This window comes from Amphiura filiformis, chromosome 5 (genome assembly GCF_039555335.1).
Source record: "Amphiura filiformis chromosome 5, Afil_fr2py, whole genome shotgun sequence".
In the NCBI taxonomy this organism is placed as follows: Eukaryota; Metazoa; Echinodermata; class Ophiuroidea; order Amphilepidida; family Amphiuridae; genus Amphiura; species Amphiura filiformis.
In genome coordinates, this window is record NC_092632.1 from 22,765,657 (window position 1) to 22,826,604 (window position 60,948).

Genomic DNA, 60,948 nt, shown 5'->3' on the forward strand with positions numbered 1-60,948 from the left:
AGTCCTCTATTATACTGATGAGAATTATTGTGTATAAAACATGGCCCAAAATGTTTCTCTCACTTTTGGGCCTTTTAATAGGCAAAAATAGCAAAAGGGACACATACCTAGAGGCGGCATAATAGGGACAATAGGGAAAAAATTAAGTAATTGAAAACTTGATGAACTTACTGGTTTGTTGTTTGTTGACCACCCTTTGCTATTCCATAATACAGTCCTGTTCCAGCTGCAACGGCCAAAAACGATGAAAACACCAAGAAGTCAACGACACCAAGGGGGTTGGTTCCATCACTATCCGCCATGATGATGTAAAATGATAACTTCACTTGCAAATGTTAGACTGGTACGTGTTAATAATAATATCAAAACAGCAAGTATAGGCATGTAGTCGTGAACTTGGGGTCATACTTTCACATACAAAAATATTGTACAAGAAGCTTTTTACGCAATTCCAAAGCAAATTTCAAGAAGTTTGCTTTTAGCCCACTGCCCATTAAAACTATTAAATCCTGCAACTTGCTTCGTTTGGCTGAAGGTACGCCTTAATAATGAAGTGGAAGCTTGTGGAAGCAAAAATCATACCCAGATCAGGAGAGCGATCAGGCAGCCAAATGTGTTGATTTCAGTCAGTGAAAAATGTTTATGTATATCACTATAGATACTTTGCCTGTGGTTAAGGTCAGCTTGGGAATGTGAACTTTTTACGTGCTATATAAAAGAGAGCTAAAATCGTTGAACTTTGAGCACTTTCTACATTGTTTCGTTTTAATTTGAGCTTTCTTTTATATAAAAAAGTTAATCCTCGAATTATTTTTAATCGTAATCTTGATATGGACATTCATTGCATTGTTACCTTACAATACAAAGTTTGTACAAAGCAAATAAATACCGTGGTATGTGACCATTTTAACGTCAATATCTCTTGAAATAGGCTTGAAATGTGGAGGGGGGTTGGTCAAAAGTGGCTGAAAAGAGCCGAAAATGGGTCATTTGGCCAAAAAGTGGGGAGAGGGGGAGGTCCGGGAGGACATGCCCCTGTCACCCAGGATTTACGCCGTGACTAATATTCATTGCCAAAATAATAAATAAATGAGACTTATACATAAACTTGTATTCTTATTTATTCTTATTTTTATTATTACTTTTCAACGCGTTTTATGTACTTTACACGTATGATTATAGGAGGCGTTGCAACAATTAACACTAGAGTCTAACCATTAGTGTATGTTGCCATATTCATAAAATTCGGTCATTTGGCTTATTTTTGAGCTCAAAGTCAACCCCGAAGTAGTCGAAGTCAACTCACCCCTATACTCACGTATAGCCTACTACTATTGTCTGTCCAAATAACTTAGACACCCGGTTTTTAGGATATATTTCGAAAAGTTTTTACTTTGGCAAAAAGTCATGAAAGAAAAGTTGCTAAACACGGTCAGACCTAACAGAAGTTATTAGTAAAGCGATGAAAAAATATTCTTCCTTGTTTACTTTTATTCAATTTTGACCGATTTACCGCAAGATATCTGGGTCCAGCCGAATATTCCTAATGACTTGAAACTTTTGATGGGATAATCTATTTACAGTAAGGGGTGTTTGAACATTGTTATCATGCATATTGATCAGTGATGCCACCCTTTTTTCTTTGATCCTTTTACTAATTCACGATAATGGCGGTCTACTCAAATGCATTCAACAAAAGCATGTTTGCAATCTACCGTGAGAGGTCGTCTCACACGCATAACAAATACACTACGATCAAATAGGTTGATGACAATATTTGATTGAATGGACTGCACTGTGCCATGATTTCGGTGAAGGACACCGGTTCAAATCCTTTGTTTGGAACCTTTCAGTTGGTGCATTATAACAAATGATAGGGCAAGTTACTATGCGTCTGGAGTGTATTGTGAATTATACTCCTCACCAATAACATCAGAACATTCATAGGGCATACAATTTGTATTTTCTTGGAATTGGGCCAAGCTAAAAGCATGCACAGAACAAGATTCAAATACCGCGCCGAATTGTTGTAATTGGTTGAGGGACAGCTGGGATCACTGAGTTAATACACTAAGAATAAATATGCCAATTAGAAACACTGTCTGCATTTTATGAACTGAATTATATTTTTCATTTTTATAAAATGTTTTTGGTGAGGAGTATAATTAATTTACTATTCATCCATTCACTATCCAAAATCACAATACCTACAAATCAGTATAATGAGACCTTCCAAAATAGTGGTACCCAACTTCTACCGGATTATTTTTAAAGTGTTGAGAAAAACCTTCCAATTTCAATAGAATTTCTGGTAAACTCTCACTCAATGCTTTGGAAACACAAAAATCCCGTTAGGTCTCAGCGAATGTTAACACTTTTCTTTCATGACTTTCTTTGAAAGTGGAGATTTTTTCAAATAAGTAACAAAAACTGGGTGTCTAAGTTAATTGGACAGACAATAGACTTGTAGTCAATGGGTCGAGTCAGCTGAATATCACCAGGGACTATGAATCTTGATTTTGTTTCATATCCCTGATATCACTCAGTGGATATCACTTGACTCATATCAGATGTGACAAGTCGGATTTCAATAATATGAAAATGAAATGAAATGAAATGAAATGAAATGAAATGAAATGAAATGAAATGAAATGAAATGAAATGAAATGAAATGAAATGAAATGAAATGAAATGAAATGAAATGAAATGAAATGAAACGAAACGAAATGATAGGGGATGGCTATTAGGCCTATAGTATTATATCCTTTGTTGACGTTTGGACCCCATTGGAAATAAGTTGGCATAGGCCTATTTAGCCAACTTTATGGGTTATCCTGGCCCATTGACTTGGTTGTGTCTATGCAGGCCCCTGGAAATAATTCTGAAATTGAAACAGCGCCATCTATTCACGACAATATCATACAAATCATGATGAGACTTGAGAGGGCAATTTCACTTTTGAACAAATTGGTCTGCAAATATTATTTCTTTCTAAATTTCTTTCTTTCTAAATGTATTTCTTTCTAAATTTCTAACTAAATATTTCTTCCTTTCATTCATTTTTAAATCTCTCTGTTCCTTTAGGCCCTACAGTACGGTAAAACTCGGTTGTAAAATACAACCTATTTTTTCCAGGACCTTTCCGGAACCAAAAAACAGGCGCATTTCAAAAACTTGAAAAACACAGAAATCACTGGAATTACCTCATAAATGATGTCATTTACTGGTAATTTCACTTTTGAACAAAATTATGGTCTGCAAATGATCCGATTTGCATGTGAAGTATCAGATCAAGTACTGATCAACATTTTCTTACACATTAATTAGTTAATTTTGTTATTATTTTTACTGATTGATTGTTTTGACTTATTTGATTGAATAATTGTATTCTGATGTTGTTTAATTGTGTTTTCTATGCTTTATGCAATAGTTTTGAGGCTGGGTTTTAAGGTTAGGTTTGACTCTTTTTTTTAATACAGCGCTCGGAGTTTTTTTAAAATTAATTGCATAATTAATTAGGGATATAGGGCCTATATAAGATTCGATTCATATTCCTATCTGCTCCATTCGTGCATTCTTCTTTCTTTCTTTCTTTCTTTCTTTCTTTCTTTCTTTCTTTCTTTCTTTCTTTCTTTCTTTCTTTCTTTCTTTCTTTCTTTCTTTCTTTCTTTCTTATTTCTTTCTTTCTTTTTCTTTCTTTCTTTCTTTCTTTCTTTCTAAATTTCTTTCTTTCTAAATTTCTTTCTTTCTAAATTTCTTCCTTTCTTTCATCCTTGGCTTTCTAAATATCTTTCTTTCTAAATTTCTTTCTAAATTTCTTTCTAAATTTCTTTCTAAATTTCCTACTAAATTTCTTTCTAAATTTCTTTCTAAATTTCTTTCTAAATTTCTTTCAAAATTTCTTTCTAAATTTCTTTCTAAATTTCTTTCTTTCTAAATTTCTTTCTAAATTTCTTTCTAAATTTCTTTCTTTCTAAATTCTTTCTTTCTTTCTTTCCTTCTAAATTTCTTCCTAAATTTCTAAATTTCTTTCTAAATTTCTTTCTTTAATTCTTTCTTTCTAAATAAATATTTCTTTCTTTTAAATCTATGTCTGTTCCTTTAGGCCTATACATTGTAAAACCCGGTTGTAAAATACAACCCTTTCCGGAACCAGAAAACAGGCGCGTTTCAAAAACTTGAAAAACTCAGAAATCACTGGAATTACCTCATAAATGATGTCATCATTCTGGTATCCGATGGCCAAAAATATTATAAATCGAGTTCTCTGTGAAAGACACAAGTTCTGCCACAGGCATTCCCTTTTTCTTTGGTTAAGTTCAGTCTAAAACTAATTAAAAGTCTAAAAGTGCACAATTGAAATAGATGTGAAAGTCCAAAAATTGTTTTATTGACATTCATTGATTCATTTCTGTTTTCATGAAAATGAAATGGGGGGGGGGGGGGGGATTTGTCAAATTCAGTTTTAAACTTTACCTCTACAATTTTTCAAGCTAAAAGAATTTCTGGTTTGATAAACATTGCCTTGAATCTTTCCAGACATTTTGAAAGGAAATACCGCGACTTGGGTCTTCAGAACACAGCGCATGACTGTGTGTGTGAGTGAATGAACTTTGCCATGCATTTTATGAATTGGTAATCAGCTGTGCGTAGTGTCGAAGTAGTAGATTAGGCCGGTATTTTTTGGTTGATATTTTCACATATACTGGTATAGGAGGGATTTTAATGTCACATTTTGTTTTAAGCGGTCTCTCAGCTGTAACCTCGTGTATTGGTAAGTATGACAGTAGAAATAGAAGTGTGATAGATAGAGATTTGTATGGCCGGTATAACGGCGGGTCACGTACCGGTACGGTAGTAGTATTTACGGTATGTCAGTATATCAATGTGTATACCGTAGTGTACTAATGCGGCGGGGCGATTGCATGTAAACCGTGCAACAGTCGGTATTTCTTTACAACAGTCTCTCATCTTGTTTCGACCCGTTGTCTTCATGTTTTCGATCGGTCTCCATGATTCCGGCAATCGATATACGTTTATTCAGGCAGTGAACAGGCAGTGATTTGACTTGTCACTTGACAAGCTTCCCAGTTGGATCCAGAGTTGGATGCATTATGGGGGGCTATTACGGTATATTTTTGAATACCGGGTGTGAATATTGACCTGGATGTTTAGAGTGTGGCCCCAGATGGGGAAATATTTATATTAGGCCTATATTCTTTACTTTTTTCTCTTTCATTTGACACCACTCGCATCATGACTCGGGGTTAATACATGTACCTCGGGTCATACCTTCCGACATTTCGCAATAATGTTCATTTAGACCAAAAGGCGAGTCAGTCTGAATTTAGTGACATTTAAATACAGCATGATAATCATGATACAGTGTAGTGTTTCTGTTAATGATATTCATGTACGATAATAAATTGATATCAAATGAGATGAGATATGAGAGCTTTTCTCAGGAACATATTGAGTTCCAAATTTGAGTTCCAAATTGTTGTATTTCCGAAGATATCATCCAAAAACTGTCAAATAAGTCTCAAACGTGGTATAGCCTAGGTCTACCACAGTGAGGACTTATTCAACAGTTTTGAAACCGATTTGAAACGCCAATGATATGTTTTTGAGAAAAATACAAGCTTTCATCTAATACCAAAATCTGCATTTTGATGGGGCAAAGTGGGGGGATGAGGCTCTCAATCAGGTTACCCACCTTTAAGGGGTACTACACCCCTGCCCAATTTTGTGCCTATTTTTGCATTTTCCTCAAAATTACCGGTATAGCACATTTGTGACAAGTAAGATATGTATATTGTAGGGGCAAGGACTATATAGTACAACTATTGCACTAGGAATTTTATTAACAGCACAGACAAAAGTTGCAGAGTTACAGTCAAAAATGAGGGAAAAATCAATATTTGATCAATAAATCAATAACTACTTGCCTTGAGTTGCTGAATTTTCAATGCAGTAGTTGTAGTCCTTGCCCATAATATACATATATATATATCTTATTTGTCAGCACTCACCAATGCGCTATATTTTTTTGAGAAAAGTGCAAAAAATAGGTACAAAATTGGCCAGGGGTGTAGTACCCCCTTAAGGTAGGAGGAGTGATTGGGTTTGGGTGAAATATTGCCTGAGACTGTCCAAGCAGTGGCTATCTAGACATTTTCATTTGGGGAAACATAATAATTGAGGGGCAGGCATCGTTCATGCTGTTTGGGTTTGTAAGAGCATCAAGTTCAGTCAACACCCTCGTCGGGGGTGAGGAGTGAGTCTTGGGATCTGCTTGGAATATGTCCCCGGAGGCATAGATTTCTTTTTGACATGAGGGGATGGGTTTGGAAAAATTGTCTTGAAGTATAGTGAATCCAGCACCTTTTGGTGACAAAAGAAGTTTATATTACACATATGACAAAAATGTTTGGCATATTGAAGCTAAACTAGTGACATATGGTACAACAGTGGTATGGTAATAGGTATAGTATACAGTACGGCACACAGTTGTATGAAATAAAAGATTCTAACTTTGTAATTTTTGTATTCCATTATAATTCACTGTTAAATGAAATTCACTGTTGGTTGTTGAGTCTGAGAACAGAAAAACCCTTTTACTGATATATTTTAAAAAACAACATGATTTTAGCTTCTTTAGCCTAAGAGTCCGGCTTTAGCCTAAGAGTCCGGCTATTACCGGTATATTTTTGAATACCGGGTGTGAACATTGACCTGGATGTTTAGAGTGTGGCCCCAGATGGGGAAATATTTATATTAGGCCTATATTCTTTACTTTTTTCTCTTTCATTTGACACCACTCGCATCATGACTCGGGGGTTAATACATGTACCTCGGGTCATACCTTCGACATTTCGCAATAATGTTCATTTAGACCAAAAGGCGAGTCAGTCTGAATTTAGTGACATTTAAATACAGCATGATAATCATGATACAGTGTAGTGTTTCTGTTAATGATATTCATGTACGATAATAAATTGATATCAAATGAGATGAGATATGAGAGCTTTTCTCAGGAACATATTGAGTTCCAAATTTGAGTTCCAAATTGTTGTATTTCGAAGATATCATCCAAAACTGTCAAATAAGTCTCAAACGTGGTATAGCCTAGGTCTACCACAGTGAGGACTTATTCAACAGTTTTGAAACCGATTTGAAACGCCAATGATATGTTTTTGAGAAAAATACGAGCTTTCATCTAATACCAAAATCTGCATTTTTGATGGGGCAAAGTGGGGGGATGAGGCTCTCAATCAGGTTACCCACCTTTAAGGGGGTACTACACCCCTGCCCAATTTTGTGCCTATTTTTGCATTTTTCCTCAAAAATTACCGGTATAGCACATTTGTGACAAGTAAGATATGTATATTGTAGGGGCAAGGACTATATAGTACAACTATTGCACTAGGAATTTTATTAACAGCACAGACAAAAGTTGCAGAGTTACAGTCAAAAATGAGGGAAAAATCAATATTTGATCAATAAATCAATAACTACTTGCCTTGAGTTGCTGAATTTTCAATGCAGTAGTTGTAGTCCTTGCCCATAATATACATATATATATATCTTATTTGTCAGCACTCACCAATGCGCTATATTTTTTGAGAAAAGTGCAAAAATAGGTACAAAATTGGCCAGGGGTGTAGTACCCCCTTAAGGTAGGAGGAGTGATTGGGTTTGGGTGAAATATTGCCTGAGACTGTCCAAGCAGTGGCTATCTAGACATTTTCATTTGGGGGAAACATAATAATTGAGGGGGCAGGCATCGTTCATGCTGTTTGGGTTTGTAAGAGCATCAAGTTCAGTCAACACCCCTCTTCGTCGGGGTGAGGAGTGAGTCTTGGGATCTGCTTGGAATATGTCCCCGGAGGCATAGATTTCTTTTTGACATGAGGGGATGGGTTTGGAAAAATTGTCTTGAAGTATAGTGAATCCAGCACCTTTTGGCGACAAAAGAAGTTTATATTACACATATGACAAAAATGTTTGGCATATTGAAGCTAAACTAGTGACATATGGTACAACAGTGGTATGGTAATAGGTATAGTATACAGTACGGTACACAGTTGTATGAAATAAAAGATTCTAACTTTGTAATTTTTGTATTCCATTATAATTCACTGTTAAATGAAATTCACTGTTGGTTGTTGAGTCTGAGAACAGAAAAACCCTTTTACTGATATATTTTAAAAAACAACATGATTTTAGCTTCTTTAGCCTAAGAGTCCGAAGTTTTCCGTTTTACAGAAAATGGAAAAAAATCACGGAATCAGAGGTACAATACGGAAAATGGCATTTTTGTATGATGTGACAAAAATTGTTAAAAGATAAGAGAAATAAAAGTTAAAAACAATCATGAGTTGTGTGTGTCAATTTTGGCCCCAGCCCCCCCCCACATATGTGGGGCTTATGTTATCATTCAGATGGTTGCCTGCCTGGTTGTTTGTTTGGCTGAGTGTCTGCCTGTCCTGGCGGAAGCAAAATTTTCATTAATCCACTCTGCAGCTCCAACGCAATAACTGATCAACTTTAAACTTGGTACAGTGATTGGATATGGTGGCCTGATGTGCTGTATAGTTTTGTGTCATGTTATTTGCATATTATGAATATTGATGAGCTTATTTGCATATTTTGCCTACATTTTCATCAATCCACTCTGCAGCTGAAACGCAATAACTGATCAACTTCAAACTTGGTACAGTGATTGGATATGGTGGCCTTATGTGCTGTATACTTATGTGTCTTGTTATTTGCATATTTTTTATGAATATTAATGAGCTTATTTGCATAGTTTGCCTACATTTTCATTAAATCACTCTGCAGCTTAAATGCAATAATCGATTACCTTCAGCTTCAAACTTGGTAAATAGTTTATGGTGGCTTGATGTGCTGCATAGTTTTGTGTCATGTAATTTGCATATTTCTGAATATAAATGAACTTATTTGCATCAGGGGTGTCTATTCTTCCAGAAAATTGAAATTATTCCCTCCCCCTACCGCGCTGTGTCACATCCGTCCCCAGATTCTTCCCCAAAGGAGATCCCAAAAAATGGACCCAAAAGGGAAAATTTTAGGCTGGTTCCTATCTACATGTACTTTTCCTTATTTTTCTTGTTCCCTCCCTTCCCTGCATGAATATAGGTGTGTTATCAGACCCAGAAACTTCTTTAAATACAACTGTTAGGCTAAGTTGTGAGTTGTTCTATTCTGTCTTCCCTAAAAACATCAAATTCATTCCTAGATGGTACAGTTTGGACACTGAACCATTGAATCTAAGGACTAATGGTTCAAAGGGAAGACAGGCTGGCAAACACCTCTACATGTAGGCTCTTTATTATTTTCAGAGCAAGCTGTGATTTATTATTTATTTACAGGGGCGTGAAAGTTCACCTTTTTTGTTTTGATTTTCAGCTTTTTTTGTACTAGTATACTTGCTCTGTACAAAAATATAGGACCTTCCCAAATCATGTGCAGCTTTTTGCTTGGTGTTTTTAGCTTTTTGCTAACTGTTTTCATCATTTTCAGCTCTTTTATAATGAATCACATGCCCCTGATTTATAAAGCCTTAGAATTAAAATTCTTCTGCAGCAGAGTTCGGAGATTGCCACTGAACTATTGCATCTAGGCCTAGGGAAGGATAATCAAGGATTTGGTTCTGAAGCTGAGGTATAAAAGAGAAGACAAACTTGGACAATAGAGTTGTTAACTAAATGATGGGTCTGTCTTCCCTTAGAATCCCAAATGCTTCCCTCGATTTTGTATGAAATATGTAAAGCAGAGCTCCCTTAATCTTTGTGTGCATTATTACCTATAGTATGACCACTAGTCACTATTGCCCAGGCAGGGAAGAATTACTGACCCAACTTTTTCCCTGTTTTATGCTTAAGTAGCTTTAAGTCCACGGTTTCCCTCAAAATAATTATTTTTGGGATGGGAATGGGTAAAAGCCAAGGGGCCACTACATGTATGTTAATGCTATGTACCCATTATAATTCTTCCCTAAATAACACTTGATGAATTCACCAACCTTGTAATGTAGAGCAGTCACTGCCAGCCAGTGACCATCTATTTCATTCCAAAAATAGCCATAAAACATAATAATACATGTTCCAGTTATACATTTTCCCCCAAATTAGTTCATTTTATTTATTTTTAATCTTCCTTGAATCCTGTTGACTTTCTTCTGTTTTTCCCCTCTATTTTTTTGTTTTTCAACATGCAAAATTCTTCCCCAAAGGGGTAAAATTATTCCCTCCCCTTTGGGGGCGATTAACGGAAGAATAGACGCCCCTGATTTGCATATTGCATATTATTTGTATTTATTCTAGTTATGATAAAAACTGTTTAATAATACTGAAAGGTATATTATCAAGGCATAACCCCCCTATATCGCTCCAAACATCATAACAGTTGGTCTATCATTGTGAGATTATTCCAATCGGAGCATATTGATCGCGATATTGAACACTTTATTGTGATATTAAAATCATTGTTTATACATTTTAAGCTTTATTCATTTAACACAGATTTACAAATTTTACAACACGGATTACAACACGGAAAATGGATTTTAGAAAATGGTAAACTTGGGACTCTACTTGAGCCCCACAATGTATTTGGTTGTACTGGTTTCTGGTGTACAGTTTATAAATTGTGTACAGTATTTTAAATTACATTTAGTGAAAATTGATTTTATGCAATTCTGACTCATGATTTTGCATGACCACATCACAGTTCAGTATTGACATGCCATTAATAATGTTTCTGACATGGTCACTTGCTGGATAAATTTTTTGAAAATTTGATGTTTAGAATTTGCAGTTTGCATTGAATATAAATTGCATGTAAAATGCTGCATATATTGTTAGAACTTTGGTGATGATATTGTATCAATACTTCAGGCTTGAGTTACATGAGTCATCTGACAGAAAACATGTTTGCCTAACCTAATTTCTGCCCATTCACCTCCCCTTTCTCCTATCCCCAACAGAAAGGGTTCCAAATAAAACTGTGAATTTCAGGGGGTGGGCAAAATCAACCAATTTTGCGCAAAATTACCACAAAAAGTGGAAATTTACGTAATTTGAGGGGTTTTGCCTCGAAAGTGGGGGGAGGGCAAGAAAAATATTTTTGGGGGGGGGGATTTCCCCCAATAGTGCCGCCACTGGGAATGAAGAGGAGAAGATATACAATTATTGTAGACTTGAATCATTAAAAGGAAAATGGTCATTGGCATCATTACACAGAGCTCAATATTTATAATCATCATCAGGATTCCTTTTTAGTACAATTTACATCCCTGGATTTACATGCACATGCATTTACATTATGAATGAAATTGAGCTTCCAATATAGCAGACTTGAATCAAGTCTACACTTTCATTACACATTGGTGATTTCTATGGCCCTAGTCAAAGCCTGTATTGACTGACTGTTTGGATGACATCACTGCCAACCAATGAATGCTGTTAATAAATGGAGCGGGCTTCCCTTGCCTTAGATGATAGCTAGCTCCACGTGGAGCTTTGGCCTGTTTAATAATAGTATGCACATCTCTGTCAGTCAGTGCGTATGCAGTGTGTGACACACTGCGCTGTGTATTGGCTTGCTTGCTTGCTTGTGCAGCTTTGTACCTGGTTGTACAGGTAGGAGTAGCAGCTACTTGAATATCTGGATTTGTCACGATTCCGTTTGTTTGATAAATTTTGGCTTGTAAATTTCTTGCAGGCAGGTAAGTTATGTTCCGTAGTTTATGTACAAATTTATTTTAACTCTAATAATTATATCTGTGTGGCTTTTTAGTCAAGCCTGGAGCCTGAAGCTCATAAGTGTTAAGATTTGATGTTGATGAAGTGGAAAAATTAGAATTCTGTAATTTGACGCATGTGCTCCAGATTTGTAGGTGAAAAAGTGGGATGACAGCAAATGGATTTTGTCACGTTGTATGTTAAAAAGCCGAGATTTGATATTGATGTAATCATTATGCTGGATAACATTGTAATTTGAAGTATAATTTGTTCGATGGTGGTTTAAATGTTTTAAAGCCTTCCTCTCCCCCCCCCCCCTCCCCCCCAAAAAATATAAAGATATACATGTACATTGGAATGGATATCTGATATCTGCAGCAACATGTCTGTAATTGTAAAGGAAATTCGACAGAAATTGAGAATTTCAATTCGTGTGAGACAAGTCTGACATGAAGTACGATTGTGAATTGCCTCAGAGAGTTCACTTGGTTACAAATCTTGGTCTAATTAAAGGCTTTGCGCTTTGCATCCTTGTTTCATATTATTTTGAGATTGTCAGGAAGTTTCAAACTAGACTTTAATCAAATCTACCAAGCATGCACTTTCCTTAGTAAGTTGGTCAATGTACTTCTCTCCAGTTTCATAGTGCATGGTCAGCTCTCAGTCACACATGCACCCCTTCCCTCTCTCACCCCCCCCTCCAAACAGAAAACAGGCATGCGCATTTGTCAAATGTATATTAAGAATTGCTTTGGATCCAAATCATCCAATCCATCTTGGTGTGATCAGTCTCTTACTTTTAAAATCGGTATCATCAAAATCTGAGCTTGTGGTTTTTTTAGTAATTTTTGGTTCCAGTTTTACAAGTTCAGAGAGTATACAGTACTTGCTGTACACATGTACATTATGTAAATTTGAATATCAATGAACAAAATATGGTATTAATTTTTAGCTGGTGTGAATTTTCAGCTATTATGTGAGAGCCACATTTTGACAAAATGTAAGAGTATTTTAAATTTCAACCATTATTCAGGTCAGGTCAACAAAATTTGAAAATGGGCTGTTGCATCCAAACCAATTATTCATGGTCGAATTCACTTGACTTTTCTAACACCTTGACTGTGTGCCCTAAAGCTGCCGATAATACTAACTAGGAAGTTCAGTGGAGTCAGATGGAAAATATGTAAACAATTGGTTGGATCTGTTTATATAATTGGAAAGATATTTTATGTGACTGAATCAGGACCATTCATTTGTCCAAAAAGATGTAAATTTGGAGATATCATCACTTAATGACCAAAAAAATGGCTTCGGATGGGTAAGCTACCGGTAGTCAGTATTTATTTTATAAAAGGGGTCATTTGGTGTATTTCTCTCTAAATCAGGTATTCAATTAAATTAATTTTGTTGACTATATTGAGATTTCTAAGAGTTCTACAACTTCTTGTCTACAAGTAGGCTTACATTTAGGGGGTTAAAGTCCCAAACCACAGGTGTTTCATCTTCACTTGACCAACATCCATGACCAAATGTTAACAATTTTCCCCCTTTTTTATGTTGTTAGATGTCAGTTGTCAGCTGAAGAGACAATTAGCTCATGTTTTTTGGGGCATCCTCACATGTGTAAAACACTAAAAAAAATTAACTAATTATAATTTTGTACTTAAAACACTGTTGAATCTGAAGTATGCTATTTATATTAAATAAAATCAAAACTATAATTGCTTAGATTGTAGGCTCAGCAATAACAAGACACAACAACACTCACCCAGAAATAATAATTATTTCATTTTCAAACAGAATCACTATACACACAAGTTTGCAATTCAAATTAATTGTGTTGGCAAATTTAATCTTGCAGGCATGCTTTTTCTTAATTTAATAAATATCTAATATCTACTCTCTCTGTGGATGAAAATGTTTACCATTACTGACAGTTGATCAATAAATATATATTTTGTTATCCTAATTATTTTTCTATATTTGGAATCTTGGTCAAGGCTGGTTCAAACAGAGTTGATGTTGTTTTTTAAAAGCATGAATTACTTTTATCTGAATAAGCAACAACAATCATGTCATCTGCTTATTGCGAGGTACCTGGGAGCAGTACACAAAAGCTTTTGTCACCATTCAAATTGTTTGTTTGGTGCTTCCAAGGAATGAAGAAAAACAAGCGAATCGAATGAAAACATGGTCTATGTTATGAAGATATTAGTGTAAACATCATTTCACCAATACATTTGGGGAGAATTTTGTTACATACACAATATACTGCAAATTATGTGGATATTTTACCTGCAACCTCAAGACTTGGTGATATCGTATCAATGCATTTTCCCACATACACCTGGAATAGGCGCCTATTGTCTACACCTAATTGCGACATAATTCCAGTTGCCCACCCCCACACACCCAAGAAGCAAATAACCATAGGCACTGAACATGCTGAAGGCAAGAAGTTTGGGTGCTCTGGATGCCTTTGAATTGGTGCCCTCTCCCATGTGTATTTGTGGACACATTCTATTGGTTCCCTAGTTCATTGGCTTTAGCCAAATTTGTTGGCTGCCTTGAAAAAACCAAAATTAACTTTTTACCTTGCACCCCCCACCCCCACAAAGACACCCACACACAAGGCAAAACATCAAGTTAAAAGACATCAAGGTTGTATCAATGCAGGAGGGAACTTTTGAAGACCAACAGTAGTAATCCGTAGAGAGACTACATAAATGCTTCAGGAACCACAAATACTGAATTCCACACTTAAGGTGGTATTGGAGGCATTTTGGAAGTGCTCTGTTCATGTTTTAAACATATTAATTGAGTAGGGCAGAGAACACTGATCAATATGCCTTTTGTTTGGAGCTAATCGGATATACGGTTTTCATAATACATACATTTTAAATTTCTTTGTATTGTATTGTTTTTATCAATAATCAATACAGTTAATGAGCTAATATGACTTGAAAGTGCTCATTAATATGTAATTTTTGCCAATATTTTGCTAAAATTCAATGCATAAATGTTCATAACATTTTTATTTCATAGAATATTGGCTTCAAACTTGGTCAAAGTGTTCCCAATGACTTCCAGATAATTTATGCATAATTAATGAGCTAGCCGCCCTAATTTGCATAATTAATTAGCATTTATGCAAATTAGCTCATTAATTATGCAAATATGCTAATGAGGGGGCGGCTTCACTATATAATACATTAGAACATATTAGAAACACTTTGACCAAGTTTCAGGGCAAAAGTATGTAAAATAAAAGTACCATGAACATTTATGCATTGGTTTTTAGCAAAATATTGGCAAAAATTACATATTAATGAGCCTTTACAGTCCTTTTAGCTCATTAACTATATTGATTATTGACAAAAACAATAGGATACAAAGAAAATATAATTTGATGTATTATGGAAACTGTATGTCCGATTTGCTTCAAACAAAAGGCACATTGATCAGTGTACTTTACCCTACTCAATTAATCTGTTTAAAACATGCTTAAAGCATTTCCTAATTTCTAGAAAATGACTCCATTACCACCTTAAATTTTTGCCCTGTAGAATTTTGACTAAATAATGTGGTCTGTGGATATAATTGTTGTTCGATATTCAGATATTTGTTCATTCCAAGCATTACTCATTGTGGCTTCTGAATGTGGTTTCAATTTTATCTGAATCATCTCTTGTATGTGATGTTTTAAGAAATCTGAACAACGATAAAGTGCTTTGGATCCAAAATGTCAATCAATTCAATCACCATGGAAACATGATGGTTCATTCTACGGTCATCCATTCTATTAAATTTATTTATAGAAAGAATCCTCCTGATATTTATAGTTTTGAAAACATGTGTGCAAATGTTGCATATGATGGAGGCATATGTTTGAAATTCCAGTATTTCATAATAAATGGAGTATGTCGGGATACAGGTGTAATGTGCATGACTAGTTGTACTGTAGTCTACTGATATAAAGTTGGATGCAGACTCCAGATCGCAGCGTGATGTGATCTGATTAGAAGTTGAATTTTGTTCAACTTTTTCGCATCCTGCTGCGATATCGCAGCTGTGCACGCTTGTGATTTGCTGCTGGAAGATCAAGGTCAGCAGAATAAAAGGAGATGCAGTCCCCACATGCTAAAAAACATTGCATCATCAATGAAATTGAAATGTACATTTTAATTTCATTGTGCGATGCTGCAATGTTTTAAAAGCATCGCATCACGCTGCAATGTGGAGTTTGAATGGGACAATTTTTCGATTGTGACAGCCAGCACTGATGTATGTTTTAAGCTTTAATACTCACATAATAAGGCATGGATTTTGGTCACTTCTCATTGAAAAATTAGAGGGGGCGTTTATTACAGACAATACAGTATTAAGCGAAGACTTGGAACACTTGAAACTCTGCGCCAAACTGTGGACTCGCTTGAACTTTTACAATCCAACAGAGACCTGGGTCACCTGACCTTATACCAGCAACACGCTGGTGGGGGAAAGAGCAGAGGATGTTGAGGTGTCCATGGTTGGTGTGTGTCCACTGTTTATAATGATGTGAACCGTATTACAGTATTCTGGTCAATATCCTCAGTTGCAGGCATGTGGTGCACACACTTTCTGGTCAAAGGCAGGGATATTCAGGTATTGTGGGTATAAAGACCAGATGATGGAAGATGTTTCAAACGACCAAGGTTAATGATGGTATGGTAGATAAATGACAATATGGTAATGATTATGAATTAATCAAAATTGGTTAAAAAAAAGATGTGCAAGGTTATTCACAGGTCATATATAAATTATAATTATCAACGTTATCAATTGAAGGCATAGTGCACACAGTTATAAAATTTTTATGAATGGGTAAAAGGCCCAGAGATATTTGAGAGAATTGATTCTGATCAAGGGCAATACGCTATTGTGGGGTAAGATCAGTCTTCTATATGATGGAAGATGTTTCAAATTCCCAAGGTTAATGAGAGTAATCATGGTATAATAGATAAATGATAAATTGATAGTAATGATCAATGAGTTGGTTAAAAAAAGATATAAGGCAAGGTTATCCATAGGTCATATTTGACCAATTATGGATGTAGAATAGACAAGATAAGATGACCATACTTGGCTTGAAATTACTGGCAATTGTAGGTACGCAATCATGATCATTGGTCAAGGATGATATGGATTGCTGTAATTCTGTGACCACAAATTGACCATTGACTAGTGTATTCACAAATTTGAGCAGTATTAAATGAATACCATATGCTGGTGGTTGCAGTTGTTACAATGGTCAATTTCATTTCAATTTTCAGGTTATTGACCTCAACAACTGGTACTGAATAGTTGAAAAGTTGATATTTTTGCACTGCATTTTGTAAAAATATGGGAAATTAAAAATGCAAGTAACCATTTATTTAGGCCTAAATGCAAGTCTAGAATGCAAAATTTGCAAAATTAACTAAGCAAAATTTTATTTAAGCAAGCAGATCTGTTTGGAATGGTTGCAGTGCTCACAAAAAGGAATCCAACAAATATGTCCACTTTTCGGTGGCATTTTAGTTGATGAAATTGAAGATGGGATGTGCCCCTCTCCTTAAGAGTGATATCCTGGTTTGTTATAATGCAGAGAAAATATGCTAATTATGGATGGTTCACAGTTGTCACTTTTTTTTTCATGTGAATGTTAATAATTGTGTGTAGGCTATGACATTGCCTAGAATTTGGGCAAGAAATTTGGTAAAAATTTGAATTTTTTAAAGTCATTTTATCATAGTTTCTGAAATCCAATTCTAGTTCCTTCCCTCATTATTTGTGCTGATGGCTGTGCCAAAACATGAGCAAAGGAAACCTTTCATCATGAACTCCCATCAAAGCTGTTGTTGAAATCCTGGAATTGGTAGTGATGGCCAATTTACATTCCAGAAAGGGACTGCCTCCAAAAATGATTCTACCAGCACAACACTGCATTTATGTATGTCACAGCTGTGATGTGTGGATATGTATACATTATTTTGATTATTTTGTGAGGAATACTGTCATCTAATATAAACAATTTGCTAGATTTAAATTTATAACATCGTGCCAAGTCCAGGCTGTCAGAAACACATCTAGCAGTTTTGGTCCCTCAAAATGTCCAGGAAACTTCTCCCAGGGAAAGTTTGGTATTTGGAGGGTAATGTGGTTTCCATAAAGGAAATTATAATGCTTAATTCCAGTTCCTCATATTAACTGAAAAATAAAACCCAGTCTTTTAGGGATATTATTCAGTATTTGGTACATGATGTAGTAGGATATACTCATAGAGCTGTAAATATACAGGTCTATAGCTCTTTGGATATACAGCTCGCTCTGTGGATATATGTTTCGTCATTTGACATTGAAGGTGAATGAAATGATGTATCTTAATCTTGGAGAGCAATTTCATTTTTGCTCTTATTTGCATCTTCACAGATGTTGGACCCCAGATAAGTTGTGACTATCGTCCTACATGTAGGATATGATGCCAAATTTTGGTTGATCCTTCATGTAATTATTATGTGTAAGCTAATTAATCCTACCCTAAGCCTAATCCTAACCCTGATCTTAACCATAATTTTGTGTAAAATTACATGAAGGAATATTAAATCCAAAGTGGTATTTTGCAACTGCCAACTGTGGTAGTTTGCACAGAACATACAAACCATCCCTGATTGTGTCCATCCCACATTCCATGCCAACCCTGCATCCTATTCCTAACCATGAACCTGAATCTGAGATGGTAGATTTCCCTGGGCTGGTATTGCTAGTCATATTCTAGCCAGGTCAGAGGAGTTGTTGAGCTGTAGTTGACCCCAAAGTTTATTTGGAGTTCTGGCCTCCAATATCCAGTTTGTGATGCAGCTTTTGTGTTTCTTTGTCATCATGTTTGTCACCAAAGGCATAGACATGGGAGCTTGTATCTAGGGTTCCAATTTCAAGTTCATTTGTCTCTGGTGGTGATGAAAGTGGATTGATGAAAGTGGATTGAAGTTGAACAAAATTTGTCCAATCATGGCCAAATTTGGAAAGTAATTCAATGCATATTTTGTTACAGACAATGTAAATTTGATATTATTTGAGGCATTTTCCAATTGTTATAGGTGACCTGACCAAGACCATGAACTACATTGTATAGGTATTTCAGGTGCTTTTTAGTTTCTGTCAGACTTTCCTATGTATTGTCAAAATACTATAGGTGAGGATGTGTATTGAGTTGTATTTACTTGACCTCATGAAAGATCTGAATGGCATTTCTAACCTGCAAACACACAAATCGCCTGTTTATTATGTGATTAGGTCAAAGAAAATGTATTCAAAGATATCGTTAGACTTGTGTGATGTTGAGCGCCGAACTTGGAGATGGTTCCTTATATGTGTAGTTGGTTCCTGCACATGATGGAGAATCATGTGTACAAACAGTGTAGAGTACTGATGGGGTGCTTATACTTATAGGGCATGGGCGGTTAAATGAATGAATAGTACTTCCAGCAAAAAGAAATAGGCTTTATTGGATTTGTAAAAAATGGCATTACACCATTTTCCTAATTAGTATTTAGTTTCACTAGATGAAAAGCTGGCTGGCTGACCCAAATTACCTGGGACTATATTAAGTGGCATTTATCCAATAAATGGCCTTGCTCTTCTTTCGCTGACCCATTTGATTCAAGCGCAACCAAATTTTTCTCAATTTGATGTTTTCATTTATGCCTTTCGTGAGCCACTAATCAATGGATGCCGTGCTCTTAGCAGTGTCAGTAACACGGTAACAGCCTTTTTAAAAAGAGAGCTTTCCGTAAAATTCCCATAGGTCAGGGAAAATTACCAGTCGCTGTGCACTTTATTCTTTATTTTGAGTACGCAGGGCGAACTCGCTCTAAGATAGCACACCTGGTGTGTGTAGTAAAAGCTCTTCAGACATGCTTGAAATCACACTGGTAGGAAAAGAGCAACCAAGAAAATTACATTATCGGATATACCAAAAGGACTTTCAAGGGCTCAGCTGTCCAGGTAATGTATTGTAAACTATATGCTGAAAAGATTATGCTGTATTTAATTTCTGAAATGTAATATTAATAGTTCACTCATAATTTTCCCATGATACTCTTAGAGCATTATTCTTAGAACATAATCGCTATGCAATACTTGGGTAAGACTTTATTTTGATAAGGTAAACGAGTCTACTGTGTGACAGCAATGCATCGTGGGCCGACAGTGAAGCATCGTGGGAACCCCTCGATGCCAGGGCACGACCTATTTGCTTGATAACAAGAAGTGGAATCGGAGAAACTTGGTGGGATACTGAAGCTGTGGGTCTTGTTTGTTTGCAAAGTGTAAATATCTGTCAGCTAATTTGTGCTGCTGGAGTGTAGGAGCAAATAGGAAATATATATAAATGTGATAGGTGATTGCTACTGTACATGTCTTCATCAATTCAAGATTGGTTAAATCAAACATAAATGTGTTTTATTTGATTGGAATTATTTGCTTTAAACATTCTGGTTAGGTAAGTGTGTATATTTGCATTGGGATAGGACTATAGGAGCAGAATAGGTTTGCGGGGTTTACATTTTAAATTGTCCAAAGGTCAGCCAAGAAAGAAAACTGTGGTGATCACCATATTTATATACTTGATGTAGCAAGAGTTGAGGTGGAGAAATAATGTGACTAAATGTATAAAACTTACATGTATTGACTCTGTAAATTGAACACACTGTTTGCAGTTGCATAAATAAACATTCTTTTTTTACATAGGACCTACCTATGTAACATGTAGGCCTATGCCTTGAACACTAACTGGTATGGCATAGGAGGAAGTTAGAGAAATTTGTTTATGATACATTTTCTAAAAGTGATTATTATCATTTTCCAAGGAACTTTGGTAAGTAACCATAAGTATTATGTTTTGTCTTAACAGCATTCTTATCACCAATCCTTTAGAATGAATTTTGACCTAAATAGTACCATTTCATTGAACAATTTTTTTCGTTATTCCAGAAATTTTCCACCCCCCCCCCCATGACGAAGTTAAATTTAACAAAAAATGTGGGCTTTTCATCATGGGTGATTTCGCAAAATTATATACTGATTTCCAGAGTCACCAATAATATAACAGTGGGATTTCGCAGCCAAAAATTCAGGGTGTACATTTGGTAATTGGGATACATTTACACCAAAAAGCTATCAGAATTTATATTCCCAATTTTGTGCATTCCGATGTAGTTTCAACATTTCATGATGGGAATTCCCAATATTGAGGGGAAAGGTTTGGGGGTATGTAGACAATTTGGAATCAAGGTGCATGTAGACAGAAAAAACTGGTCTGATTGAGGACTTCCAATTTGTGATGCTTCCACATCAGATTACTTGATTGTATCATCTTACATTGGTTTCAACAAGACCCCAGAACAAGACTTAACTTTCAAGTATGAAATTTAATCATGAATTACGAAGAACAAGCGGTAACCTATTGCTTCCAGTTTGCATGCCTGCAACTGTTGGTGATAAAAAGGAACTTCTAAGCAGCTGAGGAGCATGCTTGTGCGTTGGTCTCGCCTATTAGACAATTTGCCTTTGGGCATACTTCTTTTGCATTAGGTCTGTAAAGTGAAATCATTCAAATCATCCTACAAGATATCTTCATATCCCTATGGTTGAAACTTCTTTTCCTGACCATGGAAGCTATTCCATATTCTGACATACAATTTCTACCTATATTTAGAAGAATCCATCTGTAAGAATCTGTTTGATTTTCATTCTTCTATAGTTTCTAGGCAAAACAACCTCTGAATTGTTCTTTGGAAATTATCAGCGTGTATGGTGTAACATAGATTTTGCTGGGATCAATGTTGATTTTGTAACCAACTTAGTGATAATTCATCAATTTGATCAGCTTTTTGAACAAGAATCAGGTGTCACTTCAGAGCCTTATCGGATCTCTAGAGTGGTATGATCTAAGACCCGAGTAATCAGATGTGTTGTAAGACCTTTATACAATGGTTCTCATCAACGTGCGATGAAATTGAATCCCAGTTTGCTTCCGTTAGTGGTCTGATGAAAAATTGATTACAAAATCTTGCTGAATTAAGGAGATTTCCGGCATCTTGAATTCAGTATGTAAATATTAAGAATTTAATTAAACAAAGACACCTGAAACCCGAAGTGCTTGCATGCATATTTGCGTCCAATCATAATTGGTTGGACTCATCACTGGTCATCAATGGACCTTACTTTAGGACAGCTGAATGCAAGTGCTTGTGACTCATTAATTACACAACAATGACACTGAAACTGAAAGCATTTGGTAAAATTTGAAAGAAGAAAAATGACCTAAAAATCAGTGACTAAATTAATGTAGGATTTGATAGCTTTTTGTACACTGTGGTAAAATCTAGATAATTTTTACCACAGAAAATTCATAAAAAGTTGTTAATATGGATGGTTTCTACTGGAGGGAGACAAGGAGAAGCATCTGAGCCTGTCATACATCTGTTAAATCTGCTTCTTGGCTCTTTGGTACAATGTATTACAATTCTGCAAATCAAAAGTTCTGAGGCGATGAAAAAAAATGAAACCCTATGGGCCCATCTGACCCAAATTTTAACAAATTGCCAAAAACCAATCCAATTTCTAAAATGTCAGAAAACTTATTTTGTTCTGTAATTCCGACTCATACTTGACAAATCTTAACCATCTTAAATTATGAATCAAAGTAATATAACACTTATAATGAGGTCTATAAATTCATGCATACATATCTATAGACTTGGCTCTTGTTAGCAAGGTATTAAAAATGGCCCAATCCAATTTATACATGCATTCACCATTGCCCGTGCCGATTAGACGGCGGGCATTTGCATGGGATGATAAAGATCACTAGTCATTAAATAAATTGTAATAGAACTAAACATACCATAACACAGCTGTGAGTGTCAGAGATGCGTTGATAAAATGTCGGACGGACAGAGGCCCCGCTGGCTGTGGGGGTAAATGAATATGGAAAGGAGTTTAATTTGCTAGTCTTGATCAACATAACAATTAATTACTGTGTCGTGTCCCCTTTTTAACTTATGGTTGATATAATTTAATAAGGTACCTTTTATTTCTTGATTTGATTACTAAATTGGAAGAGGACTTTTTGTACCAAAATATACATAAAATTATTATAACTTGCTACACATCATTACATTTGGTTTCTTTCATTTTGAAAGCAAAATGGGTATCATTGGAATGGGGATCAAATGAAACTTCATTGTGTAAAAATGTATGTTTTAAAATGAATGGTCACCTGTCTCTAGATGTGTGAATAGACAAAAACATTTTTTTGATAACAATAAAGTTTTTTTTTCTATCTGAATATATATACTTAATTGCCAAGATAGTGTACAGAGTATGCAAAAGCTGTCTTAGAACTTTTCAAAAAAAAGAGTGTTCATACAATGAATATTACACATGAAAGCTTGAAATGTAAATCTGATATATAAATTAATAATCTTATAACTTGATAAATATCGTGTACATGCACACATATAACCAAATAAGTAAGCTTTTACCAGCCGGGGTCAGGTTAATAACTGATAATATTAGATTCATTAAATAGGACAAGCTTGAAATTACTGCTCATTGTGGATCATGTCATCAGGATTGTTGCAAAATAGAAATCATTACTGTGCTTAAAGTGTGTTATGTGATCATGTTGCCATGGAAACTTGTGATTCATATAATTTAATGTTTTTGTTTAAAAAGTGATAATTAAACATAATTCATGTTCAAACATGCAAATCATATCTACTGGTAGGTTTAGTTAGATTTTAGGGACATATGTACCATGAAATCATGTATTACGTGTAATATAAGTGGTACAAATTCAGCAATTTTATTCCGTGCACATACTTACAATGTATGATAAATGCAAATGAGCAGTATAGCATCAAATTGATATAGTTTGTAAATAGAGAAATGTATTTAGCACCTTATGTATAGTTTTCCTATCTGCTTAATTTTGGATTCAAAGTTATGTTTTCTACAGAAAGGATATTAATTGTGAACCAGAGGCCTGGGTTTGGTATACATGTAGCTCCATTTTCGTTGTCAGAAATACAGGACGGATATCAGCACGTCACAAATAGATAACAGCAGTGCGTACATCATCCTCATATTGCAGCATACCATGTATTCACTGTGTTGTGGGTGTATTCATCACAGTAGACCTGTAGCGTATGTTTAGCAAGTCCTACTGTGTAGACCCTAATAATTATTTTGAGTGTTTATCGTGCCCTACTTGCACATGTACATGTACGTTTAAGAAAATACCACTAGTATAATGTGCGGTATATTAAATGTACATCAAAACTAGTTGAGATACCTCTTCGAGAGTTGTGGAACCATTGTTCTCTCGGTACGGGATGTTCCATCTATCACACTAACCCATTTCACACAATCACACCTCTATCAAAGGAAATTGAGGGCCTTTCGGTTCCAGTCAATTTGTCTAATTTGCCTTTTTTGTTTGTAATTATTGGAAGATCCCCCTAATAACAAAAATTATATTTTTGGAATTGTTTCACAAACTGTTATTTTAATATCTTATGGCATGATTTCCCCATTGAGTGCAAGAGTAAGTAAGCTACGTACCCTTCATGTCAGAGTGCATGAGAAGCAGCTAATGTGATGAAGTGAGCTAGCATGACCGACATCATGCCAACCAATCAAGAGAATCATAATATATTTTTGAACGCTGTATGGTCATTTTAAGTAGGACTAGGGTTCATCCTCCATACTGTTATCTATCAGACAAGACAGATTGGATTTCCTCAACTGTCTAACAGCCATGACAGGTGGATCCATAGTACCTATATTACCACACTATTTCAGCTCTTTATTCTCCCAATTTCGCTCCAAGAGGTCTGTGTATGATGTGCCGCTGATGATATTTGAACCGGACCAGAGTTGGATCTGCGAATGACTGTTGCCCAGTGTCGGACATGGTGGTTGGTACATCTTTTGATTCAATTCTGTTTATTTGATAAAAGTAAGGTCTTTGTGTGTAGTGCATTACCCTCACAGTGCTCCTGGGTGAGTGTTGTTGATGTTCACAAAATCACGTGCCACAGTATTGTTGTAGAACATCTTTTGAGCTAATTCTGTTCAATTTGTTCAGAATATCTCTGTGTAGTGCATTTACCCATATGTTCACAACATCTTTTTGAGCTATTTATGTTTGTTTTGTACAGAATTGGATGTCTGTATAAGTGTATATAAGTGTTGTGCATTTACCCTCTGTGGTACTGATGAATAATGATGATACATACACATGTAGCTCTTTTTATGAGGTATAAATTCTGTTAAATTTGCTTGAAATTAAGTCTATATGTATAAATGCATAAACTCTCAGTGATACACAGATTGAGTATCAATGTGAAATCGTGTGCAGACATCTTGCATCATGGTTGCTCCTCTTGCATCCTAGCCTGGCTCTCATCTTCATTATCACTTACCCAGGGGCTAAGGTGTCCATTTCTGAGATGAGTTGGCCTGATGAGGTAGGAGGACTGTGTGTGGATATGGTGGATTGTGTAGAGCTTCTGGTGTTTTCATTCGGATAATGAGATGCTTGTGTGTTGTGTTCCTTCAGGGGAGTGTTAAAAGGTTTCGGTTAGCAAAAGGGTTGGGATGTAGGGGGATACAAGATGATGTATCAGAGACTATGTCATGTAATTACATGTAATTGAATTGTGTACATAGACAATAACTGAAGTGGCTAGAATGGAACATGGTGTATTTATCATTAGCTTAGTGCATTTATCATTAGCACAATAGCACTATTATAGCAGTACAATTAAAAGGTACCCAGTGCAAAATTAGATGAAAAAGTATAGTTAGTGTAATTCAATGGTGTGATAATTTCATCTCAGTAGATTTAACTTGATTCATACATGACTTGATCATTACTGGCACAGCCATGTTCCAGCTTTTTGAAAAGGTCACTACATTGAAAAAAAACACATTATACTGTTACTGTATGATCAATTTACATGTAGCTAACTCTTTTACTTCTGACAAGAAGTTTCAAACACAAGCTGGGATCTTATGGAAATCTGTGATGTATTATGGTTGGAACTTCTGTCAAAAATCATATTGTGGGTTAATATTTTCAGCATGTTTTATAATTATACATATGGATTTAAATTCTGTATTGATATATAATATAGTAGCTTGTTAAAAGGCTACTTGGGTATGGCCACTATGGGGTATGCTCATTAAAATAGACATTAGAACAAAACAGGTTGGTTGCATTTGAACTTCAAGCTAAATTGCCAGTGTTCATGCTGTTTCATTCAGATGGTTGCAGGTGCATGTACAAGTTTATAGCAAAGAGAATGACCTTTGGTTTGAGGGGAAAAGGACAAGAAAAGTGTACATTTTCAGAGAAATTCTGTAATTTTAACTGATGTTAGGAAATAATAGAAACTGACCGACTTGACACATCTGCAGCAGTGCAGCCAAATCATTGATTAGTGTTTCTAGAAGGAGGTGCATACTGGTTTTAATTCATTCAATAGTCATTACTTTTATTTGCAATAATATTTATTATTAATTAAGACAAAATAGCTAGCCTGGTCAAGGTTTATCAATAATTGAATGAAGTCTTCTGATCAATCAATTTTCTATTTTCAACACAAACCTTGTTTGAAAGTAGACTTTGGTTTATTTCCATCCAGGATCTGTGGTATTATCCAAGGTTTTGCAAAAATTGATAGGCCTAAAGCTGCTCTCCTAATTTCATTGAATTGCTACATGAACGCATGTAGATGCAAACCTATTCCAAAGTGGGTCAGTAGCTTCAGATGACATTGATTACCATTTGACTTGTTTTTGTTTCTCTTATTAACTATTGATCACACCACACAATGTATGACATTCAGAGAGTTCATTTAGCATGTCAATCAATGAGTAAACGTAGAGAGTGCAGAAAGTATAGTAATTAAAAGTGAACATTGATCAGTTCATTACGTACTTGCAAATTTGATAACGAGACATTTTTTTGAATTTTGGAAATTGTGTGAGTTCTTTATTTCGCAGAATTTACAGAAGTGTAAAGTAAAATAAAATTACTGTTTTGTGTGTTGTTATTTTGGCACCTACACACCATTCACGAAAATAACATTGTATGTAACCGTTAGTTCAAAATTATTTAATTTTATAACAGAAATTTCCAGTGCATGGACTATATCGTTTAACATCCGGGCATTAATCCTAACTGACAAATATAAGTGGTGCAAAATTGGGCAGATATTTAATTCTGCATAGAGCCAAGCCAATCATATTTACAAGCTTTGAAATGAAAATTTTCATCTGAAGTAAGAAATTATGGGAAGAGTCATATCATATTCGTAAATAGATTAAAAATTATTCATGGTGAAACATTTCTTATTGTTACAGTTTACACAATGACTAAAGTCTGAACATGGTCTGACCAATGCTTTAAAAAAATAATATGTTTTCTTGGTCAAGGTCAGCCTTTCTTGGTCAAGGTTAGCCTTCGCTTAATTTAGTTTTCGAACAGTGGCATACAATGCAATTATATATACACACAGTTTGTATTTGTAGAGCAAACTGAGAATAAAGAAAATAAACAAGCCATGTGTGATCAATGGAGAAATGTAATTAAGCATGAACGTGCCATCAAGATACAGTTTCTCCTATTAAGGTTAAGGTTAGAGTTATCAAATGGATTTGAAGGTGCTCACCAGTCACCAAGTGTTTTTCCTTTACAAAATGTGTCATAATTGCAGGTAATTTTAACATAATATATTTTCATGTAACTTGAGTCACTTGACATTTAGGTGAATGCTTGTAAAAGTGCTCCGAGGGACTGTGAAATTTGCAACTTGGGTGCATTAACTCACCAATGTGTTTGGCAGTGTTGAAAAATGTTGGGTTTTCCATTGGGACATGATTAAAAGATAATACTAATTGAACCTTATAATTGTTAAGACAGCCCTGGTGTTTAGGGGATGTGTGTCTCTGCGTGCATAGTTAAAAAACACTGCTCCAAAACCTGTAACTAAAGTGCTGAAACGTAAGCATCAATTTACTGCTATCTACTGCTGATAGCAATGTCATCTATGCACATTATGCATTCACTGTAGGAGGATTTTAGCTTAAATAAATTACTACTCTGCGCTAGCTACTGCTACAGTTCATGTTAGGATCAAATGCAGGGATTCAATGTGAAAATTATATCCCATATTAATTTCCCAATGGTATTCAGAGACTAGACTGTCTCTGTGGATGTGGAGGTGTTTTATTGGGCCCTAAATTAAAATCATTAAAGATGATATTCATGGACATCAAATCATTTTAATGTGCAATTGTGCATTCAAAAAAAAGTATCACACCACACAGCCATCCCAAATTGAACCTTTACAAAGTACATGCATTATAAGCAAACTTAATTTTTATCATTCCAAAAACTGTAAATAAAAAATTGAAATATGCAAGTATACCATGCAGTGGTGAAGAATAAATTGTCCCCTAATTTGTATTGACAACTTGACATTGAATCCATTGATGCAATTTCTACTACGTAACTAATCAGGTCATAGAATTGTTTCCTAAATAGCAGACTAAAAGCGGGACTAAACGCATAATTGCAAAAATTTTATGAATTCTTGCAAAGTGTTAGATTGTAAAATTGATAGATTATATATGGTATTTAGCCAGTTTTAATTTGGAGAATGGTTAAATTGCAAGTTACATACATATTGAAACTCATGAAGAAAAGTTGCTGCAAAAATAAGATTGTTTTACCCATAACACTTGAACCTTAACACTGAAAGCAGTCCATATGATAATGAAAATAAAGACTTGAGCTACCCTCTTCTTTTGTGTATTGTGTTTCAGGTATCTCTTGGTGCCATTTCAATTTCATATACCGTATTTAATTGTTGCTATACCCTATCAATCTAATCATGCTATGCTAATGCATAATTGTGTAAACCTTTGTTAATTTTGTTTCCATAGTAAAACGCCTACATGGCGGCATTTATTGTGTTCTACAAAAAGGACATGTTGATGGATGATTTGCATTGACAATTTGTAATTCATAGATTTCATAGTATTAGTAGCAACTGGAACTGTACCATTGTCATGACCAGACCTCGAACTAAGCTCTAGTGCATTGCAATTTGCACTCCAAAATTTGCTTAAGTTTCAAAGTGGGTGCAAAATTTCTGATGCAATTTACAAGCATGCTAATACTCCGATACATGTGTCCAATCAACATAGCACCTGAACTTCATAAGTTGGGGTACAATTTGATGACATGGTCATATTGTTGTAAAAGTTTTTTTCAGGCTTGGTCATGACCAAGGTGTCCCAAGCTATAGTTTGTCCAGTAGAACAAAACCTGCACCAAAATGCATGGATCTTACCCAAATGGCAAAGGTCATATTGCCGACTTTTTGTAGAACATACCTCTAAGAGATCATCTAGATGAAGATGGAACATGATTACATTTGGGATAGGGTGTATCACCATGGGGTCAAGATCCACCTTATATTGGATAGACTATAGTCTGATACAAGAATATTAAGCTTTGTTTTTCTCATCTCCATTGTAGATGTTGAGACTCATTGTCAATATGCATAAAAAAGAGATAAAAAGCATGTCAATTTTTTTTATATTTTAAAGCTTTTAAAAATTACCAAGTTGAACTTATTTTTCCTTTGCTGATAAAGTTTAAAATAAAATGACATGCAGTTTTTCCAACTTTCCAAGGCTACATGAATTGAAACCCAGAATCAGAGTTAACAAACTTTCCCTAAATTGCTACAAATTTGCCACAGTCATAAAGTGATTAAGTCTCGTTTGAGTAACTTTTCATTGTGATGTAAATTGGTAGTTCACCAAAGAATTGACTTTTGAATTGTTTCCAAGGAAATACTGTTGTACTGGAGGCGTCAATCCTTAGTATGGTATTCAAGGCAATTTTACGGTTGGATGTAGCTTTGCTGGAATGCTACATACAGGATACAGATTCCAACAACAAATCATGCTTATATAGCGCTTTACACCAAAGTTCGTAAGTGCTTTTACGAAGAACTACAATTTAGAGAAAAGAAGCAAAGAATTTAGCGAACTTCTACAACAACAACAAAATCAGTACATTAGTATGCAATAGAAAATGTGTATTAAGTGATGTTTTTAAATGATTTACAGTCTGAGAGTTCTTCACATGTAAGCTGTATTTTCTATTCCACATTATCTATATGCCTACCAGGAGATAGTAGACTTTGATGGACATTTTGTAGTTTCATTATCACTTTGGATAAAATCACTAAAACCTACTGAATTTGACTGTGATGTAATGAAAGTTTTATTTGCTAGAATTATCAGAAAATTTGTTTGAAAACAACTCCTTCTACATGAAGTGGATTACACTAGTCAAACATTTCAAAATGTCAGCCTTCTTTTAAAGTAATGTTAAAGGATGTAAAAATCATGTTAAGTAATAAAAGTAAAAAATGTAAACTGGGTTTATAAATATTCATGAGTTTTATGACCATCTTGCATCCTTTTCACAAAAGAAAAAGTAAAATGGACAGGTTTTCTATTTTATGTGAATGTATTTAGAATGGTCACTCCAATCTAAGATTGGAATTGCTCAGATATTTTAATTAAAGATAAGGTTGTTTTTGACTCTTTCGTGTTGTTCATTACTCTTTGTTTTTCAGTTTACTTTGTTCACATGGTTACATAGTGTTCCAATATTGAAGCTTTTTCATGAAATTACTTTTGCTTCAGTTGGTACAATTTTAGAAGAAAAAACACTTCTCATTATTGATATAATAAAAAGCTGAAACTTTCTATTTTTGTCCATTTCAAGGTTACTCGAATTATATGGATTAAAATTTGAAAATAATTAACCCAATTTATTTCTATTACTAGGCAGCAAATAAATCGCATTGTCAGTTGCATATGCACGCATGTTTGATATGGAATTATCTATTCAACTAAACTGAATGCAGAGTATCCATCACTTTAATGCAAAGCAGTCTTTCAACTATAATGCCATGATAATATCTGATGATCAAAATGAACTAGATTACAAATGAGTACAGGCATATAGTAAAGGTGGTGAATTTCACACGATTACCTTTTTTTCTTCATTAAAATTACAAAAGGGAAAACAGAAAAATTTGGTAAAAATCAAGCAAATTTTATTTTGTTTAATATTTTTTATACATAAGAAATAAGGTGTTGGTATAGTGATGTTTTTGGGGGTAATAGAGGAAACCAACAAATAAATTAAATGTGTATTGCAGGGAAGTCTTTGTACTGAATTATCTATTCAGCTTAAAATGCATGATAATTCATCACTGTGATTGTAACAGTAGTGTCATGATAATTTTTATTTTCTAATCATGATTGTATTAGAAATACAGGATACATAATGAGATGACAGGCATACAGTAGAGGTGGTAAATTTCACACAGTTATATTTTTTTCTTCACAAATAAATTGAAAATCAGTTGCAAGGGATAATACACAAAAATTTAGTTAAAATTCAGCAAATTTGATTTCAAAAATACACTTAATTTTTCTATACAGGAAAATAAGATGATATTAAATGATGCAAGAAAAAATTGGGTCAAAAAGAAGCGAGCCAGTGATAAATAAGTGAGTCACAAGTAAAACACATTAAATTTTGTATTTTTATCAGGACAGATCATTTCTGGTTCGACCCAAGAGAGTTGTTGTCAAACCAGTGCGTAGATCAGCTTGTTTGGATTCAGTGGAACTACTGATTTCGGAAATACCAATGTAAATATTAAACTTTGATCTGACGAATTGATCTGAATTGTCATCAAATATAGTCTGATTTGACTGCTAATTTGATTTTCAAAAACATCAAATTTAATTACCTTTGCTTGTTTAGAAATTACCATCAGGTTTTGACAGTGGTGCCAAATTAATATTTATGACTATTTAATGCTTTAGCAATTCTCATTTTCAAAATTATTACAAGTTAACCAAGACTTCTCTTGTATATTCTGTATGGGTATTCAGCAAAAATATGCATTATTTACTCTTTTAACTAAGTTAGCAAAATGGTATATAAAATTTCACAAATTGAAAGCTTCTCAAAACCCACAAAATCAGTTGTTTACTGTTGATTTTGTGGGTCTTATATTCATAGTGTGTTTCACAGTGTGTTGAAAACCAAAAGGTTGATTCATGTAAATTACTTTCTTTTTAGTAATTTCAATTTCATGAATTGAAAGCTTCTTAAAACCCACAAAATAAGTTGTTTTACTGGTGATTTTCTACATGCAATCTTTATTCATATAAAGGTGATATGTAAATTATTTATTTTTCGCAATATCATACATATTTCACAAATTAAAAGCAGCTTAAAACCCACAAAATTAAGTGCTTTACTGTTGATTTTTGTGGGTCTTTATTCCTAATAATATGATTCATTGTTTACCTATGTATCAAAAGCCAAAAAAGGTATTTCCACTATCCAGTTACTGTGGGAATGAAGTCATCTCTTCAGTCTTCATCAAGAGGTATTACTAGTACATATTATTTTAAAGAAACCCAAATATTCTCTGTTGTGCTCATCATCTTGTTGGTGATCATTGCATTACTTTCCCGCCAATACACAGTAATATCTGGTGCAAAATATATACATCTTTTGAATTTTTATTTTATGAATTAATTTCTAACAATAGTACCAGTGGTGTAATCCATACAGACATTGACCCATACTAGTGTATGACTGTATAATTATCACTAAAAACTGATAAAAGCGGTTTGGTTCATTGTATCCAGTGGAGTGTTTGCATTGCTTAGTGACATCATGACAGAGATAACTAGACCGTTAACGCTTGCGTAGAAAATATTTTACAGGTTATCAAGCATGACCAAAGCCATTGTGACAAATTTCAAAGTTTATATGCATATAACATGTGTCAGTAACTGTATTTGGCGCTCTGTCAAGTCAGAATCCAGATAACCGAATAAGCAAATAGTCCCACGTTTTGGCTTATTTCGCAATAGAGAGCTGTGGTGGGAAGAGGCATTATTTGAATGTGGGATTTTATGCCAGTTCAGAGCTCAGACACAAATTTTGTATTCTTCTGGGATTATTTCTATCAAAGGATCATACTTGCCAGTGCTTATATTTTAGAAGTAGATTTGGATTACAAGGTAATATATAAAAGGAAATAATACAACTAAAAATGGATTGTATAGATTAACCTTCACATGGAATTATCATTTTACTTCCTCAATGGAATAGGTTGTGAATCTAGGTTTGGAAGCTTCAAAGGAACTACTGTACTGGCATCATTTACATGTACATGTAGTCCTCCAGTTACTGTAAGTTATGATGATACATTGGCTGATGGACTGTCATTTACATTGTATGTGTCTACCCCTCCAGTTAATATACTGATGAAACATTGCTATTCAGTGGACTTCTAATGATTTCATATGGTTTTACCACTGAAATTGGTAATATGGAGAATTGGTGATTGGTGAATGACTAATCTCAAAGTGACCATTTTCCCATTGGTTCTCTTTTCACAATGCTGGATTATAATATGGTTCATGGTTTTACCAGGGATCTCATATTCCTGGTTTTACCACTGAAATTGGTAATAAATGGTGATTTGTATGTACCTGTAAATTGAGCACTGCAAAAAGAAGGCTATTTAGCCTAATAATGTCATCCGTATTCATACAAAAACTTAATGCTGTAGTACTGAATGCAATGGAAGGAGGAGTGACTAATAGTATACCAAAGTGACCATTTTCCCATGTGGTTCTCTTCTCACACCGCTAGCTAATAATTGTGCACATCTATTTTCTTATCTTTGCAGATTATTTTATCATTTGGATCTTGATCACCGCACCTTTAGTAGCACCTTTTATCTGTGAATACACAACTATAAACCGAGTAGCATGCCAAGATGTCTGGTCGCACATCTAGAAGAATACACGTCCACATGCCATCCACAAAACCTAAGAGGCGGATGGGATCGGCATCCCCGCAGATGAGAAAGAAAGCAGGATCTCGTGAGAGGAACTCTAATAAGAAGCACCACAGACACTTTGGTGGTGCAATTATCGTTGATAATGGAGCCAAATTGAAGCAGAAAGTACCCAGCAAAGAAAAAGAGACTAATAATGTTGATAGTCAGCAGGTGGAAATGCAGAGGAAAGAATGGGAGGTATGTAGCAGGAATTTTACCTTCACATTCAGCATTGTTCAGTGGCATAAGCGGTAGAATTGAATTGAAAATAATTGATTAAGTCCCTATTGTATTACATTATATTATTATATATATTGTATTGTATTACTTTTATAAGACAGGTTTGGGGTGCTTTGCTTTTGATTTTGGTCAATATGTCAAGTTCAAATGCTTGAGCAAGATTAAACAGTACTAGAATCTGAATAAAAAATATGCAGAGTTCAAGTTCAGGCCAGGCCCATACATGTACATGGGGTGTGGATGCACCCCCCCCCCCCAAAAAAGTTTCCTGGAATAAAAATCCACTTTTTAGGATATAAAATGTCCAAGAATGTCAAAATAGAAAGACAAAATAACAAAGGGGCCACTTTTTCATTGCATGCCCCTAGTGCGATATACATGCAAAACACAGCCGTACTTGCTGTATAATTAGAATTCTCTGTGAATCGTGGAAGAATCATATTAAAATATCTGTAAAAGGCTTGGAAAGAGTGCATCAAAGATTTTTTTAAAGTCTTTGAAAGGGGTAGGAATTGTAATATATTAGGTTCCACTTTAAGGTCATTATCGGCAACAACAGACATGGGAACCCATCCAAGACTAAAGAACAGCCCTACAACTAATTATCCCACAACTCAATCAAGATAAATGAGTCGTGTCATATTATCAGGTGGTAGAGAACAAAGAATATACAAAAGGGATTGAACACTTTTTGTCTTCATCCCAAAAAATCAATTTAGCATATCAAACAATTCATTTCGCTTGATTGTGTTCAGCGATCAACACCTGTTCAAAAATGAAAGATTGTAGGTTTATATTTAAAACCCCAAAATTCCAAATTGAACTTGGCACAAAACCTACCCAAAAAAGCCCCAAAGTGATATAATGTCATTTACCTGAACACAATGTGGACATATATTGGCCCTATTTAGCAACACCTTTTGCAATTAAAGTAACAATAATATTTACTTTACAAGATTGGTATTGAAATGACAAGTCTACAGCAATTCATCGGACAATCATACCATTTTATGCCCCAGATCATTACCATTCATACCAATTCCCCAGGACCACTATTTATCATCAATGAGAAGCTATTATTAGCAATGAGTCATTTAGCTATTGTTTTCTAAGGTATGCGATGCAGGGAATTCCCTCGCTGGAGATACAGCAACATTAATTAGCATTAGTATTGATTTTAGTAATACTAGTAGCTAGCAATGATGTGTGCTTCTGAATAGGAAATTATGATTGAGAACTTGTCAAATTGATTTATGAATATGAAAAGATGTCAATTTTATTTTGATGTGTGTACATCCATTTTAATTAACAAGATTTTGATTAAATTAAATTATTGTTTGGAGCAAGGATGACAAATAAATTGGGTTTGTTGCACTTTTATTTATTTCAAACACAGTATGTAAATTAGCTTTAGATAAGAGACATGACAAAGTGCTTGAGCTTGACAGCCCATAGCACTGGTAGCTGGTCACCATCAGCAATGTCAAAATGTCATAGACAGATCTTTAAAAAACATCTATGATATACACACACAGGTCTTAGTGCTGTTGAACACTTGAGGCTGCAAAAAAGGTCTTCAAACATTTTAGAGTAGGAACAAGAGTTATAATATGTTTTAGGGTTATGGTTTATTCCATTGTGTTCAGCGATCAACACCTGTTCAAAAATGAAAGATTGTAGGTTTATATTTAAAACCCCAAAATTCCAAATTGAACTTGGCACAAAACCTACCCAAAAAAGCCCCAAAGTGATATAATGTCATTTACCTGAACACAATGTGGACATATATTGGCCCTATTTAGCAACACCTTTTGCAATTAAAGTAACAATAATATTTACTTTACAAGATTGGTATTGAAATGACAAGTCTACAGCAATTCATCGGACAATCATACCATTTTATGCCCCAGATCATTACCATTCATACCAATTCCCCAGGACCACTATTTATCATCAATGAGAAGCTATTATTAGCAATGAGTCATTTAGCTATTGTTTTCTAAGGTATGCGATGCAGGGAATTCCCTCGCTGGAGATACAGCAACATTAATTAGCATTAGTATTGATTTTAGTAATACTAGTAGCTAGCAATGATGTGTGCTTCTGAATAGGAAATTATGATTGAGAACTTGTCAAATTGATTTATGAATATGAAAAGATGTCAATTTTATTTTGATGTGTGTACATCCATTTTAATTAACAAGATTTTGATTAAATTAAATTATTGTTTGGAGCAAGGATGACAAATAAATTGGGTTTGTTGCACTTTTATTTATTTCAAACACAGTATGTAAATTAGCTTTAGATAAGAGACATGACAAAGTGCTTGAGCTTGACAGCCCATAGCACTGGTAGCTGGTCACCATCAGCAATGTCAAAATGTCATAGACAGATCTTTAAAAAACATCTATGATATACACACACAGGTCTTAGTGCTGTTGAACACTTGAGGCTGCAAAAAAGGTCTTCAAACATTTTAGAGTAGGAACAAGAGTTATAATATGTTTTAGGGTTATGGTTTATTCCATTGAAAGATTTTGATTCGACTCGAATGACTGCCTCTGCCCCACTGAAAGGGAGGCATCCAGTCTGTGGTATTCTGGAAAGGGGTTAACCGCAGTTTGTGGCCCTCACAGAATTAGTGAGCACGTAGCAGCCAAGCGCAATAGAAGTGCGTAGCAGTTTGTGGCCCTCACGGACTTAGCGAGCCAAGCGCACGTTCAACCGAAGCGCGCAACCTTGTATACTAAATAGCAACAGAGCCCGAAAGTAGTGCTAGAAAGGGGTGTGATTATTCTAGAAAAGCAAGAAATTTATGTTTAAAATTTATTGTTAATGGTTATAAGAAACTGATTTTACGTAGCAGTACAGCCAACTAGTACTAAATTTTCAGTAAATATTTTATACTAATTTTAAGAATAATGAAAATTTCTGAAGCATGATGATGAAAAATGCTGAAGAATACTGTTACATGAGTACATTATAAGTGTGTGAAATTACTAATTTTGAATGGAAAATAACGAGAATACTGCGAAGTATTCTAGGAGGTTGGCAGCTCTGTTTTATTTAGTCTCTGATAGTGATGATACACAATTTGGTAATATTTTTCGTCTTATTCTTAATATCTATCCATTCCTAGTACATTATGAGAAAATACAGAGAAATGTCAACAAAGTATTTCTTTTAATTGAACTTTTGACTTGCACCTGAATACATAATTATTATGATTGAAAACATTTTCTATGTTGTCTTGGAGTCAGATCATGGACTGGTGCATAAACTTTGGTGTGGAAAAAAATAATCATTGTAAAGATACAAACTTTTTACATAGGACATAATTCATTATATCAATACGACCATGGTAACATGCCTAATGAAGCTCACATAGTGCTATTCAACTTTTGTTTATGTTTATTCATCAAGTTACCTTGAAATAATGTGTGATTCAATCAAGCATAATGAGCCTCTTCCTAAGCAAATTCAATTGTCATAAAAGTTGCATTCCCTGTTTTCAAAAAACTGCGGGCAGGGGTGGAATTTCGCGGGAGTCTGAGAGTCGACTCTCGCAGAGACTCCCGTAAAATCCTATTGCGAGAGTCCATGTGGACTCTCGCTGGAAATGATCGGATCAGCGAACTTATGTTTAAGTTCAACACGCCTTAAAACTCAAAGCCTGCAAAATATAAAGGAAAAGTCGCCAAAGATGCAATGACATATATGGAAGTGAGAGTATGATGACACATATATTAAAAACTTAACTTGGTTAGTTTATTTGTTAGTTTGTTTGTTTGAATGAATTTTACGTAGGCCTACATATAATACCTTTTGGACTCCCGCAAGATTGTACAACAAGAATCCATTTACGGGAATCCATGGACTCTCGCAAAACTCTCTTGCGAGAATCCACTTGGACTCCTGTGGCACTTTACGAAATTCCACCCCTGGTATTGCCTAATACAGTACATCTGCTTGGTTAATCATCTGAGTAATTAGTAATTATATAAATCTTAGCAATTTTAAGCTTTTAATCCACTTCCGCTCATTCTTTTAATACAGGGTCTATGTTCCGCCCTACTCACTATTCTTACATCATGTCTCTGATCCGCTCGATACCTGATATAGCCCTCCTTGTAACTAAATCAAAATAGATGCTGATTGTTGGGGTTAAAGGTTATCTATATTACTAATGTTGAAACCATGAAAATTTGACTTATGGTTCATGAGATAAAATAATTTTCATGGTGCTGCTGATGAACAGCTGTTAAAAAAGCAACAGGCCCTGATATTATAAAAGACATGTAATGCAACAATTTGCCATATATTTCAAAAAGATATTAAACATCCAACTCATTTTGTCTGATCACATTCATATTGTTAATTCCAATGAATGGTTCATGTTTCATTTTAATGAGTAAGAAGTGTTAGAAATAAGATCGATTAGCTCATAATTTGAAGCTTCATTAACTGCACACAAAAATCATTGACATTACCATACTTTACCCATGGATATGAAGTAATGAAAAGATGGAATATAATTTGAGAATGGATTCCACCTGCTAATGGAGCTTGTAATTGTTGCTGCCTTTTGTGAGTTAGAAAAGGTCAACATTTTTAGGTGGAAATGTTAAAGATTCAAGTGATCAATAATATGCTTTAACCCCCTGAACACTACCTGCCAATCTAACATTGCCTCTGATTGGTCAGTTACATGATATCTTCACTTTAATCACCAATCAGAATGGAGCTTTGCCAATAATTTTGTGTGGTGAAATTATTCTAACAATGTTCCTGATTGAGCCAATTGATAATGAAAACTTCTTTTTGGCCAATCGGCAGGTAGTTCTCATGGGGTTAAAAGGTGAATCCAAAAAGTTAAAAAGCTTACTACATTTAATTTTGATACTGAAACCTTTCTGAATATTAAAAGCTTTCTTCAGCATTTCTTAGGAATAGCAAAACTGGAAATCATTAACTCTGTGATAGTTGCTTGTGTTCATTATTAAATATCAAACAAAATTGAAGTAGGTCGTTAATAATTATTGTTTGAGTATTCTTTCATTGACTAATCCTGATATTTATTTGTATTAAATCCACAGGCATATAAATGCGAGTTGAATAATTTAACAAGTTGGCTAGCAGCTGCAACACAGATATCGACTCGATGGATGGCACCTACAAATAACATCCTCAGTATTCGTGTGTTCTTGGAGAGACATTTGGTGAGCATTGTGACACTGTCAGTGCACATTCTTATGATTAGGGACTACATATAGTGCAGCATAAACACCTTTACGCACAGTAATTTAAAAGTGGAAATTTTTACACAATTAATTTTTTCCACTTTACAGGTTTTGAACTGGTTCAATTGTTTTTATTTTATTTTTTTACTTTTGTTTTTAAACTTCTTTACTTTGACCTAGTATAAGATTAGCACATTATTATTTTTGCAGTAGCTGCTTGTACTAAAACAATGAACATAAAATGTAGCATGAAAATTCCCACTTGCTCTTCAGTATGTTTTTCTATAGTGTTGTTTATCCCAGTATTATTTATGCATTGAAATGATTAATAAAACATACATATTGATTTATGAAAATATGATATATATTTGCCCAATTGATAACTAAATATTGAACTTCAAGTACCAAAATGTGAGATTGCAAAATGTAACACATTTTAAGTGAGTTAAAATTATATTCTGTGGAGGACAATAATGTATGTGTTACCACTTAGAATTATTTTGGCTTTGTAATTTAAACTTACATTTTCGCTAATATTTCTTGTTGATTTTTCAGGCTTCAGCTATGGAGTTGGAAACTCACCAACACCAAAAAGACACAGTACTTGCCAAAGGTTGCGACCTAGTCCGTCAGTACCCACAGCTAGCCTCCGAGTTAGAAGCTACATTAACTGCCATTGATGCCCAATTTAACCAGCTTGTGGAGAGACTAGAACAACAGTTTGTAGAAATTGAAGATGCCTTAGAAGGAGCCAAAGCAAATATCAGTCAAGGAAAAAATGGGGTAAGACTTGATGAGATCAGACGATCCGTATACCGTATCTAATAAACGCACAGGTGCTTAAGATGTTCAAGGGTTGCTTATTAAAATTACAAAATAAAAGTTGCAAGAATTGACAAGCATACACATTCAAAATATAAGTGTATCTGAAGTCAAAATCATCATACTGGAAGGTTTAGAAGGTAATTTTATTCAGACATTTGATGGAATCAAGTTGTACAGGTGCATTTTGTTTGTCTGTGCATATTGATAAGGCACTGTGGTCTTCTGGGGACGTTGAAATTGACAACAAATGCCTCAGATGTTGTCAATTGTTGCTCCAACTGGCAAACTCCCTCAAATACCCAATGTTGCATTTATATTTCTTAATTTGCAAACTTCATCCCTCTCAATCAAATGATAATTTTGCCCCCCCTTAAAATGTATTGCAGACTACACTGGGATAAAGCTTTGCATTCAAATGTCATAGACATGATCTGTCATTCTCCCTGGTAAAAGGCACTGATGCAGACAGACATCCTGAACATCAATGTACCAGAAAAGTATCATTTTTGTGGAGTTCAATTTTTCATATTGTGTGAAAATGAACTTTTTAATTAAAATGCATGGTTTTTTTTAATTTTTGAAAGCACAGCATTATCAAAATTCAACTTGATGGAGGTATTTTACCCCAGTATTTTATAAGAACATGTTACCTATAGTTTTGACATTTGGTGAACATTTATATCTGTGAAGAAATAAATATCAACAGCTGTAATCGAATTTAGCATGGCCTCAGTATAATTGTGTTGGTACTTGGTCCCTTTTATTATACTATTCCTGTCTGTAATTGGTGATTTAATTGAGAGTGCATCTAATTTTACTATGCCAGGGTATATAATTTAGATAGTGTGATAGGTGGAGTGCTTGTGATATAGTGGTTTTTATAAAGTCAGAACAAAGTGTTTTTGCGTGCGTGTATGTTTGCCAGCAAAGGAGGACAGCTCGGGACACACACATGCACTTCACATTCAAACCGTGGACTACTCAGCAATGGGGGCCGTCCTCAGTTTCTGGAGGTCTACAAACGACCGCAAAAGGCGCAAATGCATGTATAATGTATTTGCCAAATACGTCCTCTATCGTTATATGAGATATAACGTCCACAGTAACTATACATACAAAAATACACAAACAAAATGGCGGAAAACATCCTCCATATGTCGATTGAGTATTGATTCGGACGACCACGTTTGCATAGTCCTATAAAACAGCATCCACGTTTGGAGGCGATTACATGTAGGAGTGTGTGTGTAGAGGGGTGTGGGAGTGTAAGCTGTATAGTAACACTTAACATTTATTTTGTTTGTTTTAGCATAAACTTGCTAAAAATCAAGAATGTTTAGAAAGAGACTTTTTTTGAATTTTGAGGCCAATTGTATACATCAACAATGTCCCAGGTATAATACTGTTACTATGTATACATTGCACACATTCTTGCACATGTATTGTCAGCAAATCAGTGATTTGAAACTATTACTAAACATTCATTTCCTCTCAGGTATGAATCCTGTACCATGGTAACAAGGAAACAAATCAGACACTGCCATTTTTAGTCGCCCTTCGACCTCTGACCTTTAGCCTTGACATGTATAACAGTGTATAAAGCTGATTAGCTTCAAATGTTTCACTTCCTGTCAAAGTCTAGGCAGCTCTTTCACCAGTCTATTAAACTTGTGACTAAACTAGTCTTTGAATGTGTTGTGTACAACCGGGTATTTTGCCTGGTCAGGACTTCCTCTTTAGTCCCTTCTTGCGCTAAGTCCACTTCCTGTAAGCTTTTACACATTGTGTTCCAGGTACTGGCACAACTTAATGTGTTGTGTTGAAAGTGGGCTGCTAAGTTTCCTGTTTTGCACAAACTGGTGTTTTTTTTAATCCATACTACATGTACGTAGTACATGCATTGTCCATATTGGAATACTTGTTCTGTGTTTGTAATGCTGTGAGACTTTATAGACGTCCATGACCACAGAAGATCAGTTTTGCTTGTTGAAGCCACGTTGTGAGTGGCAGCCATCTTGGATCACTGTACTTAATGCATGTTGTTGCTAATTTCCCATACTTTTAGGGGGAGCCGCAGTGCATTAATCTGGAACAGGCAAAGGACACACTGGACCAAATGGCATTGCGACTGCGTAGCCGTAAGCGACGGAACTCTCCCATGGAGACCAACATTCAAGCCTTGAACAGACAGGTTGGGGGATTCAATACATCCAACAGGTAGGTATCTCATCTAGGACTTTAAACATATCAATATATGGAGGACATAGATTTTTGCCCTATGCTTTGTAGACTCATATAATGATCTTTGGATGCATTAAGTTATAAAATGACTTTTGAGGTCAGCTTTGAAGATTCAAATGTAAAAATTTCATGTATGGAATCATTTTGCATGCAAATCTAGCAAAAACTGAATACATGATTCTATGTTGAGAGCCATACTTGTTATGCAATGTTCATCAAATAGTTTTTAGAGAATTGAACTTGATTTCCACAAATCTATTGGACAAGAATAGGTGAAAGAAAATACTCTGATTCTAATTCTTACCTAGTTTAACCATGATAGCTTAGAATTTACCATGCTAATTGCTATATATAATTGATAACAATTATATATATTACAAAAGACATTTAAAAGATTCCTAATGATTCTGTTAGTTTTTAATAATAACATTTGTAGTTGAGCTATATTAAGTAAGCAAATTCAACCCTTTTGAGTGATTTGTACTGTTGTCTGTCGATAGTAAGTGATATTTATTTTTAGAGCATCTCACTTACAAGTGTTCTGTGCTTAATGGCAAATATACATTACTCAAAGAAATTAAAGGAACATGCTTATTTATTTGCATTTTTCAAAAAGAACATTAACATTGTAAATCAGATGAGTGTCATTTTATTAATGCAACCAATCACTTCACTATCCAGTTCTGAAGACCCATCATATACTGAAATACACTTTGGTCAGCACCATGAGAACAGTAGAGAAAGCATTAAATTCAGGATTGTCGGATTTTGTGTTTTGAGTAGTGTATATATAACAGCATCAAGCTTTAATAGAAGACATTGAGTTTAGATAAATCCCTGGATACCTAAAAGCCCTCAATTACTGAAGCTTAAGTAGATCGCATTACCCCATCTAATATTCGTCAAAGCCAACGCTGCATTATGACAAGCAAGACCCATATCATTAATATTTATTTTCTGATTGTCAAATTTAGAAAGTAATTTCCATATTTTATAGCATAGCAAATTGCTAAGAAATCAACTTATACATCATTTGGTCTTGTGTGACTCAATGAGATAAGTGCCAACATAAGAAAGATTAGTTTTCTTCAATTTTGAGCCCTACTAATAAAGAAATGTTTAGCCCTGATTAATTTACTTTTAGATGCATAATTATATTTACACATTATTTTGGAATATTTTAGAAACAATTTAAATGCTTTCAAAAAACAAGTGGATCTTGTAAATATGAAACTTGAAAGTGAATTTTAAGCTTATTGTCATCAAATTCTACAAAATGGAACAATTGAGGCATTAAAAGGACCTTGCAAGTGATTTGTTATCTTGGAATAGATTAAGAATCTGAGGTTATATTTACACAGATCAGAAATTATTAGCATTTGATATCTCCAGAATTCAGAAGCTTAATGAAGTGAAAACTCGGACACGTCTGGAAAATATTGGCACAAAAAGAAGAAAGCATTTGGGGTTAAGTAGGGATTTGAGACCTAGATGATAATTGAAAACAGTTGTAAAGTGCACAGTATGTGGACAGAGACAAATGTTAATTTATTCTGAGACTTGGTTATAGCAGAATACCAAAGAGTCAAGTAAATCTGTATTAAATGTACATCAGATGTATCACATGATCAAAATTGTGCATTTAAAAATTTTATACAAGGTTTTTGAAAGAAATACATGATGATGACCCATTTTGTTATCTAAAAAATTTATTGTGGACTAGTTTCTCCTTGAATTTATGGTTTACTTGTCAAAGATAGATTGATTTGAGCTTTTTTGCTGATATTTTTCATCAGAGGCCATTGATTTATTCCAGAAGATGCAGCTAAAGTACCTCCATCTCTCCCCATAATCAATGTTGAATCACGATATTGAGTTCCTGTAATCATGGTAATGAAAGAAATGGATACACAACATCAATTGTTGAGGAAAGGGGAAAGATTCATGCTACTGGCACAGGTCTTCACAGAGGTATCAAGCTTCTCATATGTAGCAGAAGTAAAGAGCTATTGCATGGTTTGCAATCAGCATTATACACATGTTTACAGCATTCATAGACTGGGTCAGTCAGTCAGTAACCTTCAGGACATCCTTTGAGGTTTTGTTATCAAAGTGTGAGGTAGCCAGTGTCTAGTCTGTTGTTTGAGATAACAAAATAAACCAAATGTGGTTGTGATGGTCAAGAATGCTAGGTTTGTAGCACTGGGTCTTGTCTGTGATTTAAGATAACAAGCCAATTTGTTTGTCAACTAGGATGGTAAGGATTTTATCTTTGGAGCTCTGAATACCTAATGTTATGCTGCATGGTTTGTAGCACTGAGATAACAACTCAACAGTATTGACTGTACTATAATTCAAAATTTCCCATTTTCATGACAATATTCAAAATGCAATGAAATGAGTTCTGGACATTTTAGAAGAAATTTAAATCTAAGGAATTTATATCTCTCTGCCTTTTGAAAATAAAATGTTTTAAATGTATCATTCAAACTTTAATTGCTCTTTAAATTCTGCTAAATTGATATCTTGTTCCTAGGTCTGATTTAATGCATATATAGAAAGAAAATATTGAAACCATAAATGAATAATCATATTTTCACCCCTCTAAGTTAGTGTTTGTTGGAAAGGTGTAGGCCTATGGTATTTATAGCTGTTACCAAGCAAGATGCCATTTCCAAAGCTTCCAAGCATGCTATCATTAAGGAATATTAAAATCAAATGCTCAGTTGTATTTCAAGAAAAACAATACTCTGAAAATACAATGCAATGCTTAACAATGCAGTATTATTACTCAGAATTTGAAGATCCTGTTTATTGTCATTTCTGATGAAGCGGAAGCATTTTTACTTTTATTTTTCTAAAAATCAAATAAATTGTGTGATCAATTGCTCTCTTCAGTTTAAGTGCTGCCTAGAAATATAGCACTATTGTCAGAGGATATGAAGAAAGCCAATTCCTGATAACACTATGGTGTGAAAAAAACACATCCTATATGTAATTATGTACTGAATTCTTGGTTTGTTAGAAAACCAAGGAGATGAGACCAAAAGAGAACCGATACCACCATGTTTGTGTGTCGCTCATGAAGTGCAAAATAGTGTACCTCTGGATAATTTTGCCATGTGCCTGGCAAACTTTGATTTAGGGTATGTGATATTCATTCTGCAGGTGTAATGCATTGAAACTATTTTAGTCCCCATGAATGACAAATCAATATGGCTGATTTACCATAGCATTATGAATGGGCAGTTCTGAGTCTGTTCTCTTGGGTCTTATCTCTTTGCAGAAAACAGGTTCTAGGGCAAGCTTTGCATGGCTTACATTGATACATTCAGTCCCTAATTGTCAGCAATGGAAGGAAATGAAGGTTTTAACAGATGACTGCTGGGAGTGCTATGAAAATAAGACATTTCAAAATATTACTAAAGCCTTGTAATGTCTTAAACTAAAGAAAAATTCCCCTGATACACATGTAGTAAAACAAATTTGTTGCCAAATTATCCAAAACATAGTTCAATGACCCCCTCTACTATGATGTTTTTGAAGAAAAAAATGTTGCTCTATTATTAAAATGCAATTGTACACAGAATGAAAGGGGAACATGATAGGATTGTTGGTAATTTCTATGGAGAAATCTGGAAACATGAGCCTTGCATTTCCAGCTTACAATACTTAGTACTTACAGATCCCATATGAGATAGTACAGGGAGATGTTGGAGATGTTACACATCTGAAACAACATATAGTAGTGAAGATCACGATAAACTTTTTTCTAAGAATAGAGAAAAAATTTGGCTTAGCAAGTTGCAGATGTTCATTATCATAATGATGGTCTGTAAACTGTTTATGATTACTAAATATAATACATATATATGACATAATTGGAATTTCTAAAATTGCCCAAAATGTACGACTTCAAGATTACATATTAAGGTATTAACTAAACTAAACTAAACTTGTTCAATAAAATGCAGAAGATGAAAATTTTAACCTAGAATTTCATAAAACATTAATTTACAAGAATTTTAATCTCCTATGCAATGATGTAGTTCATGTGAATATCAATCAAATTTTACCCCCCCCCCCCAAAAAAAATAAAAAACTTTCACCACATGCATTTTTTTTTCACCAAACCAAAACCTGTCTAACATCCCTAGGATAAGACAATGTGGATCCCAAATAGAGATATACTCATCTGTGGGGACAAAGTTCTTGATAAATATATTTGTGCATTCTTGAATGACCCTTGGAAAATGTTAGGTACAAAAAACAAACTCCCACAACTTAAGGTCATATTTTGAGTTACAATTGTTTAATGGAGGTTATGAACTGTGGCACTGGACATGAGACGTTTTGGTTCATAGTGACTTGGACGGATAATCATAATTTGTAAACAGTATTGATGATTTCTAATGATATCACACCTTGTGCACCTCCATAGTGTCTATAACACATAATGTAATTTCCATCCCTAATTAGTTTCTTGCAATCGTTAACATTGATTGTATAGTCAAGTTCAGAGGATGTCCACTAACTAACGACCTGACAACAAGGTTCAGCTACTGTATGTCCTAAATGTCACTCACACTATGAAAGTAACATTATTTACACTATCATTAATATTCACAAATATACAGTAATATAAAAATGCAAAATATTTTATTTGATTGTGTGTACTGATGGAAGGATGTTGTTAATTAGGACATAACTTAGTGAAAAACTAATGAAGCATGAAAAATTAATTGTGTCAAAATAATATTCATTATAAGATTTGAAAATTTTATTGTTAAACTATGATGAGATATGTTTTGCCATTCACTGCTGTGACTGGCCGCATCTAATTGCGAGTTACATAGACTGCTATGGTTGTGACTCAGAGATAATTAACAAAAATAGACTTTGCATGTATGCACTCAGTGTTCTTGCAAACCGTAGATTTGCCAAAAATGGTGACCTATTTAAGCATACATGATATTATCATTTCAATGGCATTTTGGTAATAATTGGTTTATAATACGGTTATTGGTATAAAAATCTGCTACTTCGTGCACTAATGATTATTTGAGTTGAAGTAATTTATTTGATTTGAAGTATTTAGGTTGATTTATTGAGGAGAATATAAAACAAATTAATAGGATTACACAATTATACACTGAAATCCACAGTTCATATTGTAAAATAACTACAATGCTTACAGAGATTTAGACGTACGGACATGTAGACTTATCGTGTATACAAAATTAATGTATGGCATTTATAATCATAATTCAGATCAGGCATATTGGATGACACTAACACTGTGATATCCGATACATTTGATATTTGAATTCTGAATTAAGATCAACTTTCAAATTTTTGCATCTATAATATTTTCATGGCTGTAGGGTTGATATTTGACAGTATTATTAATAAATATTATTCATTGGATTTGGTATTTTTGATTAAACTTTGTTTCACATCAAAATGCCATAAGTTTAATTTGTAAAACACTTCCTAATGTATATTTGGTAAGTTGTACAAATTTTATACTCAAAATAATTGCTGTTGTAATAATTGCATTTGGTATGCTTAGTCTTCGCTACTTAAGAAATCAGTTGACACTTTATAAACACGTATGAAATACAGACTTTAATAATAAAACCACCCGCTATGCTTCATTTCAGATTATCTTCTACGAGACAGCAGCAGCCTCAGCAACCATCCGTATCATCAACCCTCACGTCAACACTCTCATCCACCCTGTCATCAACCCTCAGTAGTAGTACTTCACCGGACTTTGATGCTCTCTATGAGGAGCTTAGCGATTGGTTGAAGGATATGCAGATTGCAGTGTCTGAGTGTAACAATCTTGGAGTGTCTGATATGCGTATTGAGCACATGTGCAAGGTATTAAAAAACAGAATTGTGACATAATTCAAAGAATTCTTCTAAGCAAACCAGCGGTTGATGTTACCTTACATCTATCGGGTTTCTTAGTATAATTCATTGAACTATAATTTGAATTGGCAATGTTTTGATGACATTTTTTCATTCAAAAGTTACTTTACGGTCCAAACATGGAACAAATGTGAACAATTTGGACAATTTCAGGATTTTTTTCCAACAAAAATGCAACATATTTACAGATTTTGTTTTTTCTTAGGGTCATTTGCAAAAAGATCACTCCGTCCATAGAACAGGGTTTTTTTTCATCGTGTTGTGTCAAAAAAAAGAAATCAAGAAACCTGAGAACATTGTTACATTGCTTCAGTGTAATAATGAAACAAATATTATGCATTGGATTGCTTCCAATAAGTGTATTAGCCATGACCATTTTATTATTAAAGAATGACGAACGACAGATGCTCTATGCATTTGAAATGTATTTATACATAAAATTAGATCACACCACTTTGATTACACAATCATAATGTAAAATCCAAGCTATGTACAACTCTTATCATCCTGTTAGCTCATTGTATATGCACATAAATACAATAATTCTAGGATGGTTTGAATATCAAATCAAAATCTCATCTTGTGTGACCGCAATACTGTGTGGTTTTTAATTGACATAATATTATAGCACCGATATATCCGGTTACCAGAGTCACCAGTGAGACTGATTTTTAATCTCTTCACGCTTATTTTCCTTTCCAAAGGTCAAAAGATTGATCCGCTGCAACTATTAAATAAAATTATGAAGATTAATTATCCAAGAGGAGTTAATATTTAACCCCTTTAAGATAATTTAGAATCATAATTTTCAATTTTGAAGGAAATTTTACCTGTATAGCCGGAGTTTGAAATAATGATTCATACTACATACCCATATCTAAATGTATATTCCTTAGAGACAATTTAGCACTATAGTGTCTCATAATTCTGCAGCATATTTAAATTATTAAAGTTTATGATTAAAAAATGCAGTGTTAAAGAATCCCTCCTCCAGGAGAATAATTAATATTGTATTCCCAAATTGACTAGGATCAAATGCAGAGTCCTGGATTAATTGTTAATTCATTACACCAAGATACTGGTCCCGGGATACTGGTATGGTACTAAAAATATGAGTAATTTTATTGGATGTGGTCATTGTACTACCGTGACCCCAACTTCAACCCTACCATTCTTCCATCCATCCATCTAGCCTCAATTTTGTGATTTCAGCCACGTTGTAATGACCTCATACGCACAGCGAATACCGAACGAGCGATGAGTCATCACCTTATTTTTAAGTCAAGACTAGGGAAAATTGTCAATAATTAATTATGCATGCTTGAGTTGATACTATAAATAAGGGCAGTGATGATGGATGTGCATGATGGTATTCTAATGAACTACTACTGTATTGTGTGTATTCAAACTATGCATGCATACACAATGTTAGTGTCATCATGTGTCATGTAATGTATAAACAAGGCAACAAAAAGAGAGAGGTTTCTCTGAATCTTATGCGCATAGCTTTAAAAATTCCCATTTTTAGGTTTTTTATTCATTTAAAAAAAATTTTAATCATCAGAAAAAATATGTTCACATAAAAGAAAGAAAATTCAGAGATAAAAAGTAGACCAAAAAATGCAATGAATGAGAAATCCCACATTATGATATAGCACATACAGTTTTCCAACTACCAGCAAAAATGCATGACAGTCATTAGGGGTTTACACAGTTTAGACCTCTTTTGATGCAGTCAGAGTCAAGTATTATACATTTAGGAATGGTATACTCAGATGGTTAGTGTAGTGTCAAAAAGGTCCATATTTTGGTACAAAATTCAAAGCTTGAAAATGATGTCTGTGTATTTTTTGTTATTGATGCTGCATTTCAAAATACCAAGGTCATTTATTATCATTGATAAAAATATTCTAACTAGGTTATTTTGTTGGACATGTAATGCAACAATCAGTCAAGCTGGTGCCATAATAAATAACTCAATGCTTTAATTAAATGTTTTGTCTTAAAAATGAGTATTGCAATTTACATCCGGTATAATTGGTGCAGGTAATGAGACCTTGAGTTAAGTGGTCATAATGTTGAGCACCATGATGTATTTAGATTGATTGGTAGGTTCTGTAATGTTATGTACTATTACATGTACATCAATACATTGTCTACATTGTCTACATTGTAAACATGGTATAATGATAATCACCGGCTTGCTTGTTTCTTAAAACAATTATTTATTTCAACAGGTTTTTAATATTTTGGTCACAAATGCCATGTTGGGACATTAAGTTCAAATAACTCTCAGATATGTAGCTTGCCAATGTCCACCCTCTGTAGAATATTGGTGCAGTAAATAAAGTATTTCATTCTCTAAAATGGACACATTTTGGCTACAATGTGCAATTTGTGCTATTCTCTTGTGCCAAATCTTATTTTCATTGCACCAAGATGGCACACAAGAAAACACAGGCACATCGAACATAACTCATGTACATCTGAACCTCAAAATGCCTCTTAATATCAAACTACTTATAGGCATGAAATTATATCTAATGTCTTCCATGTTTCATCTTTTACATTCCAATTCCCATAGGGTTACGAGCAGGAACTCCAGATGCGTGAAGTGAGCCGTACCAAACTGGAGCGTAAAGCACAAAAACTTATAGCGTCCAACCCTAACCAAGCCAATGAGATAGCAAACAAGCTGGAATCCATCAACCAACATTGGCAAGCCTTGCAGGAGAGACTCAATCCACAGAAAGTGCCAAACAGCAACCAGAAGAAGAAGAAGAATGCACAGAAACAATCAAAGAAAATATTTGATAGCAGCGAGGAAGCACTGAGCCTTGTGGTAGAGGTGGAGGATATAATTGTGAAGCTTAAAGCGTGGTTGAGTGGGATGGAGAGGAGACTGTTTGCTGCTGATTGTATCACATGCCCTGGCAATGTGGCAGAGATGGAAAAGAGACTGATTGATCACAAGGTATGTTTTGTAATTTCTTGGGGGCAGGGGAGGTATGATAGGTTTGAAAAAAAAGTTGAGCTGAGTACCTGATTGTACTGATACTAAATTAGAGAACAGTAGAATTTGCTGACATGAATGTTTCATTAAATTCAATGGTTGATTTAGAATTCATACACTTAAGATAGTGAGAACCAATCAGAGCAAATGTTAAACGATGGGATGTATGGAAAAATTACTTGTGCATGGTTTACAGGGCATAATATAACCGGTATTGTATCACATTTTGCTACGCAATCTAACCAAATTGCTATGCAATCACACAAACATATGTCATTGCTGTACATAATTATTGCTATACAAATAAAACTTTGTCACAATTTTGCAATGCAAAATTCTTACACTAAATTATGCCCCGATGGTTTAATATATAAATTTCAGACTTGTTCTTGGTATTGATAAATTATTCACCCAAAGATAAAAATTATTCACCCAAAGATAAAAATTCTAGCATCCACTCGAACCCAGCCTTCCATAATATGGCATGTTGGGATGCAAAGAGATGCAATAGCAATTCAAGCCATGTATTTTGTGAACTTCAAGAGAGTTCTGACTCAAGGAATGGAGATCGGAAAAGAATGGTTACAGAATCACATTGAATTCATTTGTAATATGAATGCTACGTGTTTGATGCAGTGGTTTTGATTATGTACAAGTCAATTTTTCTTTGAATGATTATAAATATGGCTTCAAGACCTGCATTTTTCTTGGTAGCATGTGCATTAATCAAGTTTGATGCCATGTAGATTTATGTGTCTATATTGTGCCATGAAGCACCAGAACGTTACCAAGAAACAAATGACTGGGCAAAATAACTTAACAGGAATCAAAATTGTTTTTCTGGCTGTGAAACAAGGTTCTTATTTTCACAATAAATAATATATGAGAACTTGTTTTAAATTTCCAATCTTCATACATGAAGTTTGTGTTCTTCCAAGCGTGCACAAAATTTAAAAAATGTCCAAATAGTGATTTTCAAAATTATAAATGAGCAAAAATGATTGAAATTTTTGCATTGTGGAAACACTATAGCCACATTTTCAATTATTTAATACATTATGAAGTGTTCAAAGACATCAATTTACCAGATAGCTTATTAATCCCAAATCTGTTGATTTGTTTTCATATTTACAACTCCAGGAGCTGCAAGGAGACATCAACAAACATGCCGAAGGTATCAAAATCGTGTTAACCATGTGTAACATGTTGCAGGAAGACAAGTATGCTTGTGCCTCAGATAAGGAAGGAGAAGCATTACAACTTGCAGCTATCAACCTAGAGAGGCGATGGGAAGCCATACAAGCCCAAGCCAGGGATCTTCAGTGTGCACTGGAATTGAAGATCAGGACATTCAAGGTATGGGACAAGCAGTTGCTATAATTGGAAGACCGAATGAAAAAGACTAGTTAGGGTATGACGTCTTGTCAACCAGACCATCAATACTGTATGCGCAGGTCAGCAACCAATCACACTGAGCCTTTTGCCAGACATCAGACGCAAACTATAGTCTTTTTAATTCAATCATCAATTCTAATATAGTGCTGATTGCGAAGTGCTGTCAGTGATGTCACAGCAAGTATGTTTCCTTGTTCACCGTTTCAGTTCAGATTGTGAGCGTACTAAAGCACTGTTGGGTTAATGTGCAGGTTAAAGATGCTACATATGTGTGCGCAAAAAAGCTGCCTTTGAAGTGTTGATGTCACTGACTCCACTAGGTTAAAACACTATTGTTGTTAGTTATAGTTTGATCATATGCCACATAGAGTTGTTCTTCTTTCTAAAGCTTCAGTGCATGAAATCAAGCTCTTAAAACACATTTTTCGATGTCCGGATAACAGAGAGAGCTGCATAAAAGAGGTCCGGATAATGGAGGGTAGACTGTACTATAATTATTACCTTATAGTCAGACATCAGGCTATTATATACTGAAAACACCAAAGGTCTAGCATACTTGGTTCTTAAGTTCTGAAGTTTTGTGATGTGTAGATTCTTATGTATTTTATTGTTTTTTTACTCCATATTTTTGCCTTTATCACAAATTTGCTGCCTTTGGCCCCATGGACCAGATCATGTCAGAAATGACATCCCTCTAATGAATTAATTTGAGATATTCCTATTTCGCATGAAATCAAGTGAAAAAATTATATAAACAGATAAAAATTCTAGCATCCACTCGAACCCAGCCTGCCATAATATGGCATGTTGGGATGCAAAGAGGTGCAATAGCAATTCAAGCCATATATTTTGTGAAACTTCATGAGAGTTCTGACTCAAGGAATGGAGTTTAGCAAAGAATGGTTACAGAAATTAACAGTGAAAGGTCTGATTATGTCTTTCTGGGATTCCATCATATAACTCAGAGAATGAGTATGTAAATCTGTGGACCAAAGAAGCCATGCACACAAAAAAATGTATGCTTATGGCTTCTAGATCTGTATGCTTGTCCAACTAGGAATTGCATATAAAGCTATTGTATATTTGGAAATTTTGTCAAGAAGTGTTAAATTGTTAGTAAGGACCTGTATGTTATTTGATTATCATTTCTCAACTTCATTTAGAATCTGTATCTATATTTTTGGATATATTATTGTGGCATTAACAAACATCTTTCTACTTGTGTCTTCTACAGGGTCCTGAAGCAATTCTTTCAACACCAGACACAGAACCAACAAAACCAGAATCGCCTGAAGCAGAGGAAGACAACCCTGTCCTTCTTTCACTAAGCTCCCCAGTTAGTTCCTTGGCTGCAGTCCACAAGCTCTTCCGTCCATCAATGGCTAAAGACGATGATGCGGTGGATGGCTATACCAACAGAATGCAAGAGTGGGCAGGTGGTGTAGATTATGATGATTTCTTGATAGTCCGTGAGGCCTTTTCTGAAAATGATGCCTTCAGCATGAGTGAAACATCCGATGTGTCTGTAGGAGACTTTGATTTTGATGATATATTACCTTTGAAGAAAGGAGATGAAGAAGAGGAGCAGCTTCTTGGAGCATGTGCCTCACCACCATCTGATTGTGGTACCCCAGAGATCTTGGCCATGAGTGATGATATGCTGGATGCTTACCTGCAGATGGAAGAGGAGATCCTGATGCAGGAAGAGCTCATGGATGAGCCCATTGGTACCCCCATTGAACGAAAGCGTAAACAAAGCAGTGCCTCTGATGTCGAGTTCTGGTCTGTATCGCCACGAGAAGAACATATGATGAGCAGTATGGAGTTCTCAACAGGTGAATTTGATACCGAGCCTATGGTTCTGCATGCTGGCGAGCAAGGCTATCATTCCGATAGGAAATCGCGTAAGGGAAGCATTGGATTTACTGTGACATATCCTCCTCTCTCGTCAAGTCTACCAGCAGAAGAAAGTGGATCCTTACCAGATATTGTCTGTGCAGCAAGTTCAGCACCAGCACGTTTTGAACCATGGATGAGTGGTAACTACAAACCAGGACCAATAGACTTTTTGTCAACTGATGCATTTGATGGCTTTGGCTCATCTGATGAAGAAGAAGACAACTATGGTGGTGATGTTGAAGACAGTGATGATCTTTGGGATGAAGCAGAACATGATGTCACCGTCACGCATGAACAGCACACACCAGATACTCAAGAAATGTTTGCCTTTGAAGATGATTTTACAACACCCACTAAGGAAGCTTTGCATAAAAATTGTCCGGATCTTAAGACTCCCAGTAAAGAAGGTCTGCATCCCAGAGACACAAATTTTCAGACAACAACTAAAGGAGGGCTGTATGATGATGACACAGATCACATTCCAACAAAAGATGTCAAGATGGAGAAAGCTTCAGAGCAAATCCCTCTTTCAACATCCCTTACCTTCAATCCAGAGAAATCTTCTTACTTTCCACCACTTGTCACTTCATCTTCAGCACCAATGGACTGGTCTAGTGTAAGCGTTCCAAGTAATTTCTTCAAACCCACTATTGTGAAGCCTCTCGGTAAGACTAAACGCTTCTTCTCATCCATTTATGATGAAGATGACTTCATGGCAGTCCAAGAAGCACTTTCAGATGATGCAGAAATTGACGGTATGAAAAACCAACAAGCAGAGTCTAAAAACCAATTGTTGCAGCTTAGGAAAAGTTTGAATGCCTCACTTGGTCCAACTATCACCAGCAAGAAGCTTTTCCCTGATGAGCTTATGTCACCAGCATCCAAATACCACAAAGATGATCTTCTGGAGCTTACGGAATTGAGCTTATCACATATGTGCGAATCTTTGGATTTTATGACTGAGCTTGCACACTGGATCATGCCGGTACATCATGATAATGATCCCCCAGTAAAAGCCACTGGTAGTCCACCAACTAGAGACACTTCAGAACCACAGAGACATCGGGAACAACGTCAGGAACAACAACTGTCAAAAGCATCTGAGAATGTAGATCAGTACAGATCATATAGAAGAGCTGCAGGAACTCCTAGTCCAAGCCTCAGCTTTGAAGACCTGTTTGAAGACTATTCTGAAAGTACTAGACCAAATGCAGTTGAGGTGTGTGCACCCAGTGATAAGCAGAACATAACAACTGATACGGAAACAGAAAGCTCATTGAGCATTAGTAGCCATGAATCGGATGATAAACCAACACGTGACACTGCTGTACCAGTACGGAATCAACAAGGAAGTCAGATGGAACCTGTTCTTGATGAATCTGATGGATCTCCTGTGCGTATAGCAGACACATCTATTGGATCCATTGATCTGCCAGAGTTTAACCAACCTGAAGGAGAACAAGGAGAAGAACTGTATTCCAACCCTGATTCAAGTACTCCAAGTCATGATGACATCCAAGAAGAAAGTCCTCAACAGAGTCCAATCCCAACAACGTCAGGATCATTTTCATCAGAGCATGTTGGTGATATGAGAGATGAAGACCAAGAAGCATATTTAACTTATGTTTCAGAATTAGCAGAAGCATGTTCAGAAGGAGAGCTGTCAAGAGTCTTTGGCAAGTTTCATCAACAGAAATGCCATGTGTGGTCAATGGGTCTCACAGATACTGTTGGGTTCCCAACTCCATCTCCTGAGGAAGAAGAAATCATTGCAGAAGTTGAAGATTTAGAAAAGAAGATAGCTGATGCTGAAATATTTGCTGAAGAGCTTGAGGACAGCAGCTCTGAATCTGTTGAAGATGATGCTGTCGATACACTCTCACAGTGTTCGGAAGATACTGATAAGCTTATGGAAGCAAGTGATGAACTAGTGAAAGAATTACAAGACAGGCGTCGTCTCCAGATGGAACCTCTACCAGAGTCGGAAATTGGAAGCTGGCGTGATGTGATTGTCTTGTGGTTGAAGGATAATGAGGAATCAGAGAAGATGGGTACAGATACTCCAGTTCAGTCTGAAGAAGCTGATGAAGTCACACCAACAAATGATGTAAGTGGGGAAGAAGAAGAAGATCAACCAGCAGTCACAGCAGCTGGACAAAACAAAGAGCAGCCATCATGTGACATTACTGATTCAGGTGTGTGGACATGCTCACAAAGTTCATCTCTGTTAACTGGTAGCAGTGTGCCTGCGCCACAAGCAGAGAGTGACATCACAGAAGAAGCTGATAGCGGACAGTTCTCGGAGTTCAGTGAGGTGAGTGCACAATGTTTTGGGAAATAATTCTGAATTACCTGATGAAGAAATAATTGACAGATGACAGTCAAGGAATTTTATTGCAGACAAGATGTGTAAAATTCATGAAAAACAACTGATTTGTGCTTTGATCGTAGCATTAATTTCTTCAGGACAGATCAGATAAAATAAATGATACACTATTCTGTACCATAACCCCTCACTGTAGAGTGACCTAAAGGGTATTGAGATTATGCATGTGATTCTTTCTCATTTTTCTCCTTGGCGTTGATGAACAACGTCAGTGATATGTAATGGAAGTCTGGTATTTTGGTGTGTTACAGAAAAATGCCTTTCTGCAAAGTGCTTAAGGGGTGTTAATATGCAGTAAGGGGAGGCAAGGAGGTTTTTGACCAAGAATATTAATAACATCTGAAGTAATTTCACATTTTTGCATGTCAGTTATGTTATAACTTAAGTAATCTACCTTGTCATGCCCATGAACTTAATATCTATAACTTACACTATTCCATACTTTTACCATTGCAATAGGAGGGTTCACCAATACGCAGCCTTTCTCCAAAACATAGCCCATGTCTGGAGCCTCTGCAAGAGGATCGTGAATCCCTCACTGATGACGTAGACGAAGAAGACATACCTCCACAAGAGATGGAAGTAGAACCAGTTGAAGTCAACACAAAAGAGGAAGCTGTATCAACAACGGTGGAGAAGAAGCCACTGACCTTCTTATGTCGTGTACTCCGTATGTCACTGCCAATTCAAATCTTGATGATATTCTACATAGTGGTCGTCATTGTCTTACCATCTGTAGTTATCAGCGGTAACGGCGAGTGTAACTTCTCCATGACCGACCGGTTGATGTTTAACGGTAGGAGGTGGATACCAACAGTGCGATACACTCGTGGACCACCTCCTGTGTAAATTGAAAATCAGGTTTGTGGATTATCTTGGGGCTATCTTTGTAATTCATGAAGACCGTCCTGGAGATGGCATTTTGGGTTACATTTTGAATACCCCAGACACACCAAAACACTGAATGGAATGAAGTGTATATTTCCTTTCTTAAAACTAAAGTAAAAGCTGTCTGCGGTATTCAACAATCGGCTAAAATTTCTTACAAATTCAGCAGTATTTTAGTGCTCAGTTGTACTTCGCCATCCGTGCTACACCAATCATGTATTCAAATTAAAACAACTAAGCAACTTAACATAATAATCGCACTATTTTATTTATTTTTATGGTTGCATAAAACCATATTATTATGCTATAAATATTCACTAAACATATTTTACTTCACCACATTTCTGTATGATGTTTATAGAATTATTCTCTAAAGTGGTAAGTCATTAAAGTCGAAGATTGGACACATACTCTAAGAATGACCATATTATCATCAAGAATCACCATCATTGTGGACAAGCTGATGTATGGAAAGAGCAAGATTTCCCCACTAAAATCAGTATAATTGATCAAATCTAGAGGGCAGTAATTTCTGCTTGAGGTAGCCAGAGGGCAGGGGACATGTACAGCTTCTGCTGGTCTTGGTACAAGTTGCCACCAATGCCAAGTAGTGTGATGTCTTTTGTGATGTTAGTTGTACTCATTTTGTATCATGTGTGTGTTCTTCATATTCATTTCAATGTCATGCTAACACACTAATTTCTATCACATCTCTGTTGCTGGTTTAATCCTGCATTCTATCTCCTAACTTTTCTTTCTCCAGTTTGCCCACTATGATGCTTTTTTCTTTCCTTTCCTGTATTCTTCTCCCATCCTTTGTGTATAGCCTGTATCAACCTTGTGTGTAGATCATTAATGTTTTATCATTTCACTGCTATTTGTACATATTACTTCTGTTACATGTATTGCATATTTCTAACCCACAAAGTTCCTAACCATAAAGCTGGGCAAAATACCTGTTATGCTTATTACACTGTCTTGTTTGGCTATCAATATTGCACTTTTTTGTCTAACAACACCTATGATACTCGGGACCCACCCATCCCCATACCATGGTACCCTATGCCACCCATACTTACTCACTATTATGATACAGCTCTTCCCATATCATCTCTATACATTCCCACATCATCCTCACATTCCCACCTCACACACAAAGGCACTTTATCGCATAACAGGAGCAACCCCACCCATAATCCTTTCCCTAAACCTAGCCCATATCCTAATGATATCAATCTGAGTGATGGCAATCATTCTAAGTTACCAACCCATATCCCCACTTCATCTTTCATGTCTCATGTTCCCACTACTTAATATGCCACTGATTATCACACCCTTAGCAGCTGCCACACCTGTACATTTACACATTCTATTAAACGCTGATAACATGTCATTTCCCCCATCCTACACATAATCCATTGCATACATGCTAACTAACCTTTTCAGCCTTCATATCCATATCCCCTCATTTGTCCCCACCCCCACCCATTTTCATTCACATTAGAACCCATGCCCCATCTACCCCTCTTCTAACCTTCACATTGCTCCCCAGTTGATCCATGCATGCAATCTACTACCTACCAACACATTCTGCACTAACGTTTTCACTTCCTTTGTCATTCTCATGTCCGCACTGACACTTTCACTTCCTTTGTCATTCTCATGTCCCCACTGACACTTTCACTTCCTTTATCATTCTCTTGTCCGCACTAACGTGTTTACTTCCTTTGTCTTTCTCATGTCCGCACTGACACTTTCACTTCCTTTGTCTTTCTCATGTCCATTTTGTCTGTGGGTTTGTCTTTCAGTGTGCCACACACTTGGCATTCATTTTCACTGGCTGGCTTGTTTTCAAGACCTCGGAAGACTGATGTGTCCTTTACCCTCTGGTACACCTCATGCTCTTATATGCTGCCCTCTTGTGTTCAACAGTAAGTGCTAAATCATGGCGGGAATCTAATGTGATTGTGATTGATTACTTATTTTATTCATATCAAACCCACAAATAATTGTTGTGGTGAAGATTTCCTTATTGTGTGTTCTACTTTTGGAAGGAAATATGTGCAATATTTATTTAAAATTCCCTCTTCCTGTGTAGAACATACAAGGTAGCTTCATTCTTTGTGATAAGAAACTTGTTGTTACATAGGGGGGATTCTGATGGGTTATGATCTTGTGTATGAGTTAAAAGTTTTATTTAGGATTGATGTTAATCAGTATGTGTCAATTCTTTGGGAGTGATGACTTAAACGATGTATCATAAATTTATTTGTTTGTTTAAATAATTTCATCAAAATTATATTCATATCGCACAGTTAAATAAATAATGCTTATTTATCACATCTCGATATAATTTATTTAGAGCATAGCATGATGCATGTTTACGTCATAAATTTGATTATTTTTTTCTCCGTTATAAATTGTGAAATAAGTAGAGGTTGAAATAGTCACCATTTTGTGTTTTGAATTTCAGTGTATATCTGTAGGTCTAGAAACACTGTGGTTTGTCTTTTTCACCAGACATTGCATAAAATTAAGGATTTCCACACCAGCCAAATCATTGTTAAAAAATAAGTATACTTTTAAAGAAAATTAATCACTAAGAATAAGTATAAATTGTTAAAAGTTATAACTTATGAATCACTGTTTAAGGAATGATTAAAAGTAAGTGTTATATATTTTAAGTAGGTAAGTTTTAAGCTTAGTGTAAGAGTGAAAGTAGTCTAAATCATTCTAAAGCTTAAACGTACACTGCTAGAGAGAGTCATTAAATGTATAACTATGGTAACTTTTTGTTACTCTACATACAGATATATCAAACTGTGATAACTATTTTGGCACAAGATGTTTTGTCATTGCAAAATGAGATTTTTTATTGGAAAACAATATTTGTTGAATTAACAACAATTATAAAATTAAATTGAATCACTTTGGTAACATAAATTTGACAATGAGAATTCATGACAAACGCTACAAGTGAACGTCCATTAAGATCATGAAGCTGTGTGCTAAATTAGTTTAATGCAGGTATATAATGTGTTAAGTTTATATATAA

At 35.1% G+C, this 60,948-nt stretch overlaps 2 protein-coding genes across 2 annotated transcripts in view; one reads left to right on the forward strand and one right to left on the reverse strand.

Moving 5' to 3' along the window:
* Window positions 1-582, reverse strand: part of LOC140152808 (sodium-coupled monocarboxylate transporter 1-like) — a 12,257-nt gene extending 11,675 nt beyond the window's left edge. The window contains exon 1 of the mRNA XM_072175308.1: window positions 172-582. Coding sequence (XP_072031409.1) covers window positions 172-302 — 131 coding nt within the window. The 5' untranslated portion in view covers window positions 303-582. The remainder of the gene's footprint in view (window positions 1-171) is intronic.
* Window positions 583-4,663: 4,081 nt separating this feature from the next.
* On the forward strand, window positions 4,664-57,854 carry LOC140152072 (uncharacterized). The gene is made up of 10 exons (XM_072174371.1): window positions 4,664-4,774; window positions 33,677-34,027; window positions 39,166-39,288; window positions 39,865-40,092; window positions 42,200-42,351; window positions 48,039-48,261; window positions 50,897-51,286; window positions 52,466-52,681; window positions 53,955-56,933; window positions 57,465-57,854. Exons 2-10 carry the CDS (start codon window positions 33,767-33,769, stop codon window positions 57,852-57,854), a joined length of 4,962 nt encoding a protein of 1,653 aa, XP_072030472.1. The 5' UTR covers window positions 4,664-4,774; window positions 33,677-33,766.
* Window positions 57,855-60,948: the final 3,094 nt, after the last annotated feature.

Coding starts and splice junctions, on each gene's coding strand:
- LOC140152072 (XM_072174371.1), top strand. CDS start 33,767: ATGTCTGGTCGCACATCTAGAAGAATACACGTCCACATGCCATCCACA. Junction 40,093..42,199: donor TCAGTCAAGGAAAAAATGGG/GTAAGACTTGAT, acceptor CCATACTTTTAG/GGGGAGCCGCAGTGCATTAA. Junction 56,934..57,464: donor AGTTCTCGGAGTTCAGTGAG/GTGAGTGCACAA, acceptor CCATTGCAATAG/GAGGGTTCACCAATACGCAG.